The 72,089-nt window shown below is 38.8% G+C and overlaps 3 protein-coding genes and 1 non-coding gene across 5 annotated transcripts; 3 read left to right on the forward strand and 1 right to left on the reverse strand.

Moving 5' to 3' along the window:
* Nucleotides 1-26,892: 26,892 nt before the first annotated feature.
* On the forward strand, nucleotides 26,893-35,145 carry LOC137866723 (cilia- and flagella-associated protein 157-like). 2 transcript variants are annotated; one of them, XM_068702795.1, is made up of 9 exons: nucleotides 26,893-27,158; nucleotides 28,269-28,543; nucleotides 29,947-30,109; nucleotides 30,211-30,457; nucleotides 30,922-31,022; nucleotides 32,189-32,357; nucleotides 33,201-33,363; nucleotides 34,268-34,346; nucleotides 34,851-35,145. In XM_068702795.1, exons 1-8 carry the CDS (start codon nucleotides 27,076-27,078, stop codon nucleotides 34,327-34,329), a joined length of 1,263 nt encoding a protein of 420 aa, XP_068558896.1. In that variant the 5' UTR covers nucleotides 26,893-27,075; the 3' UTR covers nucleotides 34,330-34,346; nucleotides 34,851-35,145. The 2 variants fall into 2 exon arrangements, with proteins under 2 accessions (XP_068558896.1, XP_068558895.1); XM_068702794.1 differs by having other exon boundaries at nucleotides 34,268-35,145.
* On the reverse strand, nucleotides 31,416-31,487 carry trnac-gca (transfer RNA cysteine (anticodon GCA)). The gene has a single exon. It is a non-coding gene; the product is annotated as a tRNA-Cys (tRNA).
* On the forward strand, nucleotides 35,018-39,205 carry gstt1a (glutathione S-transferase theta 1a). Its single transcript, XM_068702796.1, has 5 exons — nucleotides 35,018-35,144; nucleotides 36,184-36,271; nucleotides 36,737-36,893; nucleotides 37,564-37,740; nucleotides 38,741-39,205. Exons 1-5 carry the CDS (start codon nucleotides 35,039-35,041, stop codon nucleotides 38,939-38,941), a joined length of 729 nt encoding a protein of 242 aa, XP_068558897.1. The 5' UTR covers nucleotides 35,018-35,038; the 3' UTR covers nucleotides 38,942-39,205.
* Nucleotides 39,206-41,958: 2,753 nt separating this feature from the next.
* Nucleotides 41,959-55,760, forward strand: p2rx7 (purinergic receptor P2X, ligand-gated ion channel, 7). Its single transcript, XM_068702793.1, has 13 exons — nucleotides 41,959-42,719; nucleotides 43,654-43,801; nucleotides 43,881-43,952; nucleotides 44,060-44,132; nucleotides 45,593-45,689; nucleotides 46,813-46,893; nucleotides 47,598-47,733; nucleotides 50,231-50,367; nucleotides 50,934-51,024; nucleotides 52,037-52,102; nucleotides 52,884-52,988; nucleotides 53,106-53,213; nucleotides 54,032-55,760. The coding sequence occupies exons 1-13, from the start codon at nucleotides 42,604-42,606 to the stop codon at nucleotides 54,530-54,532; spliced, it is 1,731 nt and encodes a 576-aa protein (XP_068558894.1). The 5' UTR covers nucleotides 41,959-42,603; the 3' UTR covers nucleotides 54,533-55,760.
* The last annotated feature ends 16,329 nt before the right edge of the window (nucleotides 55,761-72,089 follow it).

Here is a 72,089-nt window from a genome sequence, read left to right on the forward strand (position 1 = left end):
TCATGGGGACGTCACCCATTGGTTTATGGACTGATGTTTTGAAGCCTTGAGTTCGGCGACTTTGCCGTCACCATGTTGTTTTTTCTGCAAACAATGAACAGGAAGTGACCATATCTGGACTGAGGAGGAGTAGAGTAGAGACGCCGTATACGTCTCTAGTAGAGAACTGTCAATCACTGTGTAGCCCTGCCCCTAAAGCATACTCCTCTTTATGGTCTGTTTGACTCTAAATGGACCATAATTTACAAAATGAACATCATGCTGTATTGAAGAAAACTTGAAACTAGAGATTGAGACCATAAACTCATGTTTACATGTTACTGAGGTAATAAATGAAGAGAGAAGTAGAATCATTTTCTCATAGACTTCTATACAACCAGAGGAGTCTCCCCTTGATGGACACTAGAGAGAATGCAGGTTTTAAGATGCTTCTGCATCGGTTTCACTAACACTCCTTTCTTATGATACGATTGGTTGTTTCTTCCCGAGTTAACGTGTAAAACTTGTTGCATTTAATTCTGTGGAAAGCTCTCGTCAGAAGGTCAACGTTTGTTTTGCAACTCGACTCCAAACATCTCTTGCTGATGCTTCAGAACCAAAAATGATTTACTGTACAGTCTCCTAAAAATAACAACCTTAAAAGCACCACATACTATTCTCAGTACAACCACCACATTCTTCTGTGCAACTGCTTATCTGAGCCGCCTGTATGTTTTGATAAATTCCTTATTTTTCTGTGTACCTGTAAACAGGACATTCCTTTGGGAAAAACTAAACCAGCCTATTCCATGTAAATAAAGATTAGATGCATGAGAAGAGAGGCCAGTAAACAAAGGCTGTGTCGTCAATATGATGTGACCAAAATATTAGAATGAAAAGTATTAAAGTAGCAGCATGTGGTCCGGTGTGCAAAACAGCAAAGTGAGGCTGATAAATGAATAAAACTTATCAGATAAGTAAGTAAATAAGTTCTAAAAACACGTGACTATCTGCAGAGGTCGCAGGTGCCACAGACGCCGTCATGACGGGTCCATATGGAGGACCCCTGTCTTTTATGGTGTTGTTGACAAAATGCCTCTAAGACCTGTTATTACTGCTTCCTGTCCTGCAGACGAGGGGGAACTCAGCAACCTTTATGTTTTGTTTTTTATGCGCTGGCTGCACTGAGGCAAAAAACCCCCCAACACTCCGCTGTCACGCACGCACGCGCGCAGAGGAGAGAAGACGTCAGGTTTTTTGGCATGACTGCGTCTACTGCTGCTGCTGAGCAGACACAAAAATACAAATAAATAAATAGTGATGATAGTAATCTTTTCAAAGTAAGAGCAGTTCCCGGTGGTAATTACAGTGACAGGTCAGCTCCACGTGCGCGCGTTAAAAATAGCAATTTTCTTAAATACAACATTAAGTGTCATTGATGGGGTAGGGGCGTGCATGTGTGCACGCGTGCATTTGGCTGCAGAAACGTTGACTTAAACCTTAGACAAAATTCTTCAAACAATGTGGATAAAGTTTACTTTAAAGCAAAGAGTCATGATGCGTTTAAGTCTGCACAAGAAAACTATTGCAAAATTGTGTGTGTGTGTGTGTGTGTGTGTGCACGTGTGTGTCTGTGCGTGCATGTGCGTGTGCATTTCGCTGCAGAAAAGTAACACTTAATCCTTAAAGAAATTATTCATACAATAATGAGGATAGTATTTACTTTGCAGCAAAGAGACTTGTGCTGCTTTAAAGTCTGCACAAGAAAGTTGCAAAATATTGTCCGAGCGTGTGTGTGTGTGTTTAGTGCGGGGGAGTCACTTGTAGGAGAAAGAATCAAGACAGTCAACACTGCAGATTCCTAAAATGCAACAGAATTAATTATCTCCCACGCGTGCAACAATTCAAACCAAACCGACTCGTTCTGCACAAATTAAATCCAAACTTCTGCAGAAACCTATTCTTTGTTTCCACTTCTTAGCAACTTCTTTACAACAGAAACAAACAAAACACGCGTGGTCCAACTCACCGGCGCCACTTTGTATCTGCTGGATCCCCGCACTGGGAGACAAAGCGTGCTCGGGAGGCATTGCAGCGCAAAGACGCAGCAGCAGCACACGACCAGAGAAGTCCGCATCCTCGGCGCCCGTCGGGAGAGACGGTGGTGGTGCACGGGCAGTGCTGGTGCTGGATTTTGGCGCAGCTGTGGAGCGGTTGCGCAAAAAAGCCGGGTGTCACAACGGCTGCGGGGTCCGGGGCTACTTCTCTTTAAATAGACTATGATTTCTTTGTTCTCATAAAGGTTTTTTTTTTCCTCCACATACACTTTTTTTTTTTTTTTTTACAGCCCAGGGCTGATAATACCACCCGCTACCATGTGACTCTTAACCCTTTCTCTGCCGCGCGCCCGTCAACTCAAAACAGATGATGATGGCTTTGCGGTTTTTTTTACCCACCTGTGGTTCTTGAGTTTATCAAAACCAAGAAACCTAATATTAAGTAATTCTATATTTATAAAATTGACACTTTGCCCCATTAAACAGCGTAAACACAATGAAACAGCGCATACCGACAGGGAGATATTACAGGATTATGATAAGAGTATTACAAGAACACAATCACCTCCAGTAAAAACTAACCAGCCAAAGACAAAACACCACGACAAGTCCGTTTAAAATCCTTTTTATGTGGAGGAAATACATATATGAAATAATGTAATATATGTTTTACAGTGCAGATTAAAATTTATTAATTAATGTGATGTTTGTTTGTTTTTAACAGGGATATATACTGACTTTCACAACTTCCTCAGAACAAATTTGACCACAAACACCAAATAAAAGTTTTTATTCTTAACATTTAACATTTTATTATTCTCTTAATTAAAGTTGAGCATGTGTCTCCAAAACTGCATTTTCAGATGGTTTTTTTAGATAGTTTATTAACCCGAATGGAAATATAGAAATCACTATATTTTGAGATATTTTTCACTGAACAGAGACTCTACACACTGCCAGTAAAATGCAAGCGTGAAATAATGAGTGAAACAAAAATAAAAAATACTGTAATAAACCTTAAGAATATCTGACAGTGTAGGATGTAACTAAAACACCATAATTCCCAGAATAAATACGGAAGATATGACGTTTGGATAAACAAGCTTAATGCTACCAGTTGATATCAGCCATGTCGTTGAGTGAATAGTCCACCAATTATCCAAATTGATGCAGTAAACACGTACTATTTAGTATGCCAGAAAAATATTAAGTATGTCCTAAAGCATAGTTTGTCAAATGCAGAATGCCAGAAATACCAGGATGTTCTACTATATGCAATCGCATTTTGCAGTTTGTAAACCAAAGTGTTTTTCTGGCTATTCTGACCCACAATCCTTTTGTGCAGCAGATGTATGAGCAAGAGTGTCAATGTTCAAGGTGCCGTGTTATGAGGAAGTAGTGCATGCTTAAGGGTAGCTACAGCATGAACCAATAGTAAAAAGAAAAAGTGTGCGTTTTGAAACTCAGGTATCGTGTTTTTGACGCCTCACATTTGCTGTCCTTGTCAAAACCTGACGCATACATTATCCCAGCAAAAGCTACGAAAATAAATGCACAGTAATTCATAGATATCCCACATACATAGTTTTGTTGTCTAAGCCTAACTAAGTATCTTATGATCTTTTCCTAAAACTATAGGAAAACACAGAGTAACTTTTTGTAAGATATCATACAAACTGTTGTATGAGGACATGCATTACCCACAATGCAACTCAACCGCCAGCAGCACATTCAGATGTGTTATGCTAGTAGCAGCTAATTTTGTATTTTGAAAAGACCGTATACATGTAACGAGCGAAAATTGACATGTTTTGCTGGACTTTTGTAGGAAAACACATAAAAAATGAAGCATCATAGAAACAGCTGTCTGCATTACTAGCTGTTGTTTGTTTTTGCACCAATGTCACAAAGATATGCGTCTGTACACTATGTCGAAAACAGAAACTCTATTCAAGCCTAATTCATAATTATTACCGTTATTGGACTTCACACAGCTCTCTCTGGAGACACTAAACTACTTTAAAAAACATCTGGACACCTGGAAACTATGAAATGTAAAATATGTGGCGTCAGAGGATTAGCTTAGCTTAGCATAAAGACTTGAAGCAGATGGGAACAGTTAGCTTGGATCTGTTCAAAGATCAAAAACACTTTTAAAGCTCATTAATTAACATGTTATGTCTTGTTTGTTTGATTGGTACAAACCAACCAGCTGAGACAATAAAACCACATTTTACATTTCTATTTTTGTGAGCATTAATCCAACAGATATACCGTGATCAGGCAGTCTGCAAAGATAAGCTAACCACCTTTTGATTGAACAATCTTCTCATGAAATAACTCTCAGAAACAAAACAAATGTTTCCCAAAATGCCAAACTACGGATAAAAAGAGAAACCGTTACAACATCAAAGAGGGGTACAATGTGTGTGAAGTGTAGTTTTATATGAGAGTGTGGGAATCTGTTGATTTATTTTCACAGCTGTAAGATGAAATGCTCCACGGTCGGACCCACTGGAGTTTTCTGACCCACCTCCGAAACAAAAAAACCTCTGTGAGTCAGTTTGAGATCACTTCTATAATTACAACCACTAATAGCAGCAAAGAATTTAGCAAAGCTTTCCGGTGTAATGGCTGTTGGGTTTCTGAAGGCTATTTGGACATGAAATAAAAAAAGGGCTCTAATAAAATGTGAATGCCTGACCGACTGCCAGCTCTGCACCACATCAGGCCCGTTATCTTCCGAGTGTAATGAAAGAGTGAAAAAAGGGAAAGGCTTCATGAGACAGTGACGCTTGTAATTTCTGGACAGGAGACTATAATCAATGTTACTGGATGCAGATGTGTTGCGTACGGAGGCCAATTAGAGTTAAAGCTCACGCCGGATTGGTCAGATGACCTCACCCTCTTATTTAAGCTGTTGTTAGTGTGTCAGGGGGACATAAGATAGTAACACAATAACATGTAATGACGCTAATAATCATGAATTAGGCTGTGTTCCTGTTTTTTCGACAGATGCATATCTTTGTGACATTGGTCCAAAAACAAACAACAGTTAGTAATGCAACGTGTCCTCATACAACTGCTGGTATGAGGACACATTTTTCATGCTTTTTCCTACAAAAGTCCAGCAAAACATGTCAATTTTTGCTCGTTATATGAATACGGCCTTTTCAAAATAAACTTCCATCTTCCCAGGAAATGACAAAATTAGGTAAGGTTTAGGAAAATATCGTAAAATACTTAGGTTTAGAAAAAGATCGTTGTTTGGGTTAAAATAACCATGGAGGTGCCTTTAAGGAAATACACAAGTTTCGTGACAAATACATCAACATTGATTTCTCGTTTCACATGACTCACCAACATCGGTCTCCTGGCTGAAAGACCAGTTTTAGTTTGAATTAATTAATTTTTGTAGGTAAAGCTACAAACGCTGTATGAGAACAGGCTGAGCTCTTTTAATGCACTGACACAAGGAAAGAAAAATGTATTTCCTTTAAATACATTTAAAGGTTTTCTCTAAATTAAATTTGTGGTTACACCAAAAACTGACATTTTTAAATCATTGTGACTGAGCTAGCTGATGCTAGCTGCATTACTTGTCGGATATCATGCCACCCCTTAGCAATAATCAGTAGTAGTAAGAAACTTTGAACACTGTGAGCCTTAATAATGTTCTTTTATTAACAAAAAAATGCTAAAATCTGGCTTTTATGCTCTCTTCTATTGTCACTTATGTTTTATCATTGTTTTGTTTTTGCCTTTTCAGATTGAACTCAACCAATGAGATCATTTCTGTTCGAGTCTAAAAAATGTTTGTAAGTTAAATTCGATCATGCTCCATATATTATTATTGTGTTTGAGTGTTTTTGATCAACGGCATGTTTGATATTTGACTCTCACAAACTCTTTATTCCCTCAAGTTAGCAGACTTTAAACTGCTCTTGTAGCTCCAAAAGTAACCCGCTCCGGCCATTGTCCTCATGTGAATCATAAAAACAAGCTATCTCGTGTTCCCCACATATGGTCCCAATACATTTTCCTCCTCAGTACTTTTTACAAGAGGTGGCAGCGGTCCAATGCATGACAGCAGCTCTCAATTAGAAAAGAAATACGCCTGGAAATCAGGATCCGAGTCACTGCCAAGTCCACTAAATATATAGGAATTTGCGTGAGTGACACTGGTGCAGGGAAATGCTGAAAACACAACATGCTGATGGATGTAGAAGGATGTAATTTAAAGCACAATAAAAGGACACCCATTCAAAAATAATGGTTATACATGTTCGGTACACTGTCACAAAGTTGATAATGAGTATAAGGACATCAGAGACTACAGGGACAGCCACTGTAAAAGTTCAAATGAGAACATCTACGGATAAATGTTAAAAAAATAAGATAAAAACAATGCAAAATGATTTTAGAAGTTTCTTTTAATAGCCACTTAATGCTGACTCCAAGAAAGTGCCGGTTGTATTTTTGAGACCTGGACCGTTTAGAAGAAGTATTCCGATCCTTTACTTAAGTAAAAGTACTAATACCGCACTGTGAAAATCCTCCACTACAAGTAAAATTATCTAAGTATTATCAGCAAATTTACTTAAAGTACTTAAAGTAAAGTATTGATTGATCAGTAAAATGTTTAACTGTTATATCTGATGTTTCTGGATATACTTGTATATATATATATATATATATATATATATATATATATATATATATATATATATATACAGTTGTGGTCAAAAGTTTACATACACTTGTAAAGAACATAATGTCATGGCTCTCTTGAGTTTCCAGTTATTTCTACAACTCTGATTTTTCTCTGATAGAGTGATTGGAACAGATACTTCTTTGTCACAAAAAAACATTCATGAAGTTTGGTTCTTTCATGACTTTATTATGGGTTAACAGAAAAAGTGACAAAATCTGCTGGGTCAAAAATATACATAAAGCAACATGAATTAGCAATTTTGGTGACTTAGAAAGTTTTGTCAATGAAATGAGCTTCATAGCATGGCCTCTTAACTTCTTGTGAGTGATTATGAGTGACTACAGCTGGTGACTTCTCTGAGGCCATTTAAATAGGGCTCATTGGATACAAACGCCCACAAACGCTACAATGGGAAAGTCAAAGGAGCTCAGCATGGATCTGAAAAAGCGAATCGTTGACTTGAACAAGTCAGGAAAGTCACTTGGAGCCATTTCAAAGCAGCTGCAGGTCCCAAGAGCAACAGTGCAAACAATTGTTTGTAAGTATAAAGTGCATGGCACTGTTTTGTCACTGCCATGATCAGGAAGAAAACGCAAGCTATCACCTGCTGCTGAGAGAAAATTGGTCAGGAGGGTGAAGAGTCAACCGAGAACCACCAAAAAGCAGATCTGCCAAGAATTAGAAGCTGCTGGAACACAGGTGTCAGTGTCCACAGTCAAGCGTGTTTTGCATCTCCATGGACTGAGAGGCTGCCGTGCAAGAAGGAAGTCCTTGCTCCAAAAGCGGCACCTTAAGGCTCGACTGAAGTTTGCTGCTGATCACATGGACAAAAATAAGACCTTCTGGAGGAAAGTTCTGTGGTCAGACGAAACAAAAATCGAGCTGTTTGGCCACAATGCCCAGCAATATGTTTGGAGGAGAAAAGGTGAGGCCTTTAACCCTAAGAACACCATGCCTACCGTCAAGCACGGTGGTGGTAGTATTATGCTGTGGGGCTGTTTTGCTGCCAATGGAACTGGTGCTTTACAGAGAGTAAATGGGATAATGAAGAAGGAGGATTACCTTCAAATTCTTCAAGATAACCTAAAATCATCAGCCCGAAGGTTGGGTCTTGGGCGCAGTTGGGTGTTCCGACAGGACAATGACCCCAAACGCACATCAAAAGTGGTAATGGAATGGCTAAATCAGGCTAGAATTAGGGTTTTAGAATGGCCTTCCCAAAGTCCTGACTTAAATCCCATTGAGAACATGTGGACAATGCTGAAGAAACAAGTCCATGTCAGAAAGCCATCAAATTTAACTGAACTGCACCAATTCTGTCAAGAGGAGTGGTCAAAGATTCAACGAGAAGCTTGCCAGAAGCTTGTGGATGGCTACCAAAAGCGCCTAATTGAAGTGAAAATGGCCAAGGGACATGTAACCAAATATTAGCACTGCTGTATGTATATTTTTGACCCAGCAGATTTGATCACTTTTTCTGTTAACCCATAATAAAGTCATGAAAGAACCAAACTTCATGAATGTTTTTTGTGACAAAGAAGTATCTGTTCCAATCACTCTATCAGAGAAAAATCAGAGTTGTAGAAATAACGGGGAAACTCAAGGGAGCCATGACATTATGTTCTTTACAAGTGTATGTAAACTTTTGACCACAACTGTATATAGATCTGCTGCATGTTTTGAAATAGTTTAATCTACATCAATGCATCATATTCTATAAGATCATTATATGTTTGTAGTATATGTTATATATTTATATATATATTCAAGAACGTTCTTATTGCTCGCAAAATTACTTAGTAAGTAATTCATAAGCCAGTTGGTGAGAGCGGGCTGGATCCATACTGAAATATGAACCTCTGGAAAGGAAGTGTTCATACTTAATGCTGCTTAGTATTTCAGGGTAAAACAAGACAGCAACATCTGGTTCAATGCTAAAGAGTCTTAAAGCTGCATTCTCTCTAATGTCCATCAGGGGGTGACTTTAAGCGTTTTAACGTTCCTGAAATGCACTTTACATTACAAAGAAAGTGAATCTCAGGTGGTTCGTAGGATGAGAGTAAACTTTTACCTGAGAGTCTTTCCTGGCCAGCATGCTATTGTGGGCGGAGATACAGTCCTTCAGCACTGCCTTCAGCTGCTCGCACTCCATCGTCATTTGCTGCACGTCCTGGAGAAGAAAAGAAGTCAGTGATGAAGTGTCTTAAAGCTGCATTCTCTCTAGTGTCCATCAGGGGGCAACTCCTCTGATTGTATAGAAGTCTATGAGAAAATTACTCTAATTCTCTCTTGATTTATTACCTCAGTAAACATTGTAAACATGAGTTTATGGTCTCAATCTCTAGTTTCAAGTCTTCTTCAATACAGCATGATGTTCACTTAGTAAATTATGGTCCATTTAGAGTCAAATAGTCCATAAAGCATGTAGACATTAACAATTCAATATCCATGTACTCATTTTTATTAGTTTAAAACATAAGATAAATATCTACGATCCCAATCTTGATAGCTGTAAGTTAGTTCCAGGCTTTCATGTAACAATCTCTTTGTCTTGTTGAAGTCAAGCTGAATGTTCAGATGGAAAGATTTAGTGGTTTCCATCTATCTACCGATCTATTCAATCGGAGCATATACTTTCCTCATTCCCACGGCTAGTGTGCCCTCGAGTAAGGCACTGTTGACTGACTGTAGACTGTTGTTGGACTCGGCAGATAAGGTATAAAAGTGAAATGTGTAAACTTGAAGGAATTGTTCCACATATTGTGAAATACTCGTTTCAGAAGATCGATATTACTTTTATTAGAAATGTCTTTGTTGATTATAATTATCATAATTGATCAGTATTGCTAAAATGAAGCTGATCAAAATCTGTAAATTTTTTATTACATTTTTTTACTAAACTTTACTGTGTTTTTGTTGCTAACTTCCGTATAAACTAAACCGACTTACAGCAAGTCGCTGACTCACTGAGGTAAGGTTTTGCAGTAGCTAAAACTAAAACATCATAAAGCGTAGAGCGCCAGAGTAAATGAGTAAAATTTAACAACTTAATGCTTCATTCAAACACTTGTCCACAGCGTAGGAAAGATCAATGCTATCAACTAATGAGTGATGAACTTTGTGGGCCTTTTCTGTAATCAGTGTAGCATTAAAACATGAAGGAATTCACAACCTAGCTAGATTACTAGTGTACAGCTGGCTAGTTACCTAGCTAGTTTGCTAATACCACCATGTACGCTTGTTGGATAATCAACAATCGTCCTACCAATAAGTTAAAGTCCTACCTATAAAGCTCACGTATTAACACGTTATATCTAGTGTAAAAACGAACTGTTGCACTTTTCTGGCAGATTTTGTTCCCTTTGTTCAGAACCAGGCTAGCTGTTTCCTCCCATTTCCAGTCTTTGTGCTAAGCTAACCTAAGCTAGCCATCTGCTGCCTCTAGCGTCATATTTATCGTACAGACATGACGGTGGTATCAATCTCCTCATCTAACGCAAGTGAATAAGTGTATGTTCTGATGTGCACTTGTTAAGACTTACATTACCCAGAATCCTATTTGCCTGATAGCAGAAGAGATCTGTATTTCCTTAAAATGTCTAACTATGCTTTTAAGTTACATGATTAGTCTGTTGACTTTTATACTCAACTTCAAAACTTGAAACTGGACTTGAACTTTTGACTTGGAATTACTTGATATCCAATTGATTGACAGTATATTACAAAATAGTAGGGGTGTAACGGTTCACAAAATTCTCGGTTCGGTTCAATACGATACAGTAGTGCCACGGTTCGGTACGTTTTCAGTACAGCAAAAGAGCAGAAATGCCAAATCCTCGCTGGTGAGACTCTCAAGTAGTCTTTAATAATGAAAGGTCGTGTTTGATACTAAAGATCTTCTCTAAAATCTTCCTCTATAAACTCAAACAGACACATTTCCTGGAAAGTTTTAGAAGTTTTATTTTTCAGACTTAGTTACAGCGCTGCGGGTCTCTCTCTCTCTCACCTCATATTTCCATTAATATTAACACTTACACACAAAGGTTTAATAGATTATGGGTCCATAAATGTAGTCAACACTCGTCTCTCACTCGTTTCCTCAGTGCCGTTGTTTCTGTTCTCACTAGTAGCTCTGCTGGTGACTGAAGTCTCTGCCCTACTGGAGAGCGATCAATGTTTTGCTCCTTTATAGTTTATGTGTGTTAACTTGTTGTACATAGTTGTACAGAACAAATTAAACATTAATAAGAAAAGGAAAGTCCTCCGTTTTGCGTCTGTCCTCCCTAAAGCCGCTAACCGTGGCTTCAGACGGCCGCTCCGTAGGTCTGATACCTCTGCTAGACACACCGCTCAGTAATCGCTTCATTAACAGCTGCTTCCTACGCAGACATGCAGACTTTAACTGAACAACAGCTGCTAGTAAAAACAATACGGTCAACAACACCTGTAATCAGTTGTTCATATTGAATTAACCTGGTAGTCGATCGGTAATCAATGCTGTTGTCGTTTGTGAACGTCCAGGAACGGTCACGTGATAGGACCGTGGCGAATCAGGGAAGGACATCGCGTTACGTCGGGTAGGTTGCCATGTTTGAGCGCTCCACCAATTACAGCTATATTTTATTTTTCAAAAGCAATTTAATATTATTCAAACGTATTGTTCGGTTCGTAATGTGTACCGAATCCTGAGCCCCGTACCAAACGGTTCAATACAAATACGTGTATTATCGTTACACCCCTACAGAATAGCTGTTCAGCAAATCTACTTTTATACTCTGTTATATATATATACAGCAGTGGCGGAACGTGCATTTTATACCTGGGCCTTCTGTGCTGTCCTACTAGACTTGAGCCATGTCCTAATAAGCTTGTTATGACGCCACAGCTATGGTTATTTGTTTCTAGGGGTGTAATAATACACGTATTCGTATTAAACCGTTCGGTACGAGACTTAAGAACCGAACAATACGTTTGAATAATACTATTAATAGTAATAGTATTAGCTTAAATTGTGGGAAATATAATAGGCTCGTTCGACATAAGCCAGGCGTGCGCAGAATCGATCACCGGCGATCGGCGCACAATGCATGCCGGGTAGATTTGCTTCCGACTTCTTGTGACGTCATGAAAACGTGGGCAACGATAACCTCACGAGAGCAAGGCGGCCGCAGATTTTAGAGCCAGGCGCTGCAGTTGCTCGCCACCGACTGTGGGACCCCAGGGCATGATGGGAAACTTCTGGCTGTCTTCGGATCAAAGAGCTGATTGGCTCTTAGATTTGACCACAAACAACACGTTTTGTAGAAACTCCTAATTTTCTGTGTAATTAATTGTAATACTTATTGCTAGATTGTTGGCCAATAGTCTCATTTTGTGCAATGATGTGGCTGATAATAATAATAATAAAATAAGGATATTTATTTAGTATCTGTAAATAAATATATTTATTGAGAACAACATTTTTTCAGTCAGAGCACTGAATGTGTCCATCGATTAACAATGACGGAATAGAATTGTTTCCTAGTATAATAGGCTATGGGATTGTTGCAATGTGGTCTAACAATGGGAATGTGACATCCATCAACAGCACAGACTGTATTTGGAGAAATACGTTCATACATAGAGAAATAGAGGCTGAATCTGATTGGATAAGAGCTCTACTTTAAACAAGCTGCACTGGAAGCAGAGCAACTGAGGAAGACAGGAGCTGTGCAATGAGAAAATAAGCTAATGGGAAAAAAAATATAATACTTGTAGTGTATTTGTGAAAAATTATTAAATTATAAAATAGCTATAACTTTGTGATTCTGTTTAGGCCAGCAGAGAAGGCTTAGCAGGCCCTGACGGCCCACCACTGACATACAGTATATATATTAAACTATGTACTCTAAATCAATCCGACACCAGCCACGTTGCATGAGCAGGAGGGAAAGGTGCTTCTGGCAAATAACAACTTTTTAGTTTCTTAAACTTTGATATTAGAGCCAAATCTTGAGACTCACTATTGATTTGCAAAATAAAAAGACTTTGTCTCGTTGTTTGAACACAAGTAACTGTGTGTATGTTCCCATATTCATGCTTAGTGAAGCTCAGTGAGGTGAGAAAAATCTCCCCGTTGGTTTCAGGTGATTGAAGGAAAATAGAGGGTACTTTGAATCTCAATATTTTAAGCCAATATAAGATGTCTTTGAAGTGATTGTGAAAATGGACATTTCAACATTTACATATCCATCATTGGCAACAGCATCTCCCAATGAAGATCATATGATATGATGGAAAGCTCCAGAACTTCTTCTATTAAATAGACCTACTCCCGTTTCCAAGCTCAAGACTGAACTTTGAATCTCAATATTTTAAGCCAACATAAGACGTCTTTGAAGTGATTGTGATGAAAATTCACATTTCAACATCTACATATCCATCACTGGCAACACCATCTGTCAATGAAGATCATGTAATACGATGGAAAGCTCCAGAACTTATTCTACTAAATGGACCTACTTCCGTTTCCAAGCTCAAGAACGAACTTTGGATCTCAATTTTTTAAGCCATGATAGATGAGGCGTCTTTGAAAATGATTGTGACAAAATTAAAATTTCAACATCTACAATTCCATCGTTGGCAACACCATCTGCTAATAAAGATCATGTGATGTGATTGAAAGCTCAATAACTCCTTTTACTAAACGGACCTAACGCTGTTTCAAAGTGAATACATGTAATTTGAAACTCATTTTAAGCCAACTAAATAATACTGGGACTGGGACAAAATGGAAATTTTGACATCTACAATTCCATCATTGGGAACACCAATGAAGATCATATCACATGATGAAAGCTCCAGAACAGCCACTGAAATTGCCTTCTCTCACAAAGGCATAGGAATTTCCTAAAACAGCTGTTCACTCTAGTTTTTAATCAAACAAATAGGAAATAGTGCATTTGTTTTGGGACTATTTCCAGCGGTGAATTAATCCACATTTAGTGCTCTCTACAATGAGGCTTATTGATGAGGTTTTAATGGATCACTCGACTTTATTGTAGTATCCAGTGGCTGTTTGGAGTTGCCGGGTGGTTAAATAAAATGTCCGGTCATACATTTTTTTTAAAAAAGGTTACAGGTTTGATCTCTGCCACAGCCAAGGTGTCCATCAACCGCCGTGTGTCTCTGAACTTAACACTGAGCCATTGTGTGAGAGCCTGGAGTGTAAATCTTAGTCGTCTTGCTTTTTACAGTAAAATCCAGCCGTAAAAAAACCCCCAAAACTCTGACATGTGATATATATATAAGTTGGAGCTGAAACATCTAACATACGCTATCCGCTCCACATCGCAGCGATACTCGTGCTCGTAACGAAGGGGCTCGAGTCAAATCATGCGTCTTCCTGTCATTATGATACCTCCTGTTTAAAGTGAAACCCTGAACAAAGTTTAGCCTTAATCCGCCACCTGAGAAATCCATTTTTCATACAGGCCGGTTATGGGATCGTGTCGGCCGCACGTCTCAAAACTAAAACCACATGTGTCCATTTTAATGCAAAGCAGATGCGTGGATGGAAGCAGCCTCCAGCTCTGGTGTGTGGAGGGAGAAGCTATGAAATATGGCCTTGAAGGGGGGGGGGGGGGGGGCACAGTGGGGGTTATTAGTGGAGTTTGGAGGCTTTAACCCTCATTCTCTCCTTCTGGTGTGACCCCAGGTGACCTCTTGCAGGGCTCGCCACAACAAAAAGGGCCAAAGGAGGCGACGGCAGAAAGAAGGGGAGATCAAAACATCAAAACAGAGCCTGAACCGTCTGCTGCTGCTGATTTTGGTTTCGCCTTTGAGGATAACAGGCCTCAGCATCATCTGTGGTGGAATCATGTCAGCAAACATCAATTTGCTGAAGTTTCTGTGATAAAAAACTTTTGTCGGCAGCATGGTTGAAATCTTTTTCTCCAGAGACGATAAGATAAAAAAACCTGCAGCTGGTCTAGCAATCTCATATAATGTAGTTAAAAGTTGCTTTTATAAAAGGGATTTGTAATGTTATAGTGGCTTTGTTCTACATGCAGAATATTTTAATATTTACCAAATTTCCTTCCACAAGTTTAGTTTTCACTTTGAGATACAAGAAAGGAAAACAATCCCAACTCGAAGTCTGCTTACTAACCTTTCCGAAGCTTTCAACCATATCATGCATTATTCACTCATGGAGATTGACCCTGTTGAGCAATCAAAAGAAACGCACCAAGTAGCTTATATGGTTTTTAGGTTCTGCCTAATGTATATAAACCTAGCATGTATATAAACCCTATACTATTCTAACTGATCTAATTCACCCCAGTCTGGTACAATTTCACAAAACAGCAAACATTTATAGGTTGATGTAACCTTTCCTAAACCTCCCTAAACATTTTTAACAAATATTATAGGTTTAGAAGCTGTAAATAAATAAACTTTAATATAAATAAATAAGCAACTTTAACCTCAGATTAATTCAGAAATAGATGCTGGTGGATTGCTTAGTAAATACTTAACCTTTCAAGAACACTTATCACTAATCTATAAAATATTAGCCACAATAAGCTTGAAATTTGCTTGTCAATTATTATGAAATTTGAAATCTATAAGGATTACTTCCTCATGGATATTTCTGCCAGTAGCTTCTAACGTGTGTTGTTAGCCAGCCAGGACATTGAGTGCACATCTGTCAATTTTATTTTGCATTTTTACCTTGATTTGAGTCTTTAACTTGACAAACTAAATAGTTAGCTTTTAGGTCAAATAGAGCAGAAGTAGAGCGGACATTCACATTAAATTTGACATAACAGGATTGTCTGAGTGGCGGCCATTTTGATTTGTACAGTGTACCGTTGTAGCGGGCTAACTTCCGCATAAACTAAACCGACTTACTATAAGTCGCTGACTCACACGTACTGATTTGTGCCTCACTCGCTGAAGTGAGGTTTCCCAATAATTACAGTGGAGTAGTAACTTTACCAAACACAGCTAGCCAGAGTAAATGAGTAAAATTTAACAACTTAATACTTCATCCACACACTCTTCACAGCGTACAGCTGGCTAGTTACCTAGTTATCTTGCTAATTACATTGTTGAACATAGTGAAATTAACAACCTAGCTAGCTTACTAGCGTACAGCTGGCTAGTTACCAAGCTAGCTTGCTAATTATAGGGAAATTAACAACCTAGCTAGCTTACTAGCATACAGCTGGCTAGTTACCAAACTAACTTGCTAATTACATGGTGGTACGTCGCAGAATTAACAACCTAGCTAGCTTACTAGTGTACAGCTGGCTAGTTACCTAGTTATCTTGCTAATTGCATGGCCGTACATTGCAGAATCAACAACCTAGCTAGCTTACTAGAGTACAGCTGGCAAGCTTAGGAAAGCACATTGCTATCGCCATATGAAGGCAAATCACTGTCAAAATCCAAGAGGGCAAATGAGATCCACGCGCGCGCACAATTCAAACAGCCGCGCACATATTTTACTTTGACGAGCGCTTTTACATCACTCCGCGAGCGAAATTACCTCTCGCGCACTCGCGAAACTTTATTCTGCTCGCTCGCAGTTTTTCTTTTTGACAGTAAGTGGGCGGACCCAGTCTCTATTGTATCTCTACATCTAATTGGTTACAATCCTCGTCTTTGGATAGACTGGATATCACTCTGACACAGACGCTAGGTTCTACAATTGTCCGACAGGTTTTGTAAACTTATCAGACTGTAGAGGCTGATGAAATACAAACTATGTTAATAGCGTTTTGAAATACAATAATTAAAAATGTGTTTCTCTTGTAAATGGAGTCAAGTTGCTCAGATTGGTTTAAATTCACTTCATCATTCCATTACAGATAGTCATGTGTGTTTGATAGTCAAACCTCTTGTGACAAACAGCTCAAAGAAGCTCTTTGATCTTAATTGATTAAAACATGATGTTATCATATTTAATCATACTGTTGTGTTTACAGAAGAGATATAATGTAGTTGTATATAATATGAGCAACAATTTGGACCCGCTCAAGGATCTGTAACCAAGATTAGGGACCACTGTTTGTATATTAACTGTTTGCCCAACTTAAATCACTAACAAGTAATTAGTGGATGAAAAAGTATTCAGATCCTTCACTGCAGTAAACGTACTAATACTGATGTAACAATCCATTACGAGTAAATACCTGCATTCAAAACCTTAGTCAAGTATGTTATTATCAGCAAAATGTACTTTAAGTGCAGAAAGTAAAAGTACCTGTGCAGTAAGATGTACATTATTACTGCATGGGTAGTGCAATCTGAAAATCTGAGTCTGTGTCAGAGTGATATCCGGTCTATCCAAAGACGAGGATTGTAACCAGTTAGATGTAGAGATACAATGGAGACTGGGTCCGCCCACTTACTGTCAAAAAGAAAAACTGCGAGCGAGCGAGCAGAGTAAAGTTTCGTTCGCGCGAGAGGGAATTTCGCTCGCGGGATGATGTAAAAGCGGCTGTTTGATTAGTGCGCGCGCGTAGATCTCATTTGCGCTCTCGGATTTCGACAGTGATTTGCCTTCATATCGCCAGATGACTGACAACTTTGTTTGGCTCATTTTCTGTAAACAATGTAGCATTTTAGCATGGTGGATTTAACAAACAAGCTGGCTAACTAGCTAGTGGACAGCTGGCTAGTTAGCTAGCTTGATAATTCCATCAGATTTAAAGCTACACTGGTTACAGAAAATGAGCTGAACAGCAGGGTGGTGGTCCCTCACTCCCCGTCACTCCAGAGAAGGACAAGCTAGTTACTTAGTGTATTGGAATCAATGTGTTGGTTATTTTATATCTTTAGCAACACCTAGTGGCGATTGTGAATAGCTGCACTGAACAGGAAGTGAGCTAATAGTAAATAGTCAGAGTAACAGGAAGTGATGTTCAAGAAGTGCCGTGTGCCCATGGACTCATTGAGTGAGCATCTCAGCGTTCAATCCTTATAATCCTGTGCCTTGAAGTCCACAAAATCAGCTTCATCCGTAAGTGTGCTACTATTTACAGTTATATTAACATGTTTACATTAATATTTCTTTGGTTCAATTACAGTATTGTTGATGTTAGTTTACTGTCAACTACATGTACGTATTAGTATCTAGTGGATCATTAGTGCTTGTGTAAATGTTATTTGCTGTTGTATCTCGTCCTTCATGTATATTGAAATATATTTGAATGCCTGTTTGGTTTATGCTAGTAGCATTATATACTGATGTACTAGAGATAATATTGAGTACTTACAAAGGCACTTATTTTTTGTATTGTTGTGCTCTTTTCCAGTTTTACAAAAATATTACTATTTTCCTCCATTAAATCCTGCCAAATACAACAACCTGTCTGTTCCTTGGAGAATACGGTGCTGGAAAATATATTGTCAAGCTGGCTGTATAGCTGAAAACTACGTTTCCTAAAACAACTTTTAGTGAGGACAGCACACCTAGTGTTAGCTAACTAGCTAACAATCCCCATTTTGAAATGACTACTGAAAATGGCTCAATGCCTGGTCTACTCCTATTCTATTTCTATGTTTTAGGTGTTTATCAGAGATTTTATATTTTTTAAATATTTTATAAAGCTTCTTGCGTAGTTAAAAAAACTGAATATATAATATAATACTATTAAAATACAAATTATTAAATATACTAAAAACTAGTGTAATACTATAGGCCACATTGTAGTGTATATTTGTGATTTTGAGGTATGTCTGCAGAGTTCAGGTGAGAATATTTAGTGACCGTGTACAGATATTTCTTTCTAAGTCTCCTGATGTAGTACTAAATGATTTACAGCTGTCTCAAAGTAGATGCATAAAATTACCTCAGCCTCCCTGTAGTTTATATATGTCTATAATGGTATTATGGAAAAACAGTCCAATTAGTTGACCAGTTGACCTCGTCTTCTTTCTTTTGCATTCCAGGTGGAGGTGAGAGTTTCTCTAACTGTCACGTCTGTCTCACACACGCCTCAGTGTCTCCATGACAAACAAAGCAAGCTTTTACTGACCTCTGCTGGTGATGATGAGGCGCTGCAACAACATGGACAAACACACACACACACACACAGACATGCTTCCATCGCTTTATAACATGTATTACATTCTATTGACTTACATTCATTTCCTTGAGACTTACCCTAACCTTAAACCAAGTCCTCCCTCTAAAATGTAATGATTTATGTGTTGGGACGTGCATTTTGTCCCCAAAAAGATGGTGAGTCACCACACTGTGAGTGCGTAAACATATTTATATCTCCACAACATGAGTAATATACGCACACACACACACACACACACACACACAATTATTGAATTAATTATGTCAATCAGGCAATTTTTATCAATTGATCATTTATTTTATTATTAGTGCACATTGTACATATAGAATGCAACATTATTTACCTAACAATGGAAAATACAGACAATAAAATAACAATTAAAACAATACATCAACCAATAAAACGAAAATAAATTAAATAATGTCTAAACTAAAAACAGAAAATTTACAATCAGTAATTTTCAACATAATGATAACAACAATGCAAACACACAGACTGGAATGTTCCTTAAAGTTTCCTGTTTGGTTCTATTTTTTTATAGTTCCCATAAGCTATAATGGTTCTAGTCAGGGGCGTTTCCAGGATTCAAAGAAAGGGGGGGCTTAGCCCCAAGGGGAGGGGCATGTTTGCGCGCAATTTTTTTTGGGGCCGCGGATATCCATTGTTTCAGACAGTTCATAGATTGATTCAATAGAAAGAGTGTGATTTTGCTCTGTAGTTTTGCTTGCATTCAGTATATGATAACACAAGAGACAGAATTTCAGGATCCGCATCACTCCCAAATCCCAATTCTTAAAGGGGCCGCACACAATGGATGGAGAATGGACCTGACAGTGTCAACTTTTGATTTGTTTACTTGTTTTATTATGAGCAGAAGGGAATAAGATTTTGATCAACATTTACATCTTTTTTGTTGTCCGTGTAGTTTTTACATACCAGTGATATTTTATGCTCATTTGGACACTATCACTGAGCTAAAGATGAACTAGTTCAGTGTTAAATATGCCATTAACTGATTATAAACAACATGATATAGGGACTGATATTATTGTTTCGAAATACTAGAGAGATATATTAATGCAAAGAATAGAGAGATGTCGATAGTTATTTCTTGTACTTTGAATTGGCTCGTCTCTAACAAAATAGCTAGCTAGCTCTGACAAAATAGCTAGCTAGCTTAGTGTTAACATAGCCCACTACAATATTCCCTTTCATTTGCCTCAAGTAAACCTAAATGTAAGCAGGTAACAATCGTTAACAACTACAGATAGCCACATTCTGTAACTACCTGTACTTACATTTTCACTCCGTGCATCATTTACTTTGAGCTAAACTCCTTGGCTATAATCCTGGCTGTCGTTGATGAGAGACGTTACTTGGCAGAGTGAGAAAGCCAGTGCAGCAGCCTCCCCAAGGTGTGCCCGGGGTAATAGTTCAGTATGATGATAGGCTGTTGGATTGTACTTTGAAGAGAAAACATACAAACCAGAACACACGCACATACAGTTGTGGTCAAAAGTTTACATACACTTGTAAAGAACATAATGTCATGGCTCTCTTGAGTTTCCAGTTATTTCTACAACTCAGATTTTTCTCTGATAGAGTGATTGGAACAGACACTTCTTTGTCACAAAAAACATTCATGAAGTTTGGTTCTTTCATGACTTTATTATGGGTTAACAGAAAAAGTGACAAAATCTGCTGGGTCAAAAATATACATAAAGCAACATGAATTAGCAATTTTGGTGACTTAGAAAGTTGTGTCAATGAAATGAGCTTCATAGCATGGCCTCTTAACTTCTTGTGAGTGATTATGAGTGACTACAGCTGGTGACTTCTCTGAGGCCATTTAAATAGGGCTCATTGGATACAAACGCCCACAAACGTTACAATGGGAAAGTCAAAGGAGCTCAGCATGGATCTGAAAAAGCAAATCATTGACTTGAACAAGTCAGGAAAGTCACTTGGAGCCATTTCAAAGCAGCTGCAGGTCCAAAGAGCAACAGTGCAAACAATTGTTTGTAAGTATAAAGTGCATGGCACTGTTTTGTCACTGCCACGATCAGGAAGAAAACGCAAGCTATCACCTGCTGCTGAGAGAAAATTGGTCAGGAGGGTGAAGAGTCAACCGAGAACCACCAAAAAGCAGATCTGCCAAAAATTAGAAGCTGCTGGAACACAGGTGTCAGTGTCCACAGTCAAGCGTGTTTTGCATCTCCATGGACTGAGAGGCTGCCGTGCAAGAAGGAAGCCCTTGCTCCAAAAGTGGCACCTTAAGGCTTGACTGAAGTTTGCTGCTGATCACATGGACAAAGATAAGACCTTCTGGAGGAAAGTTCTGTGGTCAGACAAAACAAAAATCGAGCTGTTTGGCAACAATGCCCAGCAATATGTTTGGAGGAGAAAAGGAGAGGCCTTTAACCCCAAGAACACCATGCCTACCGTCAAGCACGGTGGTGGTAGTATTATGCTGTGGGGCTGTTTTGCTGCCAATGGAACTGGTGCTTTACAGAGAGTAAATGGGATAATGAAGAAGGAGGATTACCTTCAAATTCTTCAAGATAACCTAAAATCATCAGCCCGAAGGTTGGGTCTTGGGCGCAGTTGGGTGTTCCAACAGGACAATGACCCCAAACACACATCAAAAGTGGTAATGGAATGGCTAAATCAGGCTAGAATTTGGGTTTTAGAATGGCCTTCCCAAAGTCCTGACTTAAATCCCATTGAGAACATGTGGACAATGCTGAAGAAACAAGTCCATGTCAGAAAGCCATCAAATTTAACTGAACTGCACCAATTCTGTCAAGAGGAGTGGTCAAAGATTCAACGAGAAGCTTGCCAGAAGCTTGTGGATGGCTACCAAAAGCGCCTAATTGAAGTGAAAATGGCCAAGGGACATGTAACCAAATATTAGCACTGCTGTATGTATATTTTTGACCCAGCAGATTTTGTCACTTTTTCTGTTAACCCATAAAGTCATGAAAGAACCAAACTTCATGAATGTTTTTTGTGACAAAGAAGTATCTGTTCCAATCACTCTATCAGAGAAAAATCAGAGTTGTAGAAATAACGGGGAAACTCAAGAGAGCCATGACATTATGTTCTTTACAAGTGTATGTAAACTTTTGACCACAACTGTATGTAGCATGTTAGAGTTATAAATAACTTGTCCATGTGAGAAACAATAGTTTAATGACATCACCAAAATACATATATATATATATATATATATATATATATATATATATATATATATATATATATTTTAAAGCCATTAATGCCAAATTATTTGGGGGGGGGCTGAAGAACATTTTAGAGGGGCTTCTAAAATAGGCCTAACGACGCCCCTGGTTCTAGTCTCTGGGTGAACACCTACGGATACAGTATTTTGTTCCTGATTCAACAACAGCAGGACGTCAGTGATGACAGGAGGAGCATTTCAGCGCTGATGGGCTATCACGACGCAGCGCCACGCAATTGTTTCGCCTGAGTTGAACAATTTTAACTGCCGCGTTTGGCGCGAATGGCACGATTGATGCGAATTCGCACCATTCCAGTCTCATCGCATCTGTGCATAGACTTTGTATGTAATATAATCGCGCGAATAATTAGCGAGATGAAGCAGATGATGGCGGCGGCGTGACCCCGAGGTTGAAGACGTTGGCGAGCGTTCCCAGCAGCAGGAGGCCGGTGGCGCACTGTCAAGTCACCAGCGGATGTTGCTGCATATGAAAATAGAAATTAGATCAGTCACCTTTGCTGCTTTGTTCATTTGCAGAACAGACTTTGACTATTAACCGAGCAATTACAGATTATCAGATTTTCCTGTTTTTGTCTATGTGTGTGTGTAACTGTTGTCATAGTGATGTTGCTGTTATATCATCCACACTGCAATGTTATGCTTTTATTCCTCTATTCTGAAGTCCTTGACCAGCATTTCATTGAGTTTAATTTTACATTTTCATTGTATGGCTGATGGTAGTACAGACTAATTCTAATCTTTTTCTTTATTTTAGAAAACGGAAGAACTTTCCAAGTGGTCCCTGAAGGCAACATTCACAAGCAACAACTGGAATCAATCTGTAAAAGTTTGGATATATATATATGATATATTATTATATTGTATATTTCAATTTTAGAATTTTTTTAAATTATTTTTGAATTGTATGTTTTCTGTTGTAAATCCTATTATTAGGGGCATTCTACCGAATTCGTTCAAAGTGTGGTCCCCCAACAAGAAAAACTATTTAACAAAACAATTAAGTATTCAGACACAGATATTTAGTAAGAATATGTTATGGTTTATTTAAAACCAAGGCATTAAATTAGATAGTGATAAGCTAAATATATACAAAATCATCATTTATAGGGTACTTTCTATTGGGAAGTAGCTGTCCCTAATCCTGACATCTAAATTTCAATTTCTGTAAATAACACTTAAAACATTTTTTAGATTTTGTTCAATGGTGTAATTTCAAAGATCTTTAAGATTAAGTTTAAACAGAAGTTGTAAAATTTTGATTTATTGTGGATTTAATTTTTAAATTAAAAAACTATACCCAAAAAAATCATGTCCCCAGTTTTCATGTCACTACCGAAACACAAGAGTTTTAGTCCATTGGCTGAGCCTGGTTTTTAGCCACACCTCTGCATTTTGACCAGGCAGTGACACTGTATCCCTGGTTCCTCATGGCTGAATGGTAAGTAGCTAAATCCCATACTTTTGATATAAATGTGTTCCAAAGTCTGAAAATCGGCGTGTAACCTTTAGAATTGTCACTACCGAACACATATTCTCTTCAATTAAGTAAACTTTTTGGGGCTTTATGCAAAGTATTATGTTTTTATGTGTGTACACCTCTTCAAAGATGTGTATGCTAGCCATCCACTTGCTAGCATTCTTTAGTTATGCTCAAAAATAGCTAGAATTGTCACTACCGAAACAGTCACTACCGAAACATATGGTAAAGTTTCGGTAGTGACATGATCATCTCGGTAGAGACAAAATAGAATGGTGAGTAGTTCAATCCCATCATTTTGAAATAAATGTGTTGTGTGGACTAAATGGTAAACATGTAGATAATGCTGATTTCTATCTGAAATTTTGAGAGAGAAATGAAAGCCTCAACATCCATCACCAGTACACACAGCTACAATTCCTGCACATATCTCTGAAAGAAGATGAAGCTATTCTTCACATTGACTGTGCAGAAAACTGGCAGTGCAAATATGCAAAGGAGATGCAGCAAGTCCATTTTGGAGCATCCCACAGGCAGACTACACTGCACAATGCTGTTGTGTACACCACAGATTGTACAGACATTTTGTGCCTTGTCACCTTCCATGAAGCATGATCCTGCTGCCATTTGGGTTCTGCCTGAACCAGTTCTTCAGTTCCTGAAGGAGAACAATCCGAGGATCCAAAAGCTCTTCTTCATCAGTAATGGGCCGACCATGCAATATAGAGGAAAGAAGAACTTCTATCTCTTGAGCACCATTCCTTTCCAGATGGGATTTACCGCTGTAAACTGGAGTTTCCTGGAAGCTAGTCACAGGAAAGGGCCTGCCGATGGCGTTGGAGCCACTATAAAGAGAACTGCTGATTCACAGGTAGCCAAGGGTACTGACATACCCACAGCGAAAGCCCTCTATGACACACTCCTTCCTCTCACCAAAGTCAAGCTCCTCTATGTGGAGGAAGACCAGATAAACAGAGTAAGCACACTCCTTCCGAAAGAGCTGACCACCATCAAAGGTGCACTGAGCATTCATCAAGTAATCTGCACTACGCCTGGCACGATCCATTATAGAGTGCTCAGCTGCTTCTGCAACAGAGAGGCCATCTGTCCCCGTTTCCACCCATCGTCCACCAACATTGCACCACAAGTACAGCCTGGAAGAGATGTAAGAACATCTGAACCAACAGCCCCAGAAGATGGAAGCCATTCCACCTCAAGCTCTGGGTGTGAAGGGAATCTCTGTCCAGTTGATGACTTCACTGAAGACCTTGTTGGAAAGTGGTGTGTCATCACATATGACGATCACCCATATCCTGGAATCATTGAAGACATAGAAGAAGGTGATTTGTACATCTTTTCTCCATGATATTTCTCTCTTTCCATTCATTCTCACTTGGCTATCTTCCATTCTCATATTCCCATTCCCTTTGAATCAAACTTTATTTCATAGTCTTATAAGATTCCAATACAAGCAATACTTATCATATCTTGCCCAATGTCCTTTTATTTCATCCGTTATTTGTCTGCAGGTGCCCTTGAGGTCAAAGTCATGCCCAACATTGGGCAAAACCGCTTTTATTGGCCGTGACTAGAGGACAAGATCTGGTACACGGTGGACAAGGTCGTCACCTTGATCCATCCACCAGAATACGTCTCACAGAGGCATGTTCAGATCAGCCCAAGAGTGTTCACTGCAGTATGTGAAAAACTAAGTTTGTGAATGGATTTGTGATGGTGTCTGACACTGAACCTTCTTAAACATACAGTACAACATAATATCAGTTATTTGTCAAAATTTTCCATTGATAAGTAATGTTTGTACTTTAAATGGTTCTGGATGAACAATCGTTATGTCTTCAAAAATAAAATGATTCTATTGACCACAAAACATTTGTGTTTGTAATATTCCCAACCTAAGGCATGTTATGAGTTAAGATTAAGCAAAAAGGTTGCGGAAATATGATACAACCTTGCAAACAAAATACTGTGGTCACAACCGAAACAGTGCAGTCACTACCGAAACACTGGATGTTTTGTAAAAAATAAAGTATATTGAGTTATCAACTAAAATGTTATGATACTGATTGGTTTAATGTATGTTCAATTGTATCAATCATCAACTCTGGAATCAATATGATCAGTATTATGCATTTTACAAAGAAATATTGCATTTAGATTTTGACGAATTGTATAAATTGATCTTAGAAATTTGGTAAAAATTTCATTTTTATTGATTTAATTGTGAAAACCTTCAAGAAATATTTGTAAAAATACTCTTCAGAGAAGGGAAGGAAACACATTCTTAACTGGTTAATAATAATACTTTTTTACTTTAGTATATTACTATGTTTCGGTAGTGACAATTTTTGGGAGAGGAAAAACATTCCAACACATTATGAAAATACAAAATAAAAATTGACGGTTCTTTTACTAGATACGTGTACTTTAGATATGGTACAATATATATATACGGACAAAGTTTTGGGAATAAAACATACAAAATTAAAAAAATATTTCCAACCTGACTTTGAACCAATTTGGTAGAATGGCCCATTAATGACAGTTGACTGTAGCATTATATTATATAATATTATATCATGTTGTTGTGGATAGAAATCAATACACGACTTGTTGAATTGTCTTAAAAGCAATATTACATTTATTCAATTATAACAGGAGTATTTAGTCCAGCAGTTAAATGTGCACGGACCTAGAATCTGCACATAAGAACAGAAAAAGGGCGCTTAAACAGAGTGCGCAGCGGTATTATGTATATTTTTGACAAATGATGTGATTGGTTCATTATGGTGGAGGCGGCTCTTGGTTTAGACTTTCTGAGGGCCTCATTGGAGCACAGGGATGTCCATCCCTCCAGGCTCACGGATTTCCACTCCTTCCTTGATGCTATCAGTATGTGTGCATGATGTGCAACGTAGGCAGAAACCGGGTTCAGCTATGTGTCGCTGGCAGTCAGAAGGTCAAACCTTGCTGGCCGAAACTAGGTCTACCGCAGGAAAGTCCTGGTTCCAGTTTTTATCAGTCTCGAGGCTAACCAGACATTGTTTTCACTCTTGCGACATATTATTTGATGAATAGGCTTTAAGCTAAACTTTCGATGTGTCACTGTACTTTCCATCGTGCAGACAGACGCTAGAATGCTCTGTCTGGAGTATTTGACCTTCTTCAGTGTTTTCCACATACATTTCTAAGCAATGAGCACAATAAAAGTGTGAGGTGTAACATTTAATGCTTATTTTGTTTTGGGCCTATGTGTTGTCGTTTCTTAATCAGTCATCAGTTACCATTTACAATAATGTCATGTCATAATACATCATATTATGTCTGAAAAGTCTTTATTGGTCAGTTTATTTTGAATAGAGTAGAACTTTCTGAGCAGACACTGAAGGCAGCATTCCGTAGCAACAAGTTTAAGTTATTTTCTCATCTTGTATTATTTTATTAAAAAGCATTTAAATAAGTAGAGATACAAAAAACGTAAAAAGACAACTATGGAGGATATAATCAGTTCTACGGACAAAGAGAGGTCGTTCTATTTGAGACAAATTCAATATCTGGAGGAGCAGTTGGAGAGGTAAGACTGAGCTAACGTTAGCTAATGTTACGCTACAGACCTGCTTCTCTTCTGGGGGGGGGGGGCTAACTAAATAGTTTATTAAAACAAAGAATGAAATATAAATGTAGATACATGCTCTAGTTGTATCTTTTAAACTTAGTGAATGTAACCTAACTGATAAAAAGAGAAATGTCGTGTTGCTCTTTAGCTAACGTTAGCTAAATCGATGTTAGTTCTGTTAGCATTAGCACCAGTTTGTGTCTCTTATTTGTGCCAAATAAAATGCTAACTGTGACTGACGACAATTTAAATCAGTGTCACTGCCACATTGTTAAATGTGCTGTTAAAATAATTCATAATAAACATTTTTTAATTATAATAAAACTGTTTAACTGATTGGAACAAAGATACAACATTGACTAAACAATACTGAGTTAAGTATAAATTTAACTACAATTAAATACTACAATAGAAATAGTTTTTAGATACAGTACAATAATATATATGATATAGCCAACTAGGTAAAACAGAAAAAATGTAAAGTGACATGTAAAGTGGTCTTCCAGCTCGGGCTGCAACTGAAAATTATCGTTTTTTCTATAAAATCTCACAAATTAGTGAATAAATGCTGATTAAAACTTCCCAGACTCAGAGGTTGTATTCTAGTTGTATGTTTTATTAAGTCATCAGTGCTAAACCTCCAAATATATAAAATGTACTGTCATACATGACAAAGAAAATCAGGAAATCTTAACCTGAAACTGTTTGCTTCAAACATGACTGAAACAATGAATATAATTTAATATTCTTTGAGTAATTGTTACAGCTCTCCAACACTATTTGAGTATTTAAGTTAGTCTATTATCTTTTATGTATTTTAGAGCAACAGCATTTTCTAAATGTTATTGGTAATTTAAATGACCTCAGTTTCTGTTCCACTTATTTTGCAGATCATTATTAAACTATTTTTATTATAAAAACATGTATGATATGTGGTGGATCAGTTTATCTATTCACTTTTTTTTTGAGCTGTCTCCAGCTTAGTGCAGTCTTTTTTATTTTACACAAGACAAACCTCAGTAGATGCTCACACACTAATACATATAATAACACATCTTCAACCTGCAGATGCAATCTGAAATACGACGAGTTGCAGAAACAGAACGGGGACCTGACCTCTTGGTACGGCTCGCTGGAGAAGGACAAGAAAGAAACCACCGAGAACCTGAAAGGCTTACTGGTTGAAAAAGAGAAGAAGGTGGAGGAGCTGACCGAGCAGCTGCTGAAGAGTCAGCCGGAGGCGAACAGACTGGTCAAAGAGGCCCTGGAGCTGCAGCACAGCCGGAACATGAAGAAGCTGCAGCAGCGGTTGGATGAACTGAACTCTGAGAGCGAGATGCTGGGTGAGACGATGGAATACGTGTTTATTATTATTTTAATCTACTTCTTCCACCCCCTTTGCTTCAATCTGCAGTGACAGCACTTTAGGGAAATGAAAACAACTAATGCTGCAGCTTATTAGTATTATATTTAGTATTAATTTAGCATTTGAAACAACTTTAAGTTCACAGTACTCAAAATGTTTGAGTAAACTGATTACCTAAGAATATTTAAGTTATGGTAATATTTTTAAGTTAAAAATTATGTATTCAGTTTACTTAATTTTTAATTTTTTATATATATATTTCTATAACTTCTCTGAATTTAAATCAAATAGATGGTAGCCATCTTTAATTTTCCTGGGAACGTCAAGATTGAGCACGAACTCCACTCAGAAGTTATCATTTAGATGTCGATATTTACTCAGAGACATTGATTGACATTAAATTAAAACAGCCTTACTCATTCAGAAAACATATTAGTTTAATTAGTTTGGTTAACTGATGAACTGGTTTAGATTACCTATGAGTTAGTAATACTGTTCGGGTTTACAGTGTAGAGTGGTTGAATAAGTCGCAGCCCTGTGGATCGAGTTTTTAATCAGGTCTCAGAATGTACATGTCTGTTAATCTTTCTTTAAAAAAAAGAAGCATTTTTTGACATTTGACGACACAGGGACAGAGGAGAGGGACCTTTCATCTCATTGGACCTGTAACATAAATAAATGAAGAATACATTGATTGTGAGACATTAGTGTAAACGCCTTAAAAGTTCTCACTGGTAGGGTAAAAGTAGAATTCTGTGTACTCAGACTGTAAGAAGTGGACGTAGTCGTTGTGGCGTCACTCATTGGTTTGTGGACTGATGTTTTGAAGCCTCGAGTACAACGATATTGCTGTCGCCATCTTGGATTACGGCCATCTCCATGTTGTTTTTTGGCAACCAATGAATAGAATTGACCATATCTGGACTGAGGAGGAGTGACGTAGAGATGCCATATACGTCTCTGGTAGAGACCTGTCAATCACCGTGTAGCCCCGCCCTAAAGCATACCCTGCTTTATGGTCTGTTTGACTCTAAATGGATCATAATTTACTAAATGAACATCATGCTGTATTGAAGAAGACTTGAAACTAGAGATTGAGACCATAAACTCATGTTTACATGTTACTGAGGTAATAAATCAAGAGAGAGTCATTTTCTCATAGACTTCTATACAAACAGAGGAGTCGGCCCCTGATGGACACTAGAGAGAATGCAGCTTTAAGACTCGAAGCAGTGGCTTCGACTCAGACTAGGTTCTTAAGTCAAAGGTTAATGCTTGATATTGCTGCATAAAGTTGTGAATGTCAGATTGTCGGATGCAACACCTCAGTGCTGAAGCTGGGAAGCATCTCCTTGTTTACTTTTCCTCTCTTCCACTCAGCGGCAAAATCCCGCAAGCAGCAGGAGCTGGAGGAGCAGCTGAGCCTGCTGATGCAGCAGCAGTCAGACACGGCGACCCAGACGAAGCTGCTGGTCAGTCAGAACGAGAAGCTGAAAGCCGTCGTCGACAACCAGAAGAACGAAGACGAGTCGCAGAGGCAAAAGTAAAAAACCAGGACAGAGTTAGCATTTAAATCCGCAGGGAAACGTTTCCATGATCTGATCGTCTTCTTCTTCTTCTTCTTCTTCTTCATCCAACAAACAGGATGATTGCGGAGGAGAGGAAACAAATGGACGATTTAATTAAGTGGAAAACCTTGCGGATTCTCTGGAAGGAGAGAGCCGCTCACGATAAGTGGCTGGAGCAGCTTTCTTTCCTGCAGAAGGAGAGCGAGGTTCTGCCGGTGGAGAGAGACGCCCTGCGAGACAAAGACAGGGATCTCTGCTTTCAGAGGGACCACCTGAGGAACGTTCTGATGAGGGTGAACACGGAGCTCTCCACCTGCAGGAAGGTAAGAGGACAGCTAGACATCATTTAGACTTTAAGGGGGGATATTCAAGAGCTGAAGACCTCTTGAATACCTCTACCGCTGAGCTACACCCCCTCATTCTGACTTTTTTTTTTTTCTTTCGCAAACCAGTGAACAGGAACCAGTGGACTGAGGAGAGTGATGTAGTGGTGTCCTGTCAATCACTGTGTAGCCCCGTCCCTAAAGCATACCCTGCTTTATCGTCTGTTTGACTCTAAATGGACCATAATGTACTAAATGAACATCATGCTGTATTGAAGAAGACTTGAAACTAGAGATTGAGACCATAAACTCATGTTTACAATGTTTACTGAGGTAATAAATCAAGAGAGAAGTAGAGTCATTTTCTCATAGACTTCTATACAACCAGAGGAGTCGCCCCCTGATGGTCAGTAGAGAGAATGCAGCTTTAAGACACTTCATCACTGACTTCTTCTCTTCTACAGGAGGTGCAGCAGATGATGATGGAGTGTGAGCAGCTGAAGGCGGAGCTGAAGGACTGTAGCTCCGCCCACAAGAGCGTGCTGACCAGGAAAGACTCTCTCAGGTAAAAGTTTACTCTCGTCCTACGAACCACCTGAGATTCACTTTCTTTGTAATGTTAGGTGCATTTCAGGAACGTTAAAACGCTCAAAGTATTACACCCACATTTTTTATACTAAATATTGTCCGACTGCACCGCCATAGAAGTAAACAGACAGTACAAACCATGTGTGAAATACGAGGGTTCTCTGGGGGTCCGAGACCTGTAGATTGACACATGAGATCCCCTAAAAGCCTCAACACTAATTACAGGGGTCTCTAAATTCATAAGAGAATTATTTGTCACTTGTAATTTGTCTTGAATCGTATGTATTGAGTCTGTGGGGGATTTCAAGACCCCCGACCGGGTGTTTCACACCCCGAGTCCAAGCCAATGAAGCGATAATAAATCTGGAGCAGGGGGCGTCCTGAATTGATCCAGAGACCTCTTGATCTGCAGTCAAATGCTCTACCACTGAGCTACACCCCCACTGCATGATGCTTCACAGTGACTACGGATAGATGCACAAAATATTCCAGTGTTTGTCTGAAGAAGACGGTACTCTCATTAATCTGTTTGGATGGTTAATGAAGATAAATATTTGACTATTTACATGCAGCCGTGCGTACTTGATCTGAACTGTTACCTCCATGTCATGGTCATTGTTGTTGTTTTTATGTTCATATGTATACTTCTGTATATATATTTATATTTAAATTTGTACATAGTAGTAATGTTTATGGTTATATCTGTTCATGTTTGTTTTTTATTTGTATATACTGTGTATGTACGCTGAGAGCAACGAAAAAAAAGTCAAATTCCTCGTAGGCCGACGCATACATGGCCAATAAAGCTGCCCTCATGAGCTAAACGTCCTTTAACAGAACCTAAACTTTTTCCAACTGCAGTCATGTCTCTCCTGTGGTCAACCCTCGATGTCACCGTCCTGCGAGTTTAGAAAAACTGTTCTTCAAGTTGTTGTTTTTGTTTATAGCTGTGCAGAAGAAGAGAACAGGACCGCGTAAAACCTGAATATTATCGGTATATTTCACACGTCCTAGAAATGTCAGAAAATGCTCCATTCTGAATATGGCCTAATAATTATTGTAATCAAATGTGAGTATTTTCATTCTTGGAATAATAGTGGAATATCAGTGTGCATGTAAACATCGTCGCTGTGATTCTCTCAGTCATGATGTCAGACGGCTCCTGGCCTCAGAGTCCAAGGAGATCCGTCAGAAAACAGCTGAGTCAGCTGAGCTGAGGGCCGAGCTCCAGAGGGAGAGCAGCAGCAGCAGGAGAAGGCAGCTGGAGCCCGTCACGAAGGAGGGAGTCGTCCTCCTCAGACACATCCTCACAGTAAAAACACAAAACAACACAGCACCGGGACAGCTGCTTCACTTCCTGCTGCCTCGAAAACAAAAACCTTGAACCGCTCGTTGCTCTTAAATACCAGAGAGTTTTAATCCAGGGAGGTGCCAGTGGTAGAAGAAGTATTCAGTGAAGTCTAAAAGTAACTACAGCTGTACAAGTATTACGTAGCACATGTTAGAAATACTCGATTAAAGTTCAACTTTTTTTCAACTACAAAAATGATACTTGAGTGCAGTACGAGATTAAATGTGCTTTAGCAACAATTGAACAGCTGCTTCACTTTTCTGCATGAATCCAAACTAGGACGAGTATGTGAGCATTAATATTCAACAATATGCATCTTTACTTATTTTGAAGTATCGTAAGAGCTTCACCGTCAACACGTCACCACTTTTAACAACTTTCTGTCTTATTTATTCTGATTAATACTTCTGTTCTACCGGCTGTAACCTGGTTTAGTGATCCAGTATACATTTTATGACTCGCATGCAGCTGCTGTGTTTAGAAACAAACTCTCAAATAATTTTTATTGGCTGAAAAATGAATTCTCAATACCTGAATACGACTTTAGAGTCTTTTAAAATGGAAAACATCAATAACAAATAAAGGACAAACTAAATATAAAATAGTGTATTTTAATCTATTTTTGTAAGCATACTTTCACCTGTGTTGTTTATTATCGATCACATTTTGATCAAATTGTTTGTGACCTTTCAACATTTTAAATATCATATATAATATTTATAATTACATTATGTATTCAGGCAAATAATACAAAATAAAAAGTGTGTTTCTGTGTTTATTTCTGATGTCGTCTGTCCTCTGCAGGACTCGGAGGAGACGCCCGAAACCGATCAGAAGATACTGAGGCTGCAGGAGATCCTGGAGAGCACCGCCCCTCAGGCTCCGCCCCCCCCGCCCCAGGCCCTGCTCCCTCAACGACTCGCCCGAGGACAGAAAACTCCGACCTCCGACCCTCCAAACCAGCCAGGTACTGGGATCACTCTCCACTGGAAACGTGTACTCTGTTTCCTGTTTTGAAAAGAAAAAGAAAGAACAACAGAAGACGCTGCAGCTGTTTCCTCACAGCAGCTCATCAGCGGCGTGGGTCAGAGTCCTGCTGAGGCTCCGGTCCCACCAGAACCACATCAGCTGTTAAACTGTCAAAACATTTAAACTAAAGAGCGTTTGTCTGAGGCCAAAAGGAGCAGCTGAACTCCCACATACACTACCTCAGTGTTTTCTTACGGGGCTTTGTGAGACTCTGGTGGGTGGAAGTTAAAAGTATCAATCTGGTTCAAAATGAAGAGCTGGATGTAAGAAGAACTTTGTGCTCTTGTTTTAGCTGTGGTGAAATGTACTTAAGTACAAGTACTCTACTTAAGTACATTTTTGAGGTACTTGTTGCCTACTTTACTTGAGCTTTTCCATTTTATATAACTTTATACTTCTCGTCTACTACATCTCAGAGGGGAACATTGTACTTTTAACTTCTTTTATTGAACAATATTAGTTACTATTTGGGCTTCTTTGCAGATTCAGGTTCTAAATACAACATATTTACTATTAAACTATCATGTACTATTAAGTAGTATATAGCCTAATTACTAAGTATATAAAGTAGTTAAAATGAGCTCCACCTTTAATAGTCGCAACATTAAAGTGATGAACAGATTAATGCATCAATAAGGCCAGTCTGCATGGTGAGCATACTTTTACTTTACAAGCTGAACTAGAGCCGGACGTTGAGCTGGCCAGCCCAGCTGTTGAGAAGTGTAAACACAATTTCATTTCAGAACATTTAACTGATAATAAACAGGACTTGTTTTGGTCTTGTGTTCTTCGTGTAATTCTTAATTCTTTGTTTAAAAGCTGTCACTCCGTCCGTTCCTCAGGAAACTGCAGTGAGAAGACATCCAGCTGTGATCCAGAGGCCTCCACCTCTGCAGACCGCTGAACCAGATCCAGTCAGCAGTAAGAAGGAGATGAATGTGGACTTGCGTAGGAGGCCGAGTCCTTTACCGCATGGGCCGGAGATTTGAGTCCAGACCAGGGGCCCTGTCCTCCTCTCACTATGATAATAAAGCAGAAATGGCAAATAGAAAAGTTTTCCATCCCACCGCTCGCTTTCAAAATAAAGGTTTTAGTCACTTTGATCCTGTTTTTGCTCAGATTGCTCTGTAGATTTGTAGATAATTACTGTTTACTGTTACTGAGTGTTTACAGACTGCAAAGTTATTTTCATAACTCTGAGGATTATTTTGTTGACTTATTGTTTTAATGAAAAATACGTGTAAAATGTTCTCTTTGCACATTCACAGTGATGTTTTATTAATGTGTAAAGAATGCGTTTTGTAAGTCAAACCCTGTTTCCACTGACGCCTGCTGCTGTAAAGTCATCAGAAATAAGGAGATAAAAAGAAGCAGATAGCAATGTGACAATGTCAGCAGAGTGTGTTTACACAAGTGTCTCACTAGGCCGAGGTCTACGGTCAGACCGCTCAACCACGACGGCCCGCTTCACTTTGAACTGTCGCCACCGTTTAGAAACCACTGAGCCTCTCGCCAAGCAGGAGGGGGGAGGAGCTCTGTGCTGCAGGACGGGAGGATAATAAGAGTCTCTGCAGGACGGGAGAGGACTGAACCGCTGGACACGAAGCATCGCAATGGAGCTCTATCTGGACCTGCACTCACAGCCCTGCCGATCCGTCTTCCTGTTCGCCAAGGCGGTCGGGATTCCCTTTGAGTTCAAGCTGGTGGATCTCTCCAAAGGTAGTCCTGCACACGCATGCCCGCACACACACACACACACACACACACACACACACACACACACACACACACACACACACACACACACACACACACACACACACACACACACACACACACACACACACACACACAGAGGGACAATCTTTTTTTATGATGCATGCATGTGTGATTTGTATTTGTAAAGCTCACTTTTAAAATACTTTATTTTAGCTTTTAGAAGTGAAAGTTAACAGATGTTTTGCAAACGTTTCCAAAGTTTGTTGACTTGCAAACTTTGAACTTGTTGCATAAGATGCTGCTCCAGAAATCTGCATAGATATGTTTGTTGCCATATTGTGCAACATTTTGCACAAGAACAGAAGGTCCTTGAACTGTAAGCACGAACGTTAAAAAAAGTCAAAAAAGAATCCCTCCTCCTCCTCCTCCTCCTCCTCCTCGAGGCTATCAGTTTACATTTCCACATTTCACCCAGAAAGCAGCAGCAGCAGAGTGAACGTTAACTCCTCGATCACTGGCCGTAACAAGCAAACAGTCTTGGGTCAACGGTCACAGCGTCCAGATAAAACCGTCCTGCGTCCCTGAGGTGATTGAGTGTAACGGGGAAGTGATGAGGAAAGGAAATAAGGGAAGGAGCAGAGGGGGAGGAGGAAAAACATACATAAAAACAACACCAGAATCAGTTAATTTTTAAAAATATTCCCTAAAACAGTCAAGAGCAGCTGGTGTGTTCAGGAACAAACAAGAAAAAAATGATTCTCAAAACTACAATATGACCCTAGTGTGTGTGTATATATGTATGTCTATATATTTATTTATATGTATGTATGTGTAAATACACATATGTCCATATGTATTTTTGTATTGTTTGTGACAAAAACCCACCGTTATTTATTTCACGTTTCCTTCCTTTACATCTCTTGTTCCCTAAATGGAGCGTCAACCCTTCACATACTTGCATTCTTCTTCTTCTTCTTCTTCTTCTTCTTTTTTCTGTTCACATGGCAACACAAACAATGTGTGTGTGTGTTTGTCTCAGGACAACAGTACAGCGAGGAGTTTGGAAAGATCAGCCCCATGAGGAGGGTTCCTGTGATGAAGGACGAGAGCTTCGTCCTGACGGAGAGGTACAACGGTGACTTCATTACATCTACTAATTAATAAATGAAGCTGATGCTGATAGTTATGGACTGATCAGTCCATCTGTTTATGTTTCAGACACCAGTAGGAGGAAGAGTTTCATAGGATCTTAATTTTATGGGTGGATTTAAAGGCTTAAAACACTCAAAAGTAACATAGATTTAATAACAATGCATTCTCTCTAGTGTCCATCAGGGGGCGACTCCTCTGGTTGTATAGAAGTCTATGAGAAAATGACTCTACTTATCTATTTATTACCTCAGTAAACATTGTAAACATGAGTTTATGGTCTCAATCTCTAGTTTCAAGTCTTCTTCAATACAGCATGATGTTCATTTAGTAAATTATGGTCCATTTAGAGTCAAATAGACCATAAAGCAGGGTATGGCTTAGGGGCGGGGCTACACAGTTGTTGACAGGTCTCTTCTTCTGTCCTGGTGTCTGTGCTGTAGCACGGCCATCCTGGAGTACCTGGTGCAGAAACACCCGTCGTCGGTGGCCGATCACTGGTTCCCGGCGGAGCTGAAGCAGAGAGCTCGTGTTAATGAATATCTGTCGTGGCAGCACATGAACCTCAGAGCTCACGGCTCAAAGGTCTTCCTGCTCAAGGTACGAGTCCCGGATCAGCTGTGTGTCCTCACAAGACCCTCTGCAGCACACACACTCACACACAGACACGCACACACACACACACACACACACACACACAGACAGTTCACCGCTTCAAACAGGAGTAACTTTACTTATTTTGTATCACTGTTACTCTCCTCCTGATAACGTTAACGTTACATTCACTACATCATGACATTCAGAATTTCTTGATATTAGAAATTTTATTTTTCATTTTTTTGGTGTTATTCAACTTTCCAAATGACAATCAGAATAATTAAGTCCATTTCCTTAATGTTTAACTATTCCTACTACTTCAATCTTCTTACACATCTAGGCAGCTTTTTAAATAATTATTATAATATTTCACACCTTTTGTGCATTCTTCATTTTATTCTACTTTTCCATGACGTTCATACAAATTTAACACATTCACTCTTTTCCAACTATTCCTTTAGCGTCATCTTTTCTATCCACACTTCGAAATATTCCTCATCTTTCTTACATTATTGATTTAATTTACCTCTTACTACCAGCAGGGCAGTGAAGCGTCTGTAGTTATTTATTGAAATGAAAACTGTTCAGGATCTTACTGACTATCAAAGAAAACTGCATCAAAGGTTCTGAATAGATCCGGTACAACTGCTGTGTTGTGTTTGATGATTTGCAGGCTCTGTATCCCGTCATCATGGACGCCGAGGTCCCGAAGGAGAAGATGGACGCCGCTGTCGAGGATCTGAATCAGTCGCTGAAAATGTTGGAGGAGAAATTCCTGCAGAGCAAACCGTTCATCATCGGAGAAAAAATCTCTCTGGCCGATCTGGTGGCTATCGTTGAGATCATGCAGGTAATACTCTTACTACCACTAGTACTACTACTACTACTACTAGTACAACTGGTACAAGTACTACTGGTAAGTACCAACTTCTCCTTCTAATTCTACAGCTGTGACTGTTTGATCATGATTTCACAGGAAAAGAGATTTATTAAATTTAGGTAATTTAAAAAAAATGTCATCACATATACAGTAAAAGATATGTTTTCTTTCATTTTCTTTCTGATTTTTTCAAAATAGCTTTTTATTTATTTGAATTTTCATTAAGTTTCATAATTTTTTTCAAATTAATGACTTTATAATTTTACAGAATATACATTATTTTCTTGGAATATTACTATTACATATTATTATATATTAATATTAAGGCTTTTTTTAACCTACAATGGCCCCAATACGCCATTATAACAAACTCTGTAACCTCTTTTAAGATACAAAAAAATATCTTTTAAATTAAAATATATGTATATATATATACATATATATATATATATATATATATACACAGTATATATCAAATTTAGATTTTTTTCTTGTTCTTACTTTTTATTTAATTTTAATTTGAAATATTTATCTGTTGTGTTGTTATCTTGTTTTAATCTGTCAAACTTTGTAACTGCGATTCAGAAAATTAAATAAAATTTATTATATCATTATTATGTCATTAAACATCAGGATATCTCTTGTTTGAATGCGTCTCTTGCGAGTTACAGCTCAATTACTTTACTTTAATATATTTATTGTATATTATTATAATATTTTACTTTATATTAAAAATCACTTTGGTCTCAAGTTCAGTGATCTCACTCCAACACTTTTCACACAGTTCACTCTAATGTTATTTTATTTTTAGGTTAAAAAGTGTGTCTTGAGGTTGTGTTCTCTGTGTGTGTGTGTGTGTGTGTGTGTGTGTGTGTGTGTGTGTGTGTGTGTGTGTGTGTGTGTGTGTGTGTGTGTGTGCGTGTGTGTCCGTGTGTGTGTGCGTGTGTGTCCGTGTGTGTGTGTGCTTCAGCCCGTTGGAGTCGGCGTGGACGCGTTCGAAGGCCGGCCGAAGCTGACCGTCTGGAGAGAGCGAGTGAAGAAAGCTATTGGTGAGAAGCTGTTTGACGAAGGCCACGAGGTGATCATGAAGGCGAGCAGCCTGACGCAGAAGATGAAGAACAGCAGCGACCTGGAGATGCTCAAACCAAAGTTTAGGAAGCTCTTCAGCTGAGAGCGACCAGATAATACCACCGTCAAAATATCTTCATGTCATTTTAATTTCACTGAGTTATGGTGGGTTTTATTTTTCATCAGCAGAATTCCTCAGCAGGTTTTAAACATCTTTAATGTGATTATCGGATTCAGCATAATATTCGCCAGGAGAAATGAGGACAAATGTGTGTTTTTATGTATCATCAGTGTGTGCTTTGTCATGAATAAATGCACATTCATGATCCCAACGCCACAAATATTAAAGTGATAAAAACAAAAACAACTGTGTCCATTTTTTAACATTCTGTCAACTTTTAAACTGCTTTCTGAAACACAGTTTTTAGTTTTAAAAAGATAATTTGGATTTATTTAAATTGTTATATGACACATTTTATATATATATTATATATATATATATATATATATATATATATATATATATACATGTATATATATATATATACATGTATTATTCCAGTACATCTTCCTGTAGTTCTTCCAGTACATCTTCCTGTAGTTCTTCCAGTACATTTTCCCGTAGTTCTTCCGTAGTTCTTCCAGTACACCTTCCTGTAGTTCTTTCGTAGTTCTTCCAGTACACCTTCCTGTAGTTCTTTCGTAGTTCTTCCTGTACACCTTCCTGTAGTTCTTCCAGTACACCTTCCCGTAGTTCTTCCGTAGTTCTTCCAGTACACCTTCCTGTAGTTCTTTCGTAGTTCTTCCTGTACACCTTCCTGTAGTTCTTCCGTAGTTCTTCCTGTACACCTTCCTGTAGTTCTTCCGTAGTTATTCCAGTACATCTTCCTGTAGTTCTTTCGTAGTTCTTCCTGTACACCTTCCTGTAGTTCTTCCGTAGTTCTTCCTGTACACCTTCCTGTAGTTCTTCCGTAGTTATTCCAGTACATCTTCCTGTAGTTCTTCCGTAGTTATTCCAGTACATCTTCCTGTAGTTCTTCCCGTAGTTCTTCCAGTACATCTTCCTGTAGTTCTTCCCGTAGTTCTTCCAGTACATCTTCCTGTAGTTCTTCCAGTACACCTTCCCGTAGTTCTTCCAGTACACCTTCCCGTAGTTCTTCCAGTACATCTTCCTGTAGTTCTTCCAGTACACCTTCCCGTAGTTCTTCCAGTACATCTTCCTGTAGTTCTTCCAGTACACCTTCCCGTAGTTCTTCCAGTACATCTTCCTGTAGTTCTTCCAGTACACCTTCCCGTAGTTCTTCCAGTACATTTTCCTGTAGTTCTTCCAGTACATCTTCCTGTACATCTTCCTGTAGTTCTTCCAGTACATCTTCCTGTAGATTTTCCCGTAGTTCGTCTTTGCTTTAAACCACGTTACTGTCACATTCAATTACGGCGCTGGATGCATGAAGAGCAACAGATTCCACAGTTGCTAACTCAGCTTTCAGCCTCAGTATGGCATCACTAAGGAATTCATTACCTCAATCGGCTACTTCAATTTCCCGTCAGCACTGATTGGACGTCCACATGAAAAGCTGGTGAATTTTACCTCTTAAAATAAAAACTAAAAGCCCATTCTTCAAAATCATAATTTATTCTTCAAATGAAAAATTGCCGCTTTGAGAACATTATACATTTTGATAAATTTACCTTTTGTGTTGCATCATACAGCACCACTTTACAAATAAACACTAAACACTACACACTATTCAACTAAACAACTAAACATTATACAACTAAACACTACATACTGTTCAACTAAACAACTAAACATACAACTAAACAACTAAGCATTATACAACTAAACACTAAACACTATTCATCTAAACACTACGACATTAGAGTAATGTTCAGCACGTAAACTAATCAACTGTGGTGGAGGAGAAGTATTTAGTTGCATTAAACATATTCAATGTCCTCGCTGACATTCCAGCGGTGCACACATGACTTTCTGCAGAGACGCTCATTGTTTCCTCACGGTCAGTTTTCCTCACAGAAATCCTCTGTGTTCCTGGAACAAGAAGCTCTTTATTTCAAAGGAAAGCTGGAAAACATGCAGATGGAAAACCAGATTTTTGTTTTTTTATTGGGTTTGTTTTCTCACATTTTTATATCATGGAAAGTTAATCAGAGTTTTGTATTTATTCTGTTTCTCAGTATGTTCATCTGTGTAGTCATGGTAAGGAAAACATTTCAACACAAGTAGTGAAAATGTGTGTTTTGTCTGTAAAAAAAAAGGTTAAAATACACGTAAGATTTATGTTCTATTTCAAAAGACACAATACGGAGAAAAGCTTTAAATCGTCTCTGCAGCTGGAACCAGAGACGTTTCCTTTGATCAATAACTTGTCTATTCATCGCTTCAGCTCCACATCCTGTACATCAGAATTAGTATTCCAGGCGTCAACAGTAACTTCTAATATGTTGATGCCAGGTTGGGTTGGCGACCAGAAAAGATTTGTAGTCGCATTATGTTTTTAGCAGTTGAGATACTCTGCAGTTATACGTCAGCTTCATAATGTGACGCGTAAACATGTCGTGTTTATGTTGCAGCATCATTTTCCATCCAGCTCAAAGATGATAGAAAAAGATACTTCTCCTCCCAAGACTTCACACATTTAGTTTGTGTATATATATATATATATTGAAAAAAAGTGTTAATAATTGGGTGTATAAGACATTTGGTGACTGCATACTAGGAAAAAGTATGTTAATTCAATAAATTAATATAAACAAATTCCTGCACATTTACAAATCTTGTTTAATTTGAAGTTTGATTCATTAATTAATGTTTCCCAACATGGCTGCTGTCAAAAGATCCGTTAAAAACTTCAGAGTAATATTTTACTTAAAAACTGAACTTCAGAACAGACACGTCTGATTGTTTTACTTTCTAATATTTCACTTAAAAAAATTGTTTTTGACAGATTGTCTCACTTTCTCTTATGTAATAATGTTTTTTTTCCTGAAAAAAAGGGTAATTTTCTCAAACACATGTCTATTTATAACTGAGCCTTTAATTCAATGTGTTTTTTGTCATTCTGTTGTGTTTCAAGTTGCACATTTAATATTCAACAATGGATCAATCAGCGATCACATTTCTCAACATGGCTGCGGTCAAAAGATCCGTTAAAAACTTATTTTTTTTTCATTTGAAGTGATATTTTACTTAAAAACTGAACTTTGCTGCAGAACAAACACTTTCTGTTACTTAATATCTGTGTCCCTCTTCTTTTTTGAATACAACTTTATTGGATTTGTCAATGGATGAAATCATTCAGATGTTTTGTTTTGAAGTGCAGTGTGAGCGTATGTTTTGATTATTATAACTTTAATTCAACGTGTTTTTTCTTTAAGAAAGTGAAAGAATGAAGCATCTATTTTTTGTGTTTTTCTGTTGTGTTTCAAGTTGCACATTTAAGATGTTTTTACTCCAGTTTTTATATTATTTCTCATGCAACACACAGATCACAACAGGTTGTACAGGCTGAGAAGAGAAAACACTGCTCTCTCTCTCTCTCTCTCTCTCTCTCTCTCTCTCTCTGCTGGTTATCTGGACTCTTGGCTCAGTTTGTGTGAATGTTGCAGCTGCAGTGAGGATTTGTAGAAGTGGATCTGGACATGTGACCTTCCACACAGGAAGAAGAGTCAAGAAAGGAGTCACAGATTCCTCCTCCAGTGGAGAAACCAGACAACAACCCCCCCAACAGCAGCAGCAGCAGGATGCCGTGCTGCGGAGTCTTGTGTCAGTATGAAACCAACAAGCTGGTCCGGATCCAGAGCGTCCGGCTCGGCTCTCTCAAGTGGAGCATGAACGCAATCATCCTGCTGTTTATCTGGTGAGTGAACGCCATGTAAGACGTTTCTGAGCTCTGACTGATCCGTGCAGATCTGCGCATGCGCGGTGATCGGCCGCTCTCTGCTGCTTTCTAACAAGTTAACGGGTCAAACCGAGAAAAGACACAAATACACGAACTCGAACTGATAATCAATAACGTTGATTATTGGTGTTTGAATGGAGCTGAACCACCTGCTGTGGACGCGTGACACACGATTCATTAACATGTATTTTATTTTGTAGGAACAGTCCGTTTTTGGTACATAACTGCTTTTATTTTTAAATGATTTCCGGTTTATCTTTAAATTAGTTACTTTTATACTCATATATATATATATGAGTATAAATATATATATAATATATAATCCCATAAATTACTGTGAGTATTTTACTGAGTATGTGGAAGAAATACTCTCTAGAAAGTTTTTTAATTTTGTAAAAATGTAATATTTAATATTAAATATTTATAATTTCAAAATACCCAGTGGTGACCTTAATTGATTAATGTTTAAGATATGTTTTTTTACTTGACAGTAATAATAATATGAATAAGGTGTTTTAAGTTGTAAAGTATAAATGTGTCTCTTACCTACAGTTAAAGTAAAAGTAACGAAAGTAAAGTAAAAAAAACACGCTCAACTAGAGCTGATTGATTTATTAGTCGTTGGACAGAAAATTATTAAATTAATTATATATATACACTGTATGTGTGTGTGTGTGTGTGTGTGTGTGTGTGTGTGTGTGTGTGTGTGTATATATATATATATATATATATATATATATATATATATATATAACAAAGTCAATCAGAGGTATTAGGAAAGAGCTTCCATAATTCTCTGACAGGGTTTAACTTTGTTGTTGTTCAGTAAACTAAGAGAGTTGAGAAGAAGTTACATTTTAAGATTTATTTTGTGTGTTTCACTCTCCTGCAGCATGATGCTGCTGTGGAACAGGAAGTACCAGGAGTTTGACTTGGTGGTCAGCTCTGTCACCACCAAGGTGAAGGGTGTAGTTCGGACCCAGCTGCCCGGGGTCGGGGACGTGGTCTGGGACGTGGTGGACTACAGCGGGCCCTCACAGGTAAAGAGGAGGTCCCCTCTGGGTCCTTTTTGGTCTTTTAAGTCCTCCTCAAGTTAAGAAGTTTCTTTGTTGTTTTCAGGAGAAAAACTCCTTCTTCGTGGTGACCAATGTCATCGTGACGAAGAACCAGAAGCAGGGGAAGTGTCCCGAGGTGCTCGTCCTTCTTCATCATCATCATCATCAAGTAGCAGTGACGATGATTCGGATGAAAACTCGTCAGCAAACCGTTCTTACTTTGCAGCAGTGTTTATATTCCAGGTTTCCCGGAAGGACAGATTGTGTCGCAGTGATAAAGACTGTGAGGAAGGAGGCTGGGATCAGCAGAGCCACGGTACTCTCTCCTTCCGTTACATTTTAAATAACGTTAACGTAACATTCTCATCTTAAAATCTCTTCTTTTTCCTGTTTATTTATCTTGTTTCACCGTTGTCAGGTTAATAAAGCCTCCTGTACACAGAGATGGATGATTAAAGCTGATTTAAAGCTGATTTAAAGCTGATTAAAGCTGCAACCATCAGTCTATTAATTGATCAGAATCAGAACCGTTTACATGGTCATCAGTTCTGCGACAGAAAAACCAGAAATGGTACCAGGAGTTTGAAATGGAAGAAGTACTCAGATCTTAAAGTTACTGTGAGGAGCTTTTATCTGGTCCTGAACCAGTCTCAGTTTAGTCCTGATCCTCTATGTGACCTCCGTCAGTAAAGAGACCATCAGAGAGAAGATGGTCTATTTCTATATTGTTATTCTTAATGCTCGTCATCGGTGCCACTGGGTTGGATTCTGGTGAAACCAGATGACATCATGCAGGTTCACCAGAAACTCCTTCAGCTCAGACTCTAGCAGAAACCGGTCCACCGTGGACAGACTCAGATCCTCCAGCAGAGACCGGTCCACCGTGGACAGAATCAGATCCGGCTTCAACTGCAGCCTTGGACCTGCAGACTGAGCGCCGAAGGGAGGAGGAGGAGATCTCAGCTCTGGAGCAGAGACACCGACACCACGCTGCTGGAGACCCAGGACGTATTGCTGGACCTGCTGGAGGGAAGGGAGGCACGAGAGAACCAGAACCAGGACTGAGAGGGGCAGACTGTCAGACCCTGCTGCAGTAAAATGAGAGGTTTTCTAAAGGGACTCTGGTGCTCAGAGACACTACAGCTTTAGTCCACAGGGACCTCCAGCATCAACACTAAATGAAAGTTCCTGGTAGTAGCTTTAAAGTAGCAAAGTAAGAGTTCTCATATTGTAGAATATTAAATATCATATTACTGCATTATAATTGTTGATTCAGCTGGTGAAAGTGGAACTCATTTTAACTATTTTATATACTGCTGTGTAGTTTGTGAATTTCCCCCCTGGGGATCAATAAAGTTTTATTTTAATATAAAATAATTTTAAACAATACATCATAATTTATTTGTTAATTATATGTAGTATGTAGTAAGTCAAAATTGTACTTAATCGCAGTACTTGAGTAAATGTACTTTCCAATGCTGCATGCAGCAGATGTGGAATCAGATTTTCTCGTTCACCCCGGACCTCGTTTTTGGAGCATTGCTGGTTAATTTTAACTGTGAAACTCATTTCAACGTGCCGAGGCATCTTTGTGTGACTTTGGGTTTTGGATGGAGGATCTTTGTATCTCACTTCTCTGCCGTCGCAGCAGAGGAATGTATCATTACTGTGTTGTAAATTTAGACAAGTAGCTCGCAGCTCTCTGCTAAATTAAAGCTGTTCGCGCCTCATCAGCTGCTGCAAGATCAGATTGAGCGTTTTGTTTTCTCTCTGCAGGGATCAAGACGGGATCGTGTCTGAAGTCTAACGTGTTGAGTAAAACCTGCGAGGTCTCTGCTTGGTGTCCCATCGAATCCAGGACGAACCCTCCGAGGTGAACTCCACCGTTTCGTTTGTCGGATCAGGATTTTGTCACATAACCTCTGACTCAGCAGGAATTCAGTTTCTCTTGATCGTCAGACTAATCATTTTGAGGCACCAACGGGTCAAAATTGAACTTAAAACATACCAAAACAGACACACAACGTTGACACATTATCGTATTTTAAATTTGATTTGATTTTCATTTTTTAATTTGAAAGCACAACAAATCAAAATAGTTTCATTACACAAAAATCCCATTATATAAAGCCTCAAATGCAAATTTAAACACATCATTTCAGAAAACTTTTAATACATAAAATACTTGTCTTAATGTGAGTAATGAACTGGTGAAGTGTCATAGTGATATCTATTAGTTAATTTGTTGACCCTATTCACCTGTAGAGTCTTCTAAATGTCTGTAATTTAACTAAACATCTCTTTAAAGGACGTTTTCTCTAAATGACGTTCTCAGACTCTGATCCAGAAATCTCCACTTCAGTAGCTCTTACAAACACCAAACTTTACACTTTCATTCCTCTCTATATTCTGAAGCTTTCTACAGAGGGGTTTGTTCACACATCATTCAGAGACTCATTTATACAACATTTTATTAATAATAACATGGAGTAAATGGATTTTTATGTCTGTTGAAAGTATTTTCTGATTTAACCCTCTGTAAACACTTAGACTCCAAAATGTCAAAGAACCTGACTTTATCCAATGTTCAGATGTATGTTCTGGAAATGTATGAAATGACCACATGTTTAATAAGATAATGTCTCTTTTAGCTCTGTTTTTGGTCTCCACCTCCTTTATAGCTGCTGAATGCTCCACTATGTTCACCAGCTCGTGTCTAACTGAGTCTTTTTGCTGTTTGCTGCAGAGTAAAGAGTCTTTATAGATATTTATAGAGCGTATAGACGATTTTAAGTGAACGTGATTGTGTCTCTAACATGTTAAAACTTTCTCAGAATTAGTATTCAGTCTCATATTTGGGAGCCGCGGCTTTTGAGTCTCACAAAGATGGAGGTTCAGTGAATTTTAGTCTGTTATAAAAACGTAATGTAATGACTTTAGTGTGTAATATATATTTTATAATGTAATATATTTACTTTTAATTTCCCATGATGCAGACCCGCTCTGCTGGCAGCAGCTGAGAACTTCACGGTCCTCATCAAAAACAACATCCGGTTCCCTGCGTTCAACTTCATCCGGTGAGACGTCATTACGCTTTATTTCTAATGGCAACCATTTAATTTATATTTTATCTCAACAAAGTAGTATTTTTCTCCATTCTTTGTGTGTTTTAATTACTTTATTATCATGTTGTATCATGTCACAGTTTATCATAGAGAAAATTATTTAAGTTATTAGTTTTTATTTTTGTTGTTGAGTGTTTCCTGCATTGTTTTATTCTCATCAAATAAGGAAAGCTAATGAAACTTTAAATGGTTGATGGTTTTCACTTTACTTTTTTCACTCTTGTTTCATGAGACGAGAGGTGATTGTCAAATCTATTTAGTTGTTTTCTTTTGTCAACACAGCCTCAATAATCAAAATGAAAAGAAATAATGAATAAATGTGATTTCAAAGTGTTTTTATGTTGATGTTTTCTGTGTAATTTAAATTTTCGAGTCTGAACACATGTTCTCTCCTTTTTGTTTACCTTCTTTTCCCCCTGTTTAACATCACAACTCTATGCATTGTGGGTAATTCCCTGAAGCAAAGTCTGCAGAAATGCAATATGAAAGAAAAAAAAACACTTTAACAGTTCAAACTGAACCCTCACAGATTTCGCAGGAACTCTCCTCAAAGTCTGTGAGTGTGAAGAATGAAATTAAAACTCTGAAAACAGACTGATGACGTTTCTAAAGAGTAAAATAAAAGCATCTGTTTTTTGTGTGTTTGTGTGTTCCAGGAGGAACATCCTCCCAGAGATGAACGAAGGCTACCTGAGGAGCTGCCAGAGGAACGGAGACGCTCTGTGTCCCATCTTCAGACTGGGAGACATCGTCCGGGAGGCCGGGGAGAAGTTCTCTGAAATGGCCGTGGAGGTGAAGTTTAAATGTTCCTGTATATATTTTATATGACATTACTACATTTTACTGACTGACTCCAGACATGTTTGTTTTTCTGAAAAGCTGAAATGAAACAGCCTAAAAAAAAAAAAAAGGAAGTGCAAACGTTCACTTTGTGTGAAAGTGGAAAATCAGCGTCACAGTGAAATATATTAAAAATACATTTAAACTTCTTTGAGCTCTACCAAGAATTCCTGATGTAAAGTTTTAAATTTATATTTTATTATATATTAAAGTGATGAACATCTTTCCGTGAATATCAACACACAAGTCTGACATTTTTATAAAAATCTCAAAAGAGGTTAAATTCTGTTGGAAGCAAGTTGAAATACTTTTACTGCTTTTACAGATTTCATTCTCTTGTTTTGAGGAAATAAGACTTAAAGGACTCAGAAGTGAACAGAAGTGACTCAAAATGAAAAGACAAAAGCAGAAGATGCACAAAAACTTCATTTTCACCGATTAAACATTGTCTCACATCTGTCTGACCTGAAGGTTGTGTTGCAGTGAATCATGGGAAACATTTCATGCTGAAAAGCTTTTTATACTGAATATTTTTGAGAGGATTAAAAACATATTTAGTATCAAATGTTTATACCTGGGTTTTTTAAAATATATATTTTTGAGCAAAACCCAGCCGTGGAAGGTTAATTTATAAATACAATAGGTTACAGATTAAATAATGTAACTATTTAAATTACTTTATCAAATGTTTTAAAATGGGTAATAAAGTTGAAAAGTCATAAAACCATTAACTTAAACCAGGCAGAGTAAACCTTATCAGCTGATTACTGTCAAACTTTAATTAAAGGTTATTCAAAATAACAGCATTAATGTTATATCCTACATATAAGCTTTTCACCATTAGTTGACTCGTAACAGTAATTTAATGAAATATTTAATTCTCAGTAACTGTAACTGATTACAATTACATTTATTCTGTAATTGAATAACGTAACTCCGTCTTAAACACTGCAGATTCTTTACTTTTAAATTTTTTATACCACAATGGAAAAAACAGTCAATTACAAGTAAAAAATATGCACGTTTACAGATTTTGATCTATTTTTCCTCCATAACGTCTTCTTTCAGACTAGTGCAGGGGTTGGCAACCTTTACTATCCAAAGAGCCATTTTGCCCTATTTTTCACCAAATAAAATTTGTCTGGAGCCGCAAACGCTATTTGATATCACAGCTTATAAAGTTTTATATATAGTTATATTATTATATATACAAAAACTATAGTTTGTTGTATTTATGAAATTATAGAACAAGAATAAAGACAATTATTGACATTTTATTGCTATTTCACTTGTTATAATAATATCAAACTCTTATGAAGAGGAGAAAAAAACTTGCTCAGTTTGCTGTAGCAGTTGAGAAATCGCTCTTTTTCGCTCATCTCCAGCGTGATACTTTTCAGCAAATGTGTGATTGTTCTGGAAGTGTCTTTCTACATTAGATTCTTTGTTGTTTGCTAATTTCTCGACACATTTCAAGCATACAGGTAAACCAGCATCGTTGGCAGTGAAAGCAAATTAATACGTCCACGCAGAATTAAACTCCATTTTCCTCCATGACTTTTCTTTTTTGGGAATTTATCCATTGATAGTGTAGCCGAGGGTTTATGTTGCGTCAATACTTTATGATAATGATAAAATAATAAACACGGGGCTCCGTAATCTGCGTTAAGACGGCAGCAACTTTATTCACTTCTCCCACACTTCACCAGAACCTCTTTTTCTTCTTCCGTCTCATCCTCCACAATAAAAGCACCAAACACATACACAGGAACACTGCTTCCTAGAGACCTCTTAACGTGCTCAACATAATAGCTTACAATAGTTTACCGACGGCGGAGGTCTGCAAATCATAATTAGCTTGACAGCGACGTAATAGGATGTGACGCACATTTTAGTTGACAAACTATTAAAGCATGTTTTATTTTGGTGGCGTGTCCAGCGGCTTTACCAGCACTACGGAGCGGACTTCCTGTTTACACCGGCACCCACCCGCATGCTCAGTGTACGTGAATAGTCACGTGATATTCGTTTTCAGGCGTTTTAGTCTGGACGGAGATCATTTCGAAAACGATGCTGAAACGCCGTGTGGACGGAGATCGTTGTGTGGATGTAGCCTCAAGGAGCCGCAAGAAAGGGACTGAAGAGCCGCATGCGGCTCCGGAGCCGCGGGATCCGACCCCTGGACTAGTGGAATGAAAACCTTTATTTTATTTCTTTGTCTGTTTGTGTCTGTAGATTTCTACTAAATTCACCAAACGTTACCGTTAGATACTGCCTCATTTGCATATTTAAATATTTCAGACAACTTTTAATACTAAACAATATGTAACATCAGTAAAAGCAGAAAGTTGTCCCCTTGTCCCCTCTGAGTGAAACATGAAGCTGGATGAGTAACTGGTCAGTGAGGTTGTTTGTGGTTATTAATCAACACTTCCTCTGTGGAACACAGGGGGGCGTCATCGGCATCCTGATCAAGTGGGACTGTAACCTGGACCGACTCACGCGGCGCTGCCTCCCGAGGTACTCCTTCAGACGGCTGGACGAGAAGGAGAGCAACCGGACGCTCTACCCAGGCCTCAACTTCAGGTGAGCCGGGCTCAGATTGTTGTTATTATTATGGTAATAAAAATAGTAGTAGTAGTAGTTGTAATAATATTAATAATAGTAATAATAATAATAATAATAACAGTAATGGTATTAGTAGTAGTAGTAGTAGTAGTAATGATAGTAACAATAGTAATAACAATAATAGTAGTAATAACAATAACTAGTAATAATAATAACAATAGTAGTAGTAGTGGTAGTAGTAGTAGTAGTAATAATAACAGTAGTAGTAGTAGTAGTAGTAGTAGTAGTAGTAGTAGTAGTAATAAAAACAGTAGTAGTAGTAGTAATAATAATAATAATTATAACAGTAGTAATAATAATAACATTAGTAATAATAATGGCAGTAATAATAATAATAATAATACAACTTATAGTAATCAATATTTCATTTTTTAAATATCACATTTATCATTAATAAATAAAAACTGAAACAGAAGTGAGTTGGTTTTATTTCAGATTTGGGCTCAATAATCCGGCTTCATGTTTCTTTGTGTTAAACATTTTATTTTTTATTATTTCTCATATTTCTGTCGTCTTCTGATCAGATTTGCAAAGTACAACATGGTGAATGGGGTGGAAGAGCGGACGCTGTACAAAGCATTCGGGATCCGGTTCGATGTCATGGTGTTCGGACAGGTGGGTTTTTATTTTACTTTTACTTTTAGGAATTCTATTTATTTATTTTTTTACATTGATGCACTGGTCAATTTTGAGATTTTGGTCTATTTTTCTTCCATAACTCGTCTTCTTTCAGACTAGTAGAAAGAAAACATTTATTTTACTACTTTGTTTGTTTACGTCTGTAGATTTGTCATAAATTCACCAAAAGTTACCATTACATAATGCCTCATTTGCATATTTAAACATAACATTTCACAAAACTTGTAATACAATAAATAATCCTCTTAATGTGAGTAATGAACTGGTGAAGTTTCATGGTGATATCTATTAGTTAATTGTTTGACCCTATTCACCTGTAGAGTCTTCTAAATGTCTGTAATTTAACTAAACATCTCTTTGAAGGACGTTTTCTCTAAATGAATTTGTTCTCAGGCTCTGATCCAGAAATCTTCACTTCAGTAGCTCTTACAAACACCAAACTTTACACTTTCATTCGTCTCTATGTTCTGAAGCTTTCTACAGAGGGGTTTGTTCACACATCATTCAGAGACTCATTCATACTACATTATATTAATAAAAACATGGAGAAAATGTATTTATTTTGTGTCTGTTGACAGTATTTCTGATTTATGAAGTTATACAAAGAGATAGCTATAATTCCCTCTGTAAAAACGTTTGACTCTAATATAAACCTGACTTTATCCAATGTTCACACTTATGTTTTGGAAAACTATTGTGCATATTTAAACATATCATTAAAAAAAAATCAACAGGAAGTTTCCCAGTGAAATCTACCAGTTTTCTCCCGTAGTGTCTCCTCTTATTCAAACCAATCAGGGCTTGTTATTTTACAAGCAGTCGGCCTTTGTGATATTATTTATTTCCTAGTTTCGTCTATTTATGTTTCAGATGATATTCTCTGATCAATAAAATAAACTATTGTTATTTACCTTTATCATAAACTCTTATTTGTCTTTGCTAACCATAACCTCAGTATTTCTATAATGCCTTTTTTTTTTTTTTTCAGGCGGGAAAGTTCAGCTTCATTCAGCTGATCATCTACATCGGGTCCACGCTGTCGTACTACGCTCTGGTGAGACAATGTTATACATTAATAACCAAATAAAGAGTTTGACATTTTGTAAATAAACTTGCTCGCTTTCTGGTGAAGACGAGAGGATTAAAAGTCACATCTCCAGAGGTGGAAGAAGTAGTCTTAAGATCTGGTACTCGCAGTAAAAAGTAGCAGTACTACAGTGTAAAAATACTCTTAGCATCAAAATGTACTTAAAGTACCAAAAGTAAAAGTTCTCATTATGCAGAACGGAGCATTTCATTATCATGTTTCAAATTTATATTTCTTTACGTTGAGGATTATATTCATATGTTTCCATTTACAAAAAAATAAATAAATCACAAAACCACATTAATTTACATCCGCAACTATGAAACGGATAAAATAAAACATACAGCATTTTTATTTTTTGAGAACAATATCAAACAAAAAGGAAAAATCTTAAAAAGAAAAATTTGATTTGATAAATAAATATGATACATCTAATATAGTTCTAGGAATAGGAACGCTTCCCACCTCATTATTTTTTAGCTGTTATATTTTTCATATTATATTTTACTTATTATATTTCCTATATTATATTTAATTATATTCCCCTGCAGCTAAATTGTCCCTTTGGGATAATAAACAGTTTAACACTTTATCTCAATAAAATAAATAAAGCCATATTTGTCACAGTTATGTTGACACATCAGTACCATCGATTGATGCTGCAGGTGGAGGTAAATGTGAAGCAGGACAAGTGTGTGTGTGTGTGTGTGTGTGTGTGTGTGTGTGTGTGTCTGTCTTCATCCCCCAGACGACCGTGATGATCGACTGGCTGATTGGAACCAGCTGCTATTCTGCTGAGGACGGACAAATCTACTCGGAGAAGAAAGTGGAGTCTGTGGTGGACAAACAGAAGGTCTCACACACACACACACACACACACACACACACACACACATCAACGGGATTATTACATCACACTGTAAATAAAGTGTGTGTGTGTGTGTGTGTGTGTGTGTGTGTGTGACTGCAGTGCGTTCTCTGCGTGTCCTACGTGGACGAGAGACACATCCGGCTGGTGAAGAGATCTCAGAAGAAAAGTTTACAACACGTCAAACCGACGTCTGTTCGGCCGTACAAGGTGAAGAGGAACGTCGTATTAAATATCCTTTTATTTTAATGAAACACCATCAAATCAACACCTACAATCTGTTTGATGATCCAAGATTACAGCTTCAAAAACAATGAAAACTTTCAGGGTTGAAGCATCAGTTAGTGAGCGATGAATCTCTGGAGCCATGATATGAAGCATTATTTAATGAATAAAAACTCCCCATAAAAAGAAAGAGCCTCAGATTCTCAACTGAAAGCGATGCTAAGAACATTAAAACATTGTTGTTGATACTTTTTTTAATGGTGTAAGTGGGCAGTTTTTGAACGTCAAATTTTGATTTAGTGTCATATTACTGACATACAAATGTGAAATGAAGATTTAAAAAAAAAAAACAACTTAATTTACCTCCACTGTTGTTCACTAAACCTGGACAAAAGACATTATTTCTATTGGTAGATATCACTATCGTTAGTGAGTAAATATGTTTTGTAATTTAGATGAATAGACTCTTTTAAGACAGGTGAATACAGTAAAAAATTAACTAATAGATTTCACCATGAAACTTCCTCAGTTGATTGAGTTTTTTGTGTTACAAGTTTTCTAAAATGTGATGTTTAAATATGCAAATGAGGCATTATGTAATGGTAACTTTTGATGAATTTACGAGAAATCTACAGACACAAACAGACAAAGTAGTAAAATAAATGTTTTATTTCCACAAGTCTGAAAGAAGACGTGTTATGGAAGTAAATTAGACCAAAATCTCTACATGAAACAATGTTTTTGCCGTAAAACATGTAAAAAGTTCAAACCAGAACCTGAACCTGTTCATCTTGTCCTGACAGGAGGATGGTGGACACCTGAGAGCCGTCGTCTGTCTGCTCCAGCCGGGTATCGTGGTGGACCCCGACGCTCCCGACCGTAACCGCTCCCCCGAACTCCGCCTCCGCCCTCCGGCCTGGTGTAAGTGCGGCCGCTGCGCTGCCTCCTCCCTCCCTCAGGAGGAGCTGTGCTGCCGGCGGGGCGACGGCTCCTGCGTCGCGTCGTCGCCGTTGTTCGAGCAGCTCGTGTTGCGTCGCCCCCTGTTGGAGGCCGTCCTCCTGTACCGGGACCCGCTGTCCTCGCTGCCCGCCGGCCAAGGCCAGACCGCTGCCCTGCGTCACTGCGCCTACGGTCAGTATGTCAGCTGGAGGTTCGGAGTCCCGCCCGATGACGCCCAGCCCGCCATTCCCAGCTGCTGCGTGTGGAGGGTCCGGGAGGAGTACCCGAGTCCGGACGGACAGTACAGCGGCTTCAGGCCCGCCAGGATGGCGTCCATGCAGGCGTGCGCTAACGGGGAGCTGTGAGAGGAGAGATTACACCTTACTGACCCTCTAACAGGGTTTCTGTGCTAAATCTGCCTTACAAAAATAAAACTATTACTAATAATTGTCAGCTTGCATTCCGTCAGAGGGAGGAGTCAATAAATCTCTGCCTTTTCTAACATTATCTGTCATTTTTCTCAGATTCACTCCCTTTAAAGCAGCTTTTTAACCTTCTTCTTAGGGCAGAAATATAATTTTTATTATCACTAACCTGCTCAGACATAAGATTTCTCCTGCCAGGAATGTGTTCACATCCGTCATATCGTATGGAAAGATGAAGAGTTTTGTTCCTACATGGGAATGGTGAAGACAGGATTTTAACACCTGATAGAGCCCCTAACAAAACCTCCCTGATCTTGATTCTTAAATCCATAACTAACAGAAATGTAAAACAACACTTTGTGGCTTAACGGAGAGTTACGAGCCAAAACTATTTCTTGTTTAATAAAAGTCGGGTGAACAGAATCACAATCATCACAGATTTTGCCAGATTATGAGACAATAATGGTCCTCTGAGCACCAAGAAGGAAAGTGACCCACCACCTCTCCTATCAGAGCAAGACACACAGACTTATAGTACTTAAACCTCTACTACCTCTCTTTGCAGTTGTTTTGTGTCTCTTTGTAGTTGTTTTGTGTTTTTCTAGTTGTTTGTGTCTCTTTTGTGGTAATTTCGTGCCCTCTTTTTTTAATCTGTTTTGTGTCTCACTGAGGTTGTTTAGCCCCTTTTTATTGTCATTGTGAGTTTTTCTGTGTCTCTTTGTAATAATTCTATGTGTCTTTGTGGTCATTTGTAGTCTCTTCCTTGAGGGTCTGTGTCTCTTCGACTGTGACATTTTGTCGGTGAGGACGATTCGGCCCCCGTAGGTTTATTCAGTTATCCAACCACGGTCACGGTGAAGTTGCCAGGTTTTGTGCCAAAACCATAAATTTGTTCTCTCCGGTTGATTCTGGCAACCAAGAAACCTTTCTAGCACGTCATTGTACCTTGTTTTAAACAAAACCCTTCTGCTTCCAGTCTTTCTGCTAAGCTAACCAGCTGCTGACTTTAGCTTCATATATACTGTACATATAAGAGAGAGGTATTGATCCTCTGATTTCACTCTGTAAAAATTCAAATACATACATTTTCCAAAATGTTTCCTTTGATGCTCTGACATAAGATTGAATCCAATGGAAGAGAGAATAAACCTATTTTAAACATGTTGAACCATCCCTTTAAAACCTGCTCTCTTTGTTTACTGGGTCTAACTCTGAAAACAGTAAAGAAAGGGGCTGAACTGATGAATGGTGTCTGGTGTTGAAGCTTGAGTTTGGTTGATTATTCAGCGACATTCAAAGGTTCAGCTTCAGAAACATCGAGCAGCTGCTCTGGCTGAGAAAAGAGAAAACGATCCAAAATAAGTATGTGTGTCTCCAGACCAAAGATAAGCTTCATTCATCATATCGAGACATGTTTTCAGTGTGATAGCAGGAGGAGGCAACACATGAACCACAATAACAAGCTTTTGTGTTCCAGTTCCACACAAAACTATTACAAAATGTGTTGATTTGTTGCTCAAATCAGTCATAGGAGGGATTTATTTTCTCATAGAATATACTTGATAAGATCAAAAATTACCTTTTTTTTCTATCCAAATTGATTCAAAAACAAATGTTGCCATCATTCATGTACATATACATCAGTGGTGGGAAAGAGGGATTCAGATTCTTTACTTTAATTCTTGTACACATTAAAGAGCCAGTGCAGCATTTTAGGGGACCTATTAGCAGAAATGGAATATATTATTTATCACAAAGTTATATTAGTTTATATCACCTGAAACTAAGAATCGTTTTTGTTTGCTTCTGAAGTAGTTTAATTATAGTAATGATGAATGAATGACACAACAATTTGTAAGTCATTTAACGTGTTATATGTAAACTGTATGAGTAGCAGACGGTTTGTGGACTGATGTTTTGAAGCCAGTTCGACATTTTGCCCATTGCCATCTTGGTTTTTTGCAACCAGCGAACAGGAAGTGACCATTTTTGGACTGAGGAGGAGTGACGTAGAGACACTGTATACGTCTCTGGTAGAGACCTGTCAATCACCGTGTAGCCCCGCCCTAAAGCATACCCTGCTTTATGGTCTGTTTGAATCTAAATGGACCATAATTTACTAAATGAACATCATGCTGTATTGAAGAAGACTTGAAACTAGAGATTGAGACCATAAACTCATGTTTACAATGTTTACTGAGGTAATAAATCAAGAGAGAAGTAGAGTCATTTTCTCATAGACTTCTATACAACCAGAGGAGTCGCCCCCTGATGGTCAGTAGAGACAATGCAAGTTTAAAGACACTTCAGCATTGGCTTCACTTATCAGAACCAGAGGTTGATGCCATAATGTGAATCATGTTAAGCCATGTAGTCTGTACTGACTACAATCTAAATGCATACATAGCACTATCTATCTAGTATCTATTTTTAGATACTAGATAGATAGTGCGAGTTGAGTTATTTAGAAGTTTGTTAGTGATGTTTGTCATGTGTTTCACAGACTTATGTTCATGTACTTATACTTTAAGCCGTAACTAAGTGGTTTTGTTGCCTAAACCTATAACTGCAGCACTTTCACGGTAACAACGTAGCGTAAAATTATGCACTAAAAGCCAAAAATGCGTTATCATGACGTGAAATGTCCTTAAAAAGTTGTGCTATTTATACGCCTTTCACACGTTCAGCTTGTGGAGAAGTAGAAGAGCATTCAGTAGGATGCAATCTGCAACCACACCGCAATATGCTACTAAATCCGCACTGTCCCTTTAAAATAATACTTCCTGCTTCTTCAAAATGTACTCAAGTACAAGCAGAGAACTATTATCAACGAAATGTATTCAAAAGACTTGTGCATTATGGACCCTTTCATAGTATTTTGTAATATCATCAAGGGTCTATGTATTAGTTTAATGTCGTATTATTATTAGTGATGCATTAATACACATTAAAGCTTGTTGCAGATGATAGCATGTGCTGTTCTCTAAGCTCAAAATCCAACAATACATTTGTGATTATGATTAAATCGGTCTCTGGTTGGAGTTGGTTGGCCTTTGCTGCAGCTCCACTTTGGATTCATGACAATGAAATACATTACATTACAGTCATTTAGCTGACGCTTTTATCCAAAGCGACTTACAATTCAGTATCTCTACACACCGTAGACGCAGCTACTGGAGCAATTTTTGGGGTTAAGTGTCTTGCTCAAGGACACATTGACATGAGACTAGTAGAGCAGGAGCCGGGGGATCGAACCAACGACCCTCTGATTGAAAGGCAGCCCTGCTCTCCACTTAGCCACGGTCACCCTAATATAAACATTCCACATTAAAGATCGAGTTTTAACAAAAGGCTCAACACTTCCTCTCTGTGAGGGTAATAGCAGCAGATTGCTCCCCCAGGCCATTCTTCAGATGGCCTATTTGACATTTACGAGCACTTTCAGCCTCCTTCACTTTACCGACATGCGGCTCAAGATATCCACCATTGTTTTTATTATAAAATAAAAAAACGAAATAAGAGCTCTTTGTTAAGCAGCGCCGGGCCTGAAATAGACGTGTTTCATGGGGGCAAGACGTCCCCGTTTCCTCCCATTACTCATCTGCTGACCTCCTCACTGCTGCTTTTGTTCACCGGAACTTTGAACGAGAAGAACCACTGGTGGCTAATCTGTTAGCATGTGTCTTTTTTAAATTTATTTTAATCTCATTTAGAGTGACCTATTCCTGTGAATTAGATTATTTTATACCCTCCATGAGGGAATGTATTTGAACACTGTGTGTGTGTGTGTGTGTGTGTGTGTGTGTGTGTGTGTGTGTGTGTGTGTGTGTTTTCTTTACATCAGACAGTGAGTGTTGTTCCAGTGCAGCTAAATATAAATCACCACGTTTTCCCACTTCTGCACGCTGACAGTTTTAACCTGCAGACTGTTGATGGATGTGTCGTGTGGAGTGTGAGTGGGGTTAAAGGCCACTGTGGATGCATTATCTAATGGAGGCGGATGGATGATCTAATGCACGTTGGCAGATGGGTTAATGGATGAATAGGACACATGTACAGTACAGAGAGATTAAACGTGTGGATCAGTCAGCCGGTATGTTATGACTGAACAGCAGTTACATTGTGTCTACTGTTGTTGTTGTTGCTGCATTGATGGTGGTTTTAGTCACACAAATGTATCTCTGAGGAAGAAAAAATGTCTTTGGTTGAGTTTGAACTACAGATTACAGTTTTTCTGACTGATTTGTGCCTCAGATGGAACTCATCAATCTTTTCCTAAACCTAAATAAGTATTTCACAATCTTTTCCTAAACATAACTAATTATTTTACGATCCAGTGTTGTTGCCTAAACCTAAGTTTAACTAAGTTGCTTTAATGTGAAGATGAAGGTTAATACTGACTGTATGCATGTAATGAGAGGAATTTGAAGCTTGTTGCCGGACTTTAGTAGAAAAACGCACAGAAAATGAGCTTGACTTAAACTTTTTCATAAGATATCATACAGTATGAGGACATGTTGAATGAGAAGGGGCTGAATTCTCTGCTGATAGGTTAAACCTCCACGTTGGGGTCCAAATGCTCGTCGCTGACGCCCAGAACAAAACAAAATAATAAGAAAAGAGAAAGTCCAGGCAGCGTCTCTGCAGATACAGACACCACCTCACACTTCTAGTGGGTCATAAGAGATGATTTTGTATGGAGCTGTACATAGGTTTTGGGGGGAAATATTTGCACATTATACCTTTTTAAGAGCGTCGGTTGCTCGACGTTGCTTCTCCTTTAAACATGTTTCTGGCTGCATCCTGTCCCGGTTTCACGTATCCTCACACATCTGACATTTTACCTCATTTGTACGTCTAAAGAAAAACTCCAACACACTGGAGATGGACACATAACTTCATATATAAGCATTTGTGGTGCAGAGAGGATTATTTTTAAAAAAGTAAATTTATTTTCTCTCAGCTTATTCTGTTACTAGAAAGTTGATTTTGGGTGAAACATGAGGTTGGAGGAGTCGCCGTGGATTCTCTGTAACAAATGTGTTATGATTTATTGACATATAAATTCATAGAATCCATCAATACAAATAATGTGGAATGGAAAAAAGTATGCATCAGCGAAGACGTCATGTATTTAAAGACGTAAAACATGATGAAGAATACGATGTAAAGGAGTCTCCACATTACTTATCTGCAGCTTTGTTGACTCAGGGATTGAAAAACTGTTTGTTTCTTTTTAGTGTTTCTGGGAGACGAGTTCAGTCTGAGTTCAACATCTCTGAGAGAAAAGAATTTCTCCTTCAAACTTTTCAGGATGATACTTTCAGCTTCAGAAAGATATTATAAAGATTAATTTGGGCCTTTTTTTACAGTCAGTGTAGATATACAGACAGGAAACATGAGGAAATGGAGGAGCTGCTCACAGCTTAACATTGTGTAGTTAGTGGTCAAACTGCCCCCGAAAAATATCAGAAAAATTATTACATTTTAGGAAAAACATTCAGCTCGTATCTCTTTGTGAAGTTACGTCAGCAGCAACATTTTAAAGTCGCAGTTTAATTGGCGTCCAATTCAGCGCACCAGACAATGTGTCCCCTGCAATTATTTTAAGATTATTATTTAAGATTATTAATGCAAAATATAATCACAAAAATAAATTATGATATATTGTTACGGATTAAACTACCCAGCAGATAAAGTATCTAATTAAATGAGGTCTACCTTTACCAGTAAAGTGATTAATCAATAATTATTAATCAGTATTATGATGTATAATATTCTACATAATGTGTACTTTTACTTTTGATACTTTAAGTATATTGTGATGCTAATATTTTTGTACTTTTACTCAAAACATTTTGAATGCAGGACTTTTACTTGTAACAACTCCCTGACCCCGGATTAAATATTTAAGAAAAGGTGCAGATTCATGTGTTTCAATCTTAATTCTTAGTGTTTATTTAAATTAAATGTTGTATTCAGTCAGGCAGATGTCCTGCAATTTTACCAAATTAATGAATACAACTTATAGTACACAACAAGATTAAACAAACAGAAAAAAGCCTGTTTTGCTGATTAACTAGCATTTTGCCAGTTAGCTAAATGTTTCAGGTCATCTAGGGGGCAGAAGTGCATCACAAATTAACAGATTGTTTAATATAAACAGACTTTTTTCATTTTGTTTGTTTTATTTTATTTATTATGGACTAATGTAAACTAGATACTGTTCTACCAAAAAAAGGCACCGAAGAAGAAGAAGAAGAAGAAGAAGAAGAAGAAGAAGAAGAAGAAGAAGAAGAATAAACCTGCAAAAGAACTCAAAAAGTGAATGTTATCATTTCAATATCTAAGAATAATTAATATTATTAAGAAAATATGAGCCTGTTGTTTCGTTTTGTTTATTTTTTGTTTTTCTTCTTTTTTTAAATTGAATTTATACTTTTTTATACTAATCTATAAGTACTAGACATCCTGATCCACACTCCAGACCAGTTGGTGGCGGTAATGCACCAATTCATTGTTTGCCAACCGCCAATAACACCTCAAAAAAGAAGAAGAAGGGTTGCGTCACCGTGTGAGGTAGTTAAAATGACAGGTTAGGGAGATTATTCAAATCAACACTATTAACTAATTAAAGAAAACAAAAAACAAACCGTGAAACGGACACAAATAAAAACACAGACACTGACTTGTTGTTGTAAATAACGTTATTATATTTATACCCTCCGTTTGTGTCACAAAGTGGATTTAATGAGCTGATTAACTTCACCTGGAGGACACGCGACTACTACAGGCGTGACTACTACAGGTGAGAGGAACGTGGACTTTAATACTTTGTCCATGGAGGGAGACAGATAGCCAGAGCAGAGTGCATGGATACCCCGGGTGAGGAGGTCCGAAGTGAGGGGCAGACATTTAGGCATAGGGCGTGGTTCGGCTTACGGAGACCTTCGAGTAGCGTAGCAGAGGCTGGGCACGGAGTTGCGAAGAAGTTAATTCTGTTTATGTAGACCCGTATGGTGGGTGACTATCTTAAGGAGGGAATGGTTGAATGACTGAAGTTCGTGAGGGTAAGGATGTCAAGTGACAGATAATGGAAGGCTGAAGGAGACGTGAAAAGCTTCGAAGCGGTTCTGTCCGTTGAGGTACAATGGAGTGGTTTAAGGGGCGATGTTGTTGAGGATGCTATCTTGAGAAGCGGAGATTAGGTGTTCCGGTTTAGACGATGTGACCGTCCTTTATTAATGTCGATGACGGCGCCATTATCTGAGTAGGTGGCAATCATGCCCATGCCGCCGAAGCTGATGGAGGGTGCTGCATCCGTGAAAAGCTGGATGTCTTCTGGCTTGGTGATGCGTTTGTCGTAGTAGAAGAAGGAGATGTCGTTCCAAGAGGAGAGGAACTGGTGTCGAGGTTTACCTTGACTTTGCGTACTTCGTCAAGTGTGACGTCGTCGTGGAGGTTTGTAATGAAGGCGGGGACTACCAGGATGTGTGGCAGGCAGTATTGTTTATTCTATTTATTTATTTACCTGGTGGAGGAAGCAGAGTGTTTAGACCATGTACTGGGTTTGATGACGGTAGCGTTACGGTGATGAAGTCGTCTAGGACAGTGATTTATTTATTTATTTTTTCTGAGAGGTAGTTGGGTGTGCCGTGGGAAAGTATCCGATTTTGTTTATCGGTCCAAAGTATCTATCTATCAATTAGTTTCATCAAATAATGTGCCATTGTTGAGCATCTGAGCCTGCGATATGATGGCTGGCTAAGTAATTAAATACTCTTCTGTGCTGGGGGGTGGTGGTAGGTAGCATAATAATGACCATGGTAATTTAAGACAGTAGAAATAAGTGATGCGCAGGAGATGGCAGTGATGATACGTTTGTCGAGAAAGACAAGAAAGGTGCCGGTAGTCTGGTTCGGTGGTAAGGACTTGGAGGGTGCTGGTGGTGTCTGCCTTATGCGACCAGCTTCTTGGCCTGCTATGTACCTACCTGCTCCCTGTTGGAGTGGGTAGCTGGTAGAGGTGAGAGGAGTTAGCCGATGTGGGTGGGACATGAAAGGTAGAAGTAAGGGAAAAGGAAAGGATGCTGGGATGAATGTAAGATCTTCAGCGTGATCTTTAGTACGGACCCGGTTAGGGTAATGAGGCCGGTACCGAGGTTTTGAATCGATCCTTTTCCGGATGAGTCGCGATTAAATATCTGTTAAACTACGTGCGGGAGTCAGAGATACGGCGTTCAGTAGGGGAAAGTGAAGTTGTGCAAGTTTGGATGCTGCTTCCGATCTGCTGTTAGCCTTGACTTAATTGTGTTTTAGAGAAGGGCTGTCGACTGTGTCGCTGGAAGTTGTTCCATGCCGTACTGACTCTGGCTGTGAAAGAAGATTTCCTGATGCCGGTTTTGATGCTGGATTTGTAGATTCTGGCTGTGGCAGGTAGTGTTGGACGTAGTATTGAATTACCGCAAGTAAAGCAGGGTCTGTTGCATTTGGCGCTGTCATACCCACATGCCTGGGTTAATAGTGAAGTTTGGGGGAAAACATTGCAAGGTGAGCTGTCTCTGGCACAGAGGGAGCTTGAAGTGGGTGGTATACAACCTGGCCCTCTGGAGGGACTGATGTAGATCTCTGGGCGTCTTCGGTCGTGTGATGCGTCATGACGTCATCGGTGCGCGCCTAATGTGGCGCGGGGAAACCCGGAAGTGCTCTGGAGGCTCGGAGAGTTGTGCTGCGAGTGCTTTAATAATTTGGAAAGTTGTGCTTTTTTAGCAGACTGATGCAAAGGCGTGTTGCGTTGGATGATTGCGTTCTTTGTTTGAGAGAACTGTCCGCTCGGAGAAGTGGAATATGAAGAGACTGTCGGAGTGTCGGAATGGTGAATCGCAGTCGTTTCGCCCGTCGTTTGAGTGCCTGGATCTCCGGCGGACGGGAGAGCGGCGTGGGGGTGTAGGGGAAAGGATGGGGGGATTAAGTTTGAGGGGTCGGATGCCAAAACCGGGATCCCCCCCCTGGGCTGTTGGAAGGCGGGGGCGGACGACTTCGGAGTTGATGGAGAATAGTTATCGAGAGCCGCGGGGAACGTGGATGGCTACACGCAGCCGAGGTTGCTGGCAACGAAGCGTGGTGAGAGGAGGGAACTACAGGACTTCGGGACGAGGCTGGTCGTCCGGAAGGGTTGAGAAAGAGCCTTTGAGCAAAGGTAAGCGGTTTTAAGATTTTGCTTGTCTGTCGTACGTTGTATTAAAGCTGAGTCAAAGTTTGGTTGTTGTCTGTCATACTTCATGATGAAGCTGAAATCAGAGAGCGTTTGCTCGTATGTCGTACTTCATGATGAAGCTGAAATCGGAGAGCGTTTGCTCGTATGTCGTACTTCATGATGAAGCTGAAATCGGAGAGCGTTTGCTCGTATGTCGTACTTCATGATGAAGCTGAAATCAGAGAGCGTTTGCTCATATGTCGTACTTCGTGTTGAAGCTGAGTCAGAGAGCGTTGCTCGTATGTCGTACTTCGTGTTGGGGCTGAGTCAGAGAGCATTTACTTGTATGTGGTACGTTGTGTGGAAGCTGAGTCAAAGAGGAAGTGAACGGGTTTGTTGTGCTTAAGTACGTAAGTAAGGTACGCTGATAGCTTTAAAAATAGCTCTCATCTCATCTTCGACCGCTTATCCGGGATGGGGTCACGGGGGCAACAGCTCCAGCAGGGGACCCCAAACTTCCCTTTCCCGGGCCACATCAGCCAGCTCTGACTGGGGGATCCCGAGGCGCTCCCAGGCCAGTTTGGAGATATAGTCCCTCCACCTGGTCCTGGGCCTCCCTCAGGGTCTCCTCCCAGCTGGTCGTGCCTGGAACACCTCCCTAGGGAGGCGCCCAGGTGGCATCCTTACCAGATGCCCGAACCACCTCAACTGGCTCCGTTCCACGCAAAGGAACAGCGGCTCTACTCCGAGTCCCTCACGGATGACCGAACTTCTCACCCTATCTCTAAGGGAGATGCCAGCCACCCTCCTGAGGAAACCCATTTTGGCCGCTTGTACCCGCGATCTAATTATTTCGGTCATGACCCAGTCCACATGTGACCATAGGTGAGGGTAGGAATGAAGATTGCCTGGTAGATAGAGAGCTTTGTCTTGCGGCTCAACTCTCTTTTCGTCACAACGGTGCGGTAAAGCGACTGCAATACCGCCCCAGCTGCTCCGATTCTCCGGCCAATCTCACGTTCCATTGTTCCCTCACTCACGAACACTAGCTACAAAAATAGCTAATATAGTTTAATTAATTTACTCCTATAGTCAATGTTTCTTTAAATGACACTTGAGTGTAGAAAAAAAACATGGTCTGTAATGTGAAAACAATGGTTTATGTTGCTTTAAAAAAAGGCGTTTTGTGAATGGAGTCTGGTCTGGAGGTTTCAATAATGTTTTTTGACAGTTTTAAATGTGGATTTAGCAGCTTCCACACGTTTTTATTAGAAAAGAACTGAATACAATACTTGACTTAAGTAGTTAATTGTATACTTCCTGTTTCTCTCCCTGCAGCTGTGATGAATAGATGGTGTCCCAAAAACACACACACACACACACACACACACACACACACACACACACACACACACACACACACACACACACACACACACACACACACACACACCCCCCTCACTGCACATTCGGCTGTGCTAATTGAGAAAATCACTCATGTGGGGGGGAATGGCTGAGGTGTTTCTGATCTGTTAACGCACTAAACCGTGAAGCGCCGTCGAACAAACACAAAATTCGGCGCCATTCCCCCCTCCCACCCCCCACCATGCTCCCATTAGCACCATGCAGCATTGTCCTAAATCACAAACCCTGAAATGAATTCAGGAGGCAGTGAACTTAATTAAAAGTTAAATTTAGCGTGTGTGTGTGTGTGTGTGTGTGTGTGTGTGTGTGTGTGTGTGTGTGTGTGTGTGTGTGTGTGTGTGTGTGTGTGTGTGTGTGTGTGTGTGTGTGTGTGTGTGTGTGTGTGTGTGTGTGTGTGTGTGTGTGTGGAGGCCCTCGTTTATCTGATTGTAACGTGGGAATCTTTCCAGGGAGCCATTAGCTTAAAACGCCTGTTTGGAAAAAGTGTGTTTAAACCTGCAGGGAGACCGCTAATCTACTGCCCTCCATTTAAACAATGGAATGTAATTATGATAATAATGACGTTTTTATGTTGGTCGGTTGAGCAGCTTGCAACACACAGTGGGGCCACTCACATTGGGAGTAAATCAAATGCAGTCGCTTTCATATATAAAGTGACTCACAGGGAATCACACCTGCAGTCTTGAAAGTATATTTACCAGTGACGGTTATATTGTGTGTGTGTGTGTGTGTGTGTGTGTGTGTGTGTGTGTGTGTGTGTGTGTGTGTGTGTGTGTGTGTGTGTGTGTGTGTCTCATCATGGCTAAATGACACCTACTATAGCAGGAACTACCACAGAAGAGGTTTTCAGTATACTTGTGTTTATATTTCATGTCTGTGGAGAGATTTCCTTGTTAACTTGAGAGCTTCACAATCGTGTTAGATGCAGTCATGGAACTCTACAGGTGTGTCATACATTACAGGCGTGTAGTACGTTATAGGTGTGTAGTATGTTGCAGGTGTGTAGTACGTTACAGGTGTGTAGTGAATTACAGGTCTGTAGTATGTTACAGGTGTGTAGTACGTTACAAGTGTGTTGTACGTTACAAGTGTATTGTACGTTACAGGTGTGTAGTAGATTACAGGTGTGTAGTCAAGATCAAAATGAAGGCATAGTTTCTGAAGATGGGTGAAGTCCGAGCAAGGATACAGGAAGTAGGAGAATAGGATGTTGCCCACTCCCACTTTAAACCCTCAACCTGATTTTTGGTGTTGCAAATGTTGCATGTTTTATTGTAAATATTTTATATTTTTTTTTACTATTTAGGATTCTTGAGTTTTGTAGTAATTTGCTTTGTTGCATAACAATAAAAACGGACTAGAAAAGGAAAACTTTCCTCTTATATGTTAATGTTGTTATTCAGCAAGGCAAATTCCTTGAATGTGAAAACCTGATGAATTCTTGTATTTGAGTTATCAAATTAATTGCTTTACCAGAGCTGTATTTAACATTGTAAAGATGAATATAGCAGCAAACAACTATTATCTATATGTAAAGATATAGTGGAGTAATGTCTACCTGAGCAGAGGATGAAGTGATTTATTATCAGAGCCTCTCTCATACGGCGATTACAGCTGGTAACAGCGCACTGTTAGCGTACTGTTGGTGCACTGTTAGCGTACTGTTGGTGCCCTGTTAGTGCCCTGTTAGTGCCCTGTTGGCGCACTGTTGGGGCACTGTTGGCGCACTGTTAGCACACTATTGGGGCAATGTTGGGGCACTGTTAGGGCATTGTTAGCGCACCGTTGGGGCACTGTTGGCGCACTGTTCGTGCACTGTTAGTTATCTCTCGACACTCATTCATATAGAGCAGGTCTAAAGCGTACTCTATAATTTACAGAGACCCAACATTCTCTCATGAGCAGCGCAGTGGCAAAGGAAAAACTAATTTATACTATAATAGAATTTGAAAAGCAGTAACAGCGATATGACTGTCGTTAATAGCAGGAGCAGTGGGAGTCAAGCAGGCAGCTGGAGCTCATGATCCAGGTGTAACCCTGATACCTGCGAGACGAGAAAGCTCAGAGACCCTTTAGTAACATGCAATAATGGGACATTAATGTTTAAAGGGGAGAAGGGGGGGGGGGGGGGCACAGGGTCAGACTGCTAAAACTAAATCAATGAATATTTAAACAGGCCTCTGCTGCAATATGAAAATGTTGAAAAATCCACGCAAATATCTAGTAAAAGCATTTTTTTACTCATAATTTTTCCGTGTAATTCTGCCATATTGGCTTCCTCCTGCACATGAAATCAAATACTTATGTTGACAACATTAATGTCAGGTTTTAGAGAAACAAAGTATTTTAAATGTTCTTTTTTTTAAATGTATTTAATAATCGTTCTGCCTCCGTTCATCCCTCTGAAATGACAAGAAAGGTAGAAACGACATGCAAAATATCACTAAAGTGGTCGATGGGATATATTGGGTCTCTTGGTTGGGACACATCGTTTGTCACTTCATGACTTTTAATGACTATTAATTACATATGTCTATGTTTGAGATTGATTTACTGTTAAATAAATGTAGTGTTTTCTAAGCCTCTACATCTTACACACAAACCTTCTTTATTTGCATTATTTGTCTCTGTTTTGTCGACAGAATGAATCAAACCCGTGACCTTTGACCTTGTTTTGGAGTTCATGCAAACTTTCCCTGAGGCGGCGTTGACCTCGCTGCAGAAAGATGTGACGTGTCAACAGAAGTGGATGTTTTATGACATGCTTTCTGCGATTGGCTCGATATTAGAGATGAATTATGAGCTGTTAACTCTAAGCACATTATAATACATCAATAAAACTACTGATGACTAGATGTGTTTGTCTATCTTTTATTTACTTATCATTTGAATCGTGTGTTTTTATGAAGAAAAAATACACAATCAATTACTAAAACAAAGTAAAAGGACAACATTTAGAATATTTTATGGTTTACAGACTTCAGAGCGATTGAAAGGATTTTTTTTGGACGGTGGCAAAATAAATATTCTGGATCCTTGTAGACCAGCTGTTATAATCAAACAACAAAGAGATCTGTATCTGTTAATATGGATCAATAATGATCATCAATTAGTATCGGCGGCAAAAATAGACAAGAAACATACATCTCATAACAATGTACATGATTATATGATGCATACTGAGTTAAATGTGTGTAAGTAACTATTGTCAGCGGGTAAGCAATGCATTCGTTTTTGGTTTTGATGTCTTATTGGCAAACAAATCGGTTTGTTCTACAGTTCTTATCCTCTTTAAGCCTTTTATAGGGTGAAATTGGTCTGATTTTCCATTTTTAACAGCAATTAAACTGTCTGGAAAGCTGCTTATGAGACTTTTAGGAACTGTGGAGATGATTATGTTTGCTGCTGCCTCATGTTCTGTTTAGTGTAAAGCATCAGCGGTGACATTTGACCTGACTCATGCCTGTTTTGTTCAGTTATGATTACATCCAGTCTATGGTCTGAAAGAAGACATTTTATTGGAAGCGAGGGAGAAACTGTGGGACATTCCCATAATGCGTAGTACAATATTCTGTGTTGTATTTCCCACAAACTCTTTAATTAGTGCATTTTATTGAGTCTGCAGTTGTAGGGGTGTAATAATTTCTATAAAGTACTTTTATATGTAATAACTTTGCCTTTGGCTTATCTGATATATTCCCCAATTGTTTGACACACAGTTGCTTTATTATGCTCGCTTAAGCACTGTTTTACCCTCTGAACCCGAAAGCAGTTTTTGGGTTATTTTCTCCTCTAATCACATTTTTCTCTCTGTGGCCTCGTTTTTCACTGTGATATAAAAAATCCTGCATCTCTATGGAAACAGAATAGCCATGACTAGAAGTAGAGAGAACTCAAACATGACTTTAGTGCAGAATAACATAGTTATAATGGCATAAATCATAAACAAGAAACAAGTGGAATTTCTTTGAAAATCTATTTTTCTAAATTTCGTCAGTTTCACTGAATTTTGGTCACATGATTGTTGGTCTCGGTCACATGACTGTTGGTCTCGGTCACATGACTGTTGGTCTCAGTCGAGTCAATCATAGTTTCATAGATGCGTTGAGGAGCTCAGAATTTAATGTTTTTTAATGGATATGGTTACTTCAAACAGTTGATTTGGTGCAAGATTTTAAATGAGACTTGTAGAATAAAAATGTATTTGATGAAATATCACAATTTTAAGCTTAGTTTTCAGTTTGTCAAACATGATGTGCATGTAAATCTGACAATAATGGACATTTCTTTGCAGTTCCTGGCTATGATAAACGGTGTAGTTTTGGCGATTGTTTAAATAGAACATGCTTTTCCATCCCTATGGTATGTTTTTGGGGTTCAGAGGGTTAAAATAAACTCACATCATGTGTGGAGCTTCTGCAAAAAGAACTCGCTGTGCTGCTTCAGCATTCAAAGAGAAAAGCTCCTTTAAAGAGGAGCCGTGTTCTGACCCCAATGGCCTGCAGCCTCCTGCGGTGACGTGTTTTGTGTCGTCCGTTGACCACGAATGTCAGGCCGCACGGACTCGTGGCCATAAACGGCTAATTGCTGGTGGCACCAGGCAGCCCCCCCCCCTCTAATGAACCATGTGCCTGAGTTTGATTCAATTTGGACTGGACCTCCTCTCCCTCTCCTCCACAGGTCACAGCCTTTCTCTCTGGAAACTGAAGCGGGGCAAAGATGAATTTATGAACACATGAATGATGCATGAGCAGATGAATTATACATAAATTCTGTCGGGTTGTGAGCAGCGCACAAAAAAATCGACCAACAGTCAGGTGTGTGTTTGATTGTTTCTGCTCTGAACGTTCACAGTGAATGAGGAAACTGATATTTGTCATTTAAAGGAACAATCCGTAATCTAAATGTTTACGCTGCCTGAACCTGATCGACAGGTTTTGTATACAAACATGAGAAAACAACAGATCACGGATCGGATCAGCACAAAAAAAAAAGAAATAATTTCAACCGCTCTAGAGTCACTCAACAATTCTAAATGTTATCCTTTTAATATGTTATAGTTATTAGTTCTTCATAAAAACACAATTAAATTGATTTGGAAATAAAATCTTTTCTTTTTATCTTGTCGTAGTTTTAATGATGTATTATAAGCTGCTTTGAGCTAATTAGGAAGTGAAACAGGTTCATCTCTAATATCTAATATCCCTAAAAACAAGTGGATTTATTCAAGTCTCTCACCGAAAACGGAGCCTGAAGGCATCACAATGTAACTGAAGTGAACCTCCGTTGCCATCAGCGGCGATGCTCACGTTACTAGCTCTTCTCCTGTTGGTTTAAACACTGATTGGTTGTTTACAGTGAAACATTATCAGAGATCAGAGACTAGAAACACATGTTTTACTAAATATTGGAGAAGAACCCTCATCAGTAAAACTTTATTTACACTGATGGTTCAACAGTGTAATTAATCAGATCGACAGTGGTCCGTTACACCTCTCCAAATCAGTGTTGTACTTGAGGGATATCCTGATCAGGTTAGTTTGGCCAAAATCCTGATCATGTCCTTTTGATATTGATTATGTGTCCAATCTCATACTCACATTTACCTCAATCACACGTCTTTGCCGGCAGTTTCTTTCTTCTTTATTTACTAGTTATTTACTTTTTTTCTTTCTTTCTTTCTTTCTTTCTTTCTTTCTTTCTTTAGGATTACAGTTTTAAATAATATTGATAATTTATTTATGTATGTCGAAGTATTTTATTAGCCAGACAGTGTAAATTATGTAAATATCTCTCTCATCAACCGGATACAAAATGGAATAATCAATGAAACGTAATGGGTGCTTATAACTACTTATTTGCATATATGCTGGTTATGTACTTTTGCAATGAATGGATGCCACTTTGTATTTCCTGCTCTCATCATGGAAATATGATCAAAGTAACTGCTTTCCTCTATATTTTTGGGGTAATATAACTGTAACAGCAACCTGACTTTCATAGAAATACACATCACATAACTGGTTCAAAAAAGCCTTGAAGGCCAAACTAAAAATATCTGAACACAGAGGCTTTCATGGGGAACACAAAACAGCTGATTCACAGCCTATGAATCATTTCCACTTTCTCGTAAATAACATAGTCATACTTCTGCAAACGTGAACTTAAAGAATACCGAGAATTTCCACAATATGAGCCCTTTTTTGGCTCTTTAGTTCTGCAGGAACTATGACCCTCAGGTTGGCAGACTGCTCTTGTAATGATCTCGGCTTCGGGGATGTTGGATGATTTTTTTTTTTGGGATCTTTTTTGCCAGTGGCGCTCAAACCGCGGCATCACAAGCTGGCCTTTGGTCACGAGGCCACCCCAGCCTGCCTGCTCTTTGCTCAGAGCGGGTGTGTTGATGTTGGTAATGCCAGCGGCCATGTTTTAACATTCAACATGTCGGACAAAAAAACGGATCTGCTTGTACGGCTGAGCCCCACGTTTGGCCTCATAAGTCGGGCAGATGTGGCACCTCTTGACCTTTTTTTTTTTTTTTTTTTTTTTAAGCAAAAACAGACACGTAAACATGGTGGCTAATGTCCTTCCTCACCCACCTCAACGCTCACCATATGGTAACAAACAAAAACAAACAAAAGAAAACAGTGTCTGAATGCTGTCTCTGTTCACCCCCATCAGCTGGCCTGGAAGGGGAAGACGTTATCGCAATAATCCCTCCGGTTCCCTTCTGAACCAGATACCACAGGAGAGGCTTTAGTTTGATGTGGTGAATCAGCAGACGACCACCGTGACGCATTCTCTTATAGAACCGGTGCTTTGGTGTTTTGTTTTTATGGAGCTGTGAAGAAGAAGCTACTAGTGACAGATTAAAACC

This window comes from Cebidichthys violaceus, unplaced genomic scaffold, assembly GCF_023349555.1.
Source record: "Cebidichthys violaceus isolate CVI_PGR_0920_01 unplaced genomic scaffold, fCebVio1.0.p SCAF_89, whole genome shotgun sequence".
NCBI lineage: Eukaryota > Metazoa > Chordata > Actinopteri > Perciformes > Stichaeidae > Cebidichthys > Cebidichthys violaceus.

What these genes read in the sequence shown, in the direction of transcription:
- gstt1a (XM_068702796.1), top strand. Translation starts at nt 35,039, where the DNA reads ATGGAGCTCTATCTGGACCTGCACTCACAGCCCTGCCGATCCGTCTTC. An exon ending in GCTGGTGGATCTCTCCAAAG is followed by an intron (nt 35,145 to 36,183) that starts GTAGTCCTGCAC and finishes TGTTTGTCTCAG; the next exon opens with GACAACAGTACAGCGAGGAG. An exon ending in CTATCGTTGAGATCATGCAG is followed by an intron (nt 37,741 to 38,740) that starts GTAATACTCTTA and finishes TGTGTGCTTCAG; the next exon opens with CCCGTTGGAGTCGGCGTGGA.
- p2rx7 (XM_068702793.1), top strand. Translation starts at nt 42,604, where the DNA reads ATGCCGTGCTGCGGAGTCTTGTGTCAGTATGAAACCAACAAGCTGGTC. An exon ending in TACCCAGGCCTCAACTTCAG is followed by an intron (nt 50,368 to 50,933) that starts GTGAGCCGGGCT and finishes TCTTCTGATCAG; the next exon opens with ATTTGCAAAGTACAACATGG. An exon ending in CTGTGGTGGACAAACAGAAG is followed by an intron (nt 52,989 to 53,105) that starts GTCTCACACACA and finishes GTGTGACTGCAG; the next exon opens with TGCGTTCTCTGCGTGTCCTA.
- LOC137866723 (XM_068702794.1), top strand. Translation starts at nt 27,076, where the DNA reads ATGGAGGATATAATCAGTTCTACGGACAAAGAGAGGTCGTTCTATTTG. An exon ending in CTCTGAGAGCGAGATGCTGG is followed by an intron (nt 28,544 to 29,946) that starts GTGAGACGATGG and finishes TCTTCCACTCAG; the next exon opens with CGGCAAAATCCCGCAAGCAG. An exon ending in ACCAGGAAAGACTCTCTCAG is followed by an intron (nt 31,023 to 32,188) that starts GTAAAAGTTTAC and finishes TGATTCTCTCAG; the next exon opens with TCATGATGTCAGACGGCTCC.